This window comes from Myiozetetes cayanensis, unplaced genomic scaffold, assembly GCF_022539395.1.
Source record: "Myiozetetes cayanensis isolate MyiCay16 unplaced genomic scaffold, myiCay2020 scf4, whole genome shotgun sequence".
Lineage (NCBI taxonomy): Eukaryota > Metazoa > Chordata > Aves > Passeriformes > Tyrannidae > Myiozetetes > Myiozetetes cayanensis.
In genome coordinates this window covers 2061157-2133245 of record NW_026087631.1, presented here as the reverse complement: position 1 = coordinate 2133245, position 72089 = coordinate 2061157, and positions in this window count along the sequence as shown.

Below are 72089 nucleotides of genomic sequence, written 5' to 3'. Positions count from 1 at the left end.
GAGGTTTCTGGATACTCGTCACAGTTACAATAACTTCCCTTGAAAGGTCTGTGAAAATGCTGCAGATGGAAGAAAAATTGTGAGACACTTCTCCTGCCCAACAACTTCCTTACATGAAGTCAAGAGTTGTGCTGTGACCAGTGTGGCAGCATTTCATTGCTCTGTTGTGCTCAGCAGTAAGGGGTGTTTAAAATCCTTAAGAAACACTGAGATCCCCCCCAGTTCATATCTACAGCTGACTCTAACTTGGAACTTCTTGCTCAAGGGAAACATTGAACTCTGATCTGGGCCTGAGTGTACAAAGAGCTCTGAATTCATTTTCTGGTAGAATTGATTAGTTGAATTTTTAGCAACCTCTCACTGGGGAAATTGCACAACGGGAGAAGGTGTCTCCCTCTTTTCTCTCTGTGCTACATTCTATGCAAGAGATGAACTGGGTACTCATTAACAGAAGAGATAAAAACTCACAGAAAAAAATCATAATCCTTCATTTTTTAATAAAATACTTAAAGCTGAGGAACAGATCACTATAAATCTAGCTCGGTAAAATACTTGCTGAAATAAACTGGGCTGTGCTTTCTTAAATGTCTTAAATTTGGCTTTTGCAGTGGAGCTTGATTTTCTAGACTTCAGACATTGTAAAAAAATAATCTGAGAGTGCCAGGCTGCTATCTCTCTCTCTTTGCTCTGTGGAAAATGTAGTACTTAACAGTGATTAAGTGATCCTGTCTTTAAAATGAAGTGTGAATTTGCTGAGAGCATTTCTTTGGAATGGTAGAGCTGAGGGCAACTTAGAGGAGACTCAGAAATGAGACGGATAACAGCAGTTACTGCAACCATCCTAAAATGTGTTTCAGGGGTGAAAAAGGTAAAAGAAGATGTAATATTGACTGTTAAAGTCTTGAAATGAAAATGTCCTTTGGGAAAAGACTGAATAATGAAAGACGTTTTCTTTTTAAATGAGGAGGTGAAATTGTGGGCGGAACTGGCAGAACAATGGTGAAGTGTCATTAAGGCAGCAGGCTTTCTTCTGATTCATCCAAGCCCTCGGTAGAACAGCCTGTTTTGTGTCCCAGGTGTGTCTCATTCAGCAGTGAGGTTTTGCTGATCTATGTATAGATACACTTAAAAAAAATTAAAAGCCCATAACGATAATTATTGGTGACCCACCCTGGCATCTAATGCTGACAAACAACCTATTGGAACAAGAAACCAGGATTCCTGGGAGACAATTAAGGAATTTAAATGTTTATTTTGATTTCAGATGGTTTGTAAGAATGAACAGAGCTACAAATGCACAATAGTCTTTTTTTTTTTTGGCTGGTATAAGTCCATATGTCAAAGCCCGGGCTGCCTAAGCATGGAATCAGTCCAGTGATCACCCTTTCATTTGTGAGGGTGCAGATTCTAATCACTTGTCTTGCATCTGCAGAGTCTCTTATTAACAATACTGTGGTGATTATGTTCCATTTTCTGGTGGAGTATGGTCAAGAAAACCCACATGCATAAAAAGGGAGAGGTGACTGCAGGCTCCAAAACAGACTGCCATTTCTGCTGAGGCAACAGTTCCACACTTTCATGCCAGTGGCAGCTCACTTACACTTCACAGAGACTGTAAGTGCTCTCAGGTTCACTGTACCAGTTACAGAAATAGTTCTGAATTAACAAAGTTATTTGTGCATTGAGATGTGCAGTATTAGGCCCAACATATCGAAATAATTCCATGTTGTTTTCAGTGCTCTTCCAACAGTTAAGTAATTTTTTTAAAATGTGTAATAAATCGTAATAAATTACTGACTACATAAGCATGTGGGTGAAGAAAGCCATACATACAATGGGTATGCACAGAATACCAAAAAGGTATTGAAGTCTCAGTAGAGTATTTTAGAAGAACTTACATGAATTCATATAACACAGCACTGTAACTGCATTTGAGAGAAAATTCTATATCAAGTGAAAGGAATATTAGTTTTGTGGATTTTTGGGTTTTTTTAGTGAATTAAATATTCACTGCAGGGGGAACAGAAGAACTGACAGATTTTATACATATGCACAGTCATATGCTATAAACCTGCCTTTGTAGCTAGATCTGAATCAGAGTGAAATTAGAGAAGCTCCTTAAAGGGGAGACAGAGGAAATTTGATGAAGACAGAGGAGGAACAGTACAAGACTGATGATGGGTAGAGGAGGGGATAAAGCAGAAGAAGAGGATACCGTATTTTCTTGGTTTTGATTTTTTTCTCTTAGTGTAAAAATCTACTTTATGATAATTTAATTTTCATTCTTTGTTGACACCTCATGCCATTTTAGTGGCAGTCTTCTTTCTCAAGGAGCTCAGAGTCTGTAAAAAGGTTAGTTTCTCTGATAAGTATTTGTCTGTTGCTCTGAATCCCTGACTGTTGCAGTAATCCAGTTTAGACCTACATGCAGCGTGGTACATGGTAATTTTTGTGTGCTTAGCTACAAGCATTTTCCAATATTTTAACCATTCTTTAGCCCGAAGCCTTGATTTGTCCAACCTACTGCCTGAGTCCAGCTCTGTTTACTCTTTTGTTGCTCAGCAGCTGTAACTTTCCTACCAGACTCTCTATTCTTGTGTCAGGATTTCTTAGGAAGTAGATGATGAAAGTTCACTTTCTGTGTCCATACAGTGTGTATGTTTTCTTTCTTGGTGACATTCTCAGACAAACTGGCAAGATTGTTGCTAAGCTAGGACTTCTGTATTTATCAGAAAGCTTAGTATGACTAGTGTAAGTGATACACGTCAGCTAATGATCCATCTTACAATTACCAAAACACAGACACAAAATTACTGTTAGCTTCAGTTAAACACGCTAAAATTTTCAAGAGCATTTTCTTTTTTATGCCATAAATATAAAACATATGGCTTTTATCTTAGCCTTTTTCAACAATCTCATGAGTGAGCAAAAGGCATTTGCCTCTTCCAAGGTGCATTATGCATAAATGTAATGTTTATGGGCTTGATATGGTACCCCTGGAGAGCTGTGGCATCTCTTATTATTTCATGTACATATTGCATTAGAATTTCTCAGGCTGAGCAAAAATAATACAGATTTTTCCAAGAAGATCAAGGAGTCAAGTATTTAGAAACTACTGTAATGGCTATGCAAGAAGGAATGGAATTAGTAAACATGAACACTAAACATTTCTGTGGAGATTTCCTGACTTCTGGGTCTGTGCTCAGTGCTTTTCTGTGCTTTTGCAGCACTAAAGTGATAGCAGGAAAATAATGACAGTATTGTTGTTAATATCTGCATTATACATATTTGTAAATAGTGGTTTACTTAATGTCTTACAAGAACAATACTATTTGGCTCAGACCTTCATTCAGTGACATGTAAAACTAATAGGGGACCAATATGTTTTGGGGATTAGGAAATGTTTGATTCCTGGAGTAGCAGGATTTTTATGCCTTGTAAGAGCTGATTACCGAGTTTAACCAAGCATCTTATGAAATTTGAGTTCTGCCTTTTCCATTATTTAAATCACCTTGAGAACAATTGCAAAGAAAATGTTGACCATTTTAAAAATCTATTTGAATTCAGAAGGTAGCATATATTTCCTCCTAAATATTGAGCAGGAAGGCAAATGAGACATTTCATATCAATCAAAAGGTAATTCTTGAGCCAAAACTATTAAATTGTGGCATGAAAAGGGAAATGGATAGTGGGACAGGTATACTTGGGCAACTTTTCATCATTAGCATCCTGTGACAAACTCATTTAAATGGAGTCTTGCTTTTCTTATTTTTCGGTGAATTCCAAGTGGAGCCTGCAAAAAAGGCAGGAAGAGAACTGAAGGAACCAATTCAAAATGAAGGATGTCACAGGAAGGCCTTGATGATCTCTGTGGGATTTTTGAAAAGCAAACTGTAGAGAATCTGCATATCTATTTTTTCTTTTGCTGAGACATGTATGTACCCACTAGACTTTCACAAGGAATATGTTTACATCTAGTACCTATATTCTTTTCCTAGAATTAATAAATCAATGAAATGGATTTACTTCTCCTCATGGTCAAACTTATTGAGTTATTGATGACATATTGATTTGCTGAGCTTGTTTCCCAAATACATTTTTAATGGCTCTCTTACTTTTATGTTTTTATTGACTTGCTCTCCATTTAAGTTACGTGCCTTTTTAATTCACAAAGGAGTTTGTCTGGTGTTTATCCACGTTACGAGAACATGTTGGTGCATATTTCTTCAACTTAATTGCTATTGAAAAAACAAGCAGGCCAGTGCACACCTTCCTCACATTTCTTTGTTTGCTTGTTTATTTTACACTGTTCCTTGTCTAAAAGGTCCTGGATTGTTTGTGCAAAAAGATTCTACAGGAAATCTGAAAAAAAGTGAAGGTTGACTTTCAATGCCTTTGCTGCTAATTGCATAGCATCATAGTTGCTCAAGCCCTATCCAAACTTCACAATGGTGTGGAGGTTTAGATGCATTTACCATCAAGAATGAGTTTACTTTAGCTTTTAATGCTGCATTTATTTCCTGCAGAGTTGGTTTGGTTTGTTCTTTTTTTTTTCCTCCTCCAATTGTGAGTAGATGACATAAAATCTAAGTATTAACAGAAAAAATTATTTATTTCATTATTTGACCTTGAATTCAGTTAAAAGCAGGATAGGGAAGTAATGCTTTTGAGTGTATTGATGTGTCATTTAAATGACTACCTTTGCAGCACAGAGGCAAAGAAGGTAGCTGAGAATGGGAATGACCTTATCATGTGGTACAGGTTCACTTCACTAACAGATTCAGGTGGTGGAGAAGGTGGAAAAGCCTCTCTCTTGTCCATAATACCAGAACCTGAGCATTTGCCTGGCACTTGTACCAGCCTAAGTTATTCCTTATTCAAGTGCACCAGGGTTTGCATTTCGCTGGGCTAAACAAGGAAATAACCTACTTTTATTCCAGAACCAAAACAAGAGAAAGAAAGAATGAAATGAGGGCACATCATCACTTATACAGTGACTTATACAGAGAGAGCACCCTCTTCTTCTGGATTTGAGAATGTCCTACCTTACTTTTCAGATGTATAGATTTTCCTTATCCTGAAGAGTAACATAAAATACAAGACAGGAATTTATAGGCTAAGTTTTAATACACTGAGGAAGTCATCCCAATTATGGGCAAAATGTTGAGCCAAATCTTCATGACCTGACAGTGCAGCTGTTCTTGGCTGTGCACAGGGCACTGCTCCCAGAGAAATGCATTTAGAGATCTCAAACACATGTTGTGTCATGCATAAGAAGGCTTCTGTCAGGTGAGAAATACAAAGTGAAATGACGGTTTTCTAACAAGAATAGTCTTCAGTTCTCTGTGGAGTTAAAAATGGAGTTTATGTTGCCCTGAATGAGCTTCTCCCCTCACCCTCCAATGACACATTTAATCAGATATAACATCTTGTATGGAATTTGTGTTTACTGGCTCATGTATTATTGCTTCTACAGTATTCTAGGGTTTTCTACTTTTTTTGTAACCTACTCACATTATCTCACAAAACCTTAATTTTCTTCTACTGAAAAGCTTGGTCTCTGATGCTTTCATATTTGACCCTACTTTTGCCAATTCTCTTCTTTCATTTGCAGAGGTATTTATAATAGTTTGGGAAAAAATTTACTTCTTCAGGTATAAAAGCCGGTGCTAGCTGTGTTACCATGGTAACTGACTCCTCTTTCTTGGAAATTAATGAGATTCTTCATCATTTGGCCCTACAGGAACACTGGTTCCACTAACAAAATTTGACTTTATCTGCCTTTGGATACCAGTGGCCTGGTTCTCAACTTGATATGCAAGCCCAGTGATTTAACTTAGCTCAACTTCTTCTGACTTACCTCTGGTTTACAGTGGTGAGAGAAAAGAAAAACAATAATGTTCAACTATGCACACTTTGGTACAATTTTAGTGGTGGTTTTGATGCAGGATTTGATCATAAATTTGATCAGGGTCAAATCACACGCAGATTTGGGTCAGTAAGAGAAGAGAAGTCTCATATAGTTTAAAAGGTTTAATCTGAGAGCTAATCTCTACTCTTGAGCAGATTACTTCTCTAAAGAATTGGATTATTCTCCTCATGGCCATTTTCTTTACAGATGTTTTGCATCGTGAGTTGGAGAGGTTGAGAGCAGGAAAATAAGTAAGAAATACTTTGCTCTGACTTTTATATCAAATCTAATTAAGCATTTTCACAAGGAAGTTTGAAGCTTCCCGTGACCCTTCTGTGTAAGAAGTGTCATAGATCCCTATCATCATATAGGTTGGAAAAGACCCTTAAGATTATCAAGTCCAACCATTAGCCCAGCACTGCCAAGTTCACCCTTAACATAAGCATGACACAGACACCTTTTTTAAATACCTTCCAGGGATGGTGATTCCACCACTTCCCCAGGCAGCCTGTCCCAGTCTTTGATATCCGGTTCAATGAAGAAATTTTTGCTAAAATCCAGTCTAAACCTCCCCTGGTGCAGCCTAAGGCCATTTCCCCTTGTCTTGTCCCTTATTGCTTGGGAAAAGAGACCAGCCTCGCTGCAACTTCCTTTCAGGTTGTTGTGGAGAGGAACAAGGACCCCCCTGAGCCTTCTCCTCCTCCAGGCTAAACAACCTCAGTTTTGCAAAAAACTTACCTCGTTAGAAATCCCTGTGTGTCGAATCTCTTAACAAAGCATCTTAGAAAACTGGTGCCAAGTTACTATTAATATAGGTTTTAGACTGCAGGACACAGAAATATATTGATATTCTTTTCCTCATTCCCTGCTTTCATTGATTGACTTATTTAACAGTCAGCAGGAATCCTTTTTTAATAGCATTCCACTACACAACATTATTTTTATGCTTGCCATACTGATAAGAATACAGACTGAAAACACATCCTGAGTTTTTAGACAGCTTACAGTACTTTTATCACCTAATCTTGTCAATACTGCATTTCAAAATTGCACTGATCTTGATTAAAAGCCACTTATGTCTTGAGAGACTTTTTCCCTTCCTCACACTGACCTTAGAAATGTTGGCTAATAAATCTGTTGTGTTTCTTCTCAGAAAACTGGAGTATTGAGGAGTACTGTCTCCTTTCTGTTATTACAGAAGGGGAAGAAAAAGATAGGCATGGCCTTTTCAACAATCATACCTTCTTTTAGAAAACCCCATCGTGCTCCATGCATCACAGAAGAATTTCACATACAAAAACAGTACATTTGGCCAGGCTAAGGTTCACTGCTTTAGAAAAGGTTGTCAGTATAATACCAATATTGTTCTTAACTATAGGATGAGTTACAGAGGATTTATCAAGAAAGGATGTTTTAATTAAAATGAAAACCCTTGTCAAGAAAATAGCTAAAGAAGTCATTCATCCTTCAGCATCATTCACTCATCTGTCATAAGGTGCAAAAAAGTTCTGTGTTTTTTATGCTCTGCATTGAAATTCCTGCTGGTATCGAGGCTGCAACTAATTATCCATGATCCTGTGAGTGGCATTCACTGAGTGGTGAATATACACTTCCAGTTTGTTCACAGTGAACTCTAGAAGCTATGGTTGGTGGAGAAAATCTGTTGACACTGATCTTTAGAACCCTGCTGCCCACGCTGTGAACAAATCTTGCTATTGCAGCACATCGGGACATACTCCCCTTGTTTTATTTTTCCTCCTATTTGTGTGTGTGGGGTTTTTTTTTACAGAATTGCTTGTTCAGGTCTCTCTGCGTGGCATCCTGGTGGCATCACACCTTCAGGTGTGACAGCCACACTGCTCAGCTTGGTGTCCTCCACAAATATTCTGAGGGTGCTTCTGATGTCACTGTCTGTGTCTTCCATGAGGACATTTTTTATTGTTATACCTTGTAAAATGCAAAGTGCAGTGCAAAAAGCTGAAGCACCTTAAAGGATACCTGTCTTCAGCTCACCTGCTTGCCATACATCTGAGAGAGGGGAGACATAAAAGGAACTGACTTGGTGGGAGCTGAAGCTTCAGGTGGGAAGAAGCTGTTGCCAATACTAAAAGGTGTTTTCCTCCTTTGGCCTTTTCTGCCCCAAAGCCCTCCTTTCATATTATAAATTTTGGCATGTCCCAAGGGTGTGGAACAATCACGTGTGGGATTTGATGACTTTGGTCTTACATGCAATGCACAAAACATGCTTTGCTTCAATTGCACCCTGAGGGGTGTGTAATTAATACGTTAATGGGGCTAAATGAGGGTCTTGGTGACTTTTGGTCAGGATTTATAGTTGACAGAAGAGGTGGAATAAACACTCTTGTCCTCCTCTATGTTCTGAGGCAGAGTAAAGGCTGTCTGACCTTCATCAGAGGGTCTTTGTGAATGAGCTAGGTTTATAACAAGGGTTGTTTTTTCTTTTCCTGGTGAAGGGAGTGTGTCAACTGTCTGGTACAGGGGCTGATGTTTTTCTGTGCCTCCCTGAAACAACATCAGGCTGCGAGACCTCTGCTTCACTCCAGACATCGCATTCAGTTTTTAGGCATTGCTGCAGCCAGATGCAAGGTAAGCAAGAGGCTCAGCTCATGTTTTTCTCAACCAGCCTCATCAATTTGTCACTATCTTAAATCAACACTGTACAATTCTGACCATTTACCGCAGCATTTCCTGCTTAGCCTGAGCGATTCCATAGCTCAGTCCCATGTGAAGCAGATATAAGAGAAATAGTTTAATGATGATAAAGGCACAGAATACTTTGGCAGGCTCTGCACCATAAAGAAAAGCTCAGTATTTTCTCGTGAGAATGTGAAATAAATTCCTTTACATAGAATTCTTTCCATTCGTGTCATGGGCCTTTATCAAAATCTTAGGGGAAAAATAATATCCTTTTTGACTATGTATGTATTCATGTTACCTGCATTCCCCAAAACAGCCTGTGGTGCTGTTAAAGTACTCCATCTCTTTACAAATTGCAGCAATTTTTAAAAACATAGATAGGAATACATCTGCTTGCAGACTGGATCGGTCAGCCCATCAGTACTACCTGCCTTTCTCCTGCTGTAATTCATTCCATGTCAAGTTGGTATTCATACTACTCAAAAATCTCCCTTCTGCATTTGGGTTATAGCTGAGACCCTCTCAGTCAGTGACTGCTCTGTTCTAGTTTTAAGCAAAATCTTCCAATATGAAGTGTGTAATACTGGAATTTCGTAACCTTCAAAACTTATTTGTGGGTTTCTGGATGAAATTCAAGGTACTGGCTTGACATTTACATTGTGCATGGCACGTAGAAGGCACTTTCTTGAAACACCTGACCTGTTCCAGCATGTGAAGGTGTTTAAATTGTCCCTGTGCCCCTCAGTCTTGAGATGTTGTCTTCTCTTCTTTTTTTTTTTTTTTTTTTTAATATATAATTTGTAATTTAGAGTACTGATTTTTAATGTCCTATGTACTTTGCAAAGTAGATTTTTGTATTTTCTGTATATCTATACAAAGTTACATACTTCTGGCTGAATTTTAAATGAATGCTTCAAGAACTGAATCTCAGCTACTTCTGTGGAACAAGGGAGAATAATTACTGTTAGAAATTTGTTTACAGCGCTGAAAAGCTCCATTTCAACACTTCTTTCTTGTTCTGCTGAGTTAATTAGGTATACCATCTGCTAATGATCTACAGCTTGTATCATGGTAACACTGAATTTTGAATTTTCATGATGGCATGAAAAAACTAGCATGTGCATTCACACCCTGTCTGGTACTCCAGCAGTGCCTGCTCTGATCCCTGTTGTGTGTCACTGAAAGCTTCTTTGGAGATCTTCCCTTAATTTCCTTCTCCCTTATTCGTTACAAGCTAACAGGGAAGAAAACGCACGTTTCCTTTTTGTACAAATCCTGCCAGTAAGCAAAGAAGTGTCAGAGCACTAGCTGTTAACCCCATTAGCTGCTGTGCTGTTCTTTTCAGGCCACAGCTGTCGGGTTATTGTGGCTATACCAGCAATGATGTACGGGGACTGCACGAGAGATCCCGACGTCGAAGTTTGCTGCAGTGAATAGGACTGTGTGCGTGGGGGGATGTTTTATGACGTCTGAGAGTCCCTCCTCCAGCAAGAAACACAGCACACCCCGTTCTGAACAGCCCATGAGGCCCCAGCCACAAGCTGTAGGATGTGTGATGCAAAGGAGACTCGGTGCCTGTGACATGTTCAGTGCTCTGCACATAAAAAAATCTGGAGTGTTACTCTGGGTGTTACTTACCGAGGGGCAGAACCACAGGAAGAAGACTATATGTGTGCTTGGTTTTATGAAAAGAACAAAAAATAGTAGGAGCTGGCAAAGAAAAAAATATCTTTATCCAGAAGCTTAAGAATCCAAATGTAAAATCCAGTATATTTGGCTCGGAGATGTTGGTTTGAGGTCTTAAGACACTGAAAGGATGTTAAATAATCATCCAGTGCCCATATATAGGAAAAAAAGTAATTTTCTGTTTGTTCTTTAGCTCTTTCCTTGCTCCTAGAGCTCTTTTATAAATTAGGTTTCAGCTTATTAATAGTATAAAAGCTTATTAAATGCCCCAAACCACTGTTTTTTCTTCCTTGTTTTTTTTTTTTTTTGTTTGTTTTTTTTTTTTTTTGGTTTTTTTTTGGTTTTTGTTTGTTTGTTTGTTTGTTTTTTTTGTGTTTTTCTCTGCTGTAACATATTTTCCTTGTATGTCCTCTGTGTCTTTAGAAGAGACACAAGAGGCCTCTTGTGAGGCGGAGATATTAAAGCAGAGATCCTTATATCTGGTCAGATATTAGTTTTACTAAAATGTATTGTCTGAGGACTCAAAGGAAGTCAACAACAGGTTGGTATTGGACTTACCATGTATAATTATCAGAATCAAATTACTGTCAATACATTGCACACTTATGTTTTAAATGTAGCTCATATTTTGCTGTTCAGCTGCTTTATGCAGCTTGTTCTTCAGCTTGTTGCAGATGCTCTCCAGGAGAAAATTGCAATTCTGCTATTGTTACTGAATTCCAGTATTGTTCCTTGGCCATTGTAAAGCTAATTATAATTTTCAGCAAATAAGTCACCTGATGTCTTTTATTAGTGTCGTGGTTTTGCCCTGGGTCAATTTACTTTTATACCCCCACATACAATTACTACTAATTGAGAGAAAGTTTATGCAGACAAAAAGAGACTGAATTAAAAAAAAGGTATGAGTATTTATTATTAACAAGCTAACACTAAAGAATTATATTTACAACAATTCTACTTGAGTAAAAGGTATTATGTATTTACAAAAGATACTTCTCCCCCCCCACTTCCCTTTATATTAGTCCAAGGAGGAGAAGCAGTCCTTTTCTGTTCTCAGAATTCCAGTTCTCTCTCTCTCTCGTAACTCTGCAGCACTTTCGTCGCAGTTGGAACTTCTTTATCTCTCTCTTATTCTGTGTTGGCCTCCAGGGTTGGGCCTACCCCCCTCCTGGGTTAAAACCGAAGGCTGAGGGTTACCCAGGTCCTGAAGGGTCTCCTTCCATAGGCTTGCAAGGGGACACTTGCTTACTATGGATTTTCTTCCACAGGGTTACAGGGGATAATGGTTTAAGAGTTCACCCCTGTTTCCCTATGGAGGTCCCTCCCCATGGGAGAACAGTCCTTGATTGACTTCTCGGCATGGGTCCAGTCTGGATCCCTTACTCGGATCCCAATATCCCACCTGAGCCATTTTCTGCTCCAGCGTAGGTTCTCTCTAGCACCAGCAGCACGGATCCCACACATGGATCCCAACATCCCTACCTGAACCGTTTTGTGTTCCAGCGTAGGTTCTAATACCCGTCAGGGTCATAAATCTTCAACAGCAGCAGCATGGATCTCTCACTGAGATCCCAAGCTTATCTGAGCCGTCTCGCTCCAGCATAAGCATCGTTCCCTTCGAGAGTCACAAAGTCTTTAACAGGACTCTGCCTCATCTGAGCCGCTTTTACTCCAGCATAAGGCTTTCTCTTTCTGTTAAAGTCACAAATCTCTGGTGCATCCACAAGCTCCTCTGTGAGCCGCACGGGGGTCTCTTCACCCCAACAAATTTCTACAGGTGGCAGGGTTTTATTTTTTAGTCTTTACCCTGTTGAAGAGAGGGAGAGCGAACAGGAGAAAAAGCAGCTCTCCCCCCTTCGAACTTCTTCTCTCTCCTGTGCTGCCAGCTTCGACCTTGAAAATCCTGTTATCTCATGGCTGGAATTCTTCTACAGCGGTTTCTCGTCTAAGCAGTTTAAACTTTTTTTTTTTCTTCACTTTCTCACAAGAGAGAAGGGAGGCTTCAGTGCTGCACCTGCCCCCCTCCCCGGCCCAAGCCGGGGAGGAGGGGGCCTTGGCCCTCCTCGGGCCCGCTACCCTTCTACATGGCTGCTGTTCTTAATTTCAACTGCGCCACCAACCTTCTCTTCCGTTTTTTTAAAGATGTAATTAGCAAAGGCGTCACTGAACTTTTTGATTGGTTTTTTGTCCGGAAATCACCTGGACAAAACCATCCTCAGCCCCAGGGATGGGCTGATGGGCAAAACCACGACAATTAGGCAACCTGGAAACCACATATTCACGGGGACATCATGTCCTGATGGAAAGGCTGACAGAACAGATCACTGTAGCTTTTTGTCTTCCACTTCAATAATGAATTTGATGTCATCAATGCTCATTCTTTTTTTTAACTATCATCAGCATCTTAAAAAAAAATGCTTTCACTGGATCTCCAAACAGAATCAGCATCTGTATCATAGCTGTAATTTAAAAACAGTGAAATGTGATTGTAATGACACCTCTCAATTATATTTTTTTTGTCTAATATGCCTTATTTTTTGTTTAAACCTCTTACATAGGACACGGGGCACTGCACTGGTTTTGGCTGGGGTAGAGCTAATTTCCTTCACAGTGTCTAGCATGGGGCTGTGTTTTGGGTCTGTGCTGGACACAGGGTTGACAACACAGAGATGTTTTTGCTACTGCTGGGCAGGGATCACACAGAGCCAAAGCCTTTTCTCTTGTGCTGCCACGCTGGGGAGGAGTCTGGAGGTACGTGGGGTGTTGGGAAGAGGCACAGCCAGGACAGGTGACCCCAAGTGACCCAAGAGATATCCCAGACCGCTCGACATCCTGCTCAGTACATAAACTGGGGGGAAGAAGGAGGAAGGGAGGGACATTTGGGGTGATGCTGTTGGTTTTCAGGAGTAACCATTACAGGTGATGGGGCCCTGCTCCCCTGGGGGTGGCTGAACACCTCCCTGCCCACGGGGAGCAGATTTCCTCGTGTGTGCAGCTTTCGCTTTCCTTAATAAACTGTCTTTATTTCAAGCCATGAGTTTTCTGCCTTTTGCTCTCCTGATTCTCTCCCCAGTCCTGCTGGTGGGAGAGGGAACAAGCAGCTGCACAGGGTTTGGGCGCTGGCTGAGGTTAAACCAAAACAGTAGTTTTTTTTTTTTCAGCTACCTTGTTGATAGAAAACTAAGATGAAGAAATTATAACCTTGTCTGGACAGCAAAGCCTGTTTTGTTTTCCTTCACTTAAAGCAAGTGAGGAAAAGAAGATTGTAAAATCCATTTATGTTTTAAACAAGGAAATTTCATCAAAAATAAGATACAAGCATAAGAAAAATTAATGTATTTCTTGATGTTAAGGACTTCTTGAAGTCTTTACATTTTCAGTCAAATATAGATACTTACTTACAAAAGAGGGTGTATTCTATAGCTGGCCTATCATCCCATATTCCTGAAGTGTTAGTTTGTGACTTTCCCATTTTTCATCCTAGAATGTAAATGGGTCTAGAATGGAAGTCTGAAGAAGTGCTTCTTCTCATTCCCTCACTGTTTACTGACTTGACTGATAAGTGGGACAGTCTATACTGTTTTTGAAGTCAATTGCAAAGATAAAAGGGCTTAGCTTATGAATCTCAGAAACTCTGAAGAAGCAAAAACAATTCGTGCTGCACAGATGGATTGTGTTGTTTGACTTCATCCTCGATAAAAAAATGTGTCAGTGAGGCACTTCGTAGGAAGAGCTCACAAGAAATTTGAGTAGTGGACTCCCAAAAAGGTCTGTGCAACCCAAATAATCTAGGTTAATATTAAGTCCACTATGGAAAGGGAAAATAAGTGGGTTTTACCTATTTGTCTGGTTTAGATGATGGGTTTATTTTAATATGCTTAAAATGTTCAGCTCCAAGTTGGTTCTGTAACTGCCAAGTGATGCAAACCAATATTTTCCCTTTGTTCTCCCATATTGATATTTGCAATATATTGTAAAAGTTATCATTACTCTGTCAAGACAAATTCACCAAACATGGATGGTCCATCATAAGGACAAGGCCAAGAGAAAATATATACCTTTAGAAGCAGGCTACAAAATGCTATTCTGGAATTTTAACAATTTATTTGGTTTTGCAGTTTTTAACAATAAAACTGGTATTACAGCGCATGTGTTCTACTGTGTGCAAGATGGAAATCAGTCTGGAATGCAAAGAAAATTAATTTATCACAACAATTTTTCTTCATTGGATGAAATAGATTTTTCTTTCCACACAGCTTCTGCAAGTCAACAGAATTGATTTTCCCTGCATATAAAAGCATAAAAATATTACTGTAGATGGGTATAACAACTCTGTTCTTTTAAGTATAGGAGTGAATAGGCAGATGACAAATGATTGACAGTGCTTCCAAAAGTACAGCTTGAGAAAGGTAATGAGAACAGGTCTAACTGAATGTGAACTAAGTGCCAGCAGCCCTCTTTTGAATCATAGTCTCTGAACTACTTTTTCACAGACTCAGCTGCCAGATGAAACTGGCTGCCCAGATCACTAGTTAAGGCAGCAAACTGCTCCTTTTTTAGGGTAATTTGGGCTCCTGGAAACAGTCATAAGGAAGTGGATGCAATTATACGGAATCCTTACATTAAACATTTTTTTGCAGAAGTTTGCAGGGGTATCGATTTGTTTGCCTCTGCACAAACTGAGTTGGCAAATCCCACTGCAGAGGTAGTAATGTCTTTATTTATAAGAAAACCAGTGTTGAGCAAGGCTGTTCATTAGGGATAAAAAAAAAAAAAAAAAAAAGGAGTCTTTTCCTTGTTTGTATAACTGTTAAAATACTTCCTTCAAATCTAGAGTGCATCACCACATGGCGTTTCTGAGCATTGCTACATACCTGGCTCTACTTTTGCATTGATGGTGTTGGGTGTAAGGACAAATCCTGAACGTCTGCATGGACATACTGTGTTTGCAGTATGCTGAAAAAGGGCTCTGGAACCGTTCTGGGTTTTGCCTTTTTCCTTCATCTCTACCTGATACATTGGAAAGGCTGTGAAAGATCTAAAAAAAGGGATAATTTTCTAACCCATGAGCATATCTAAGTATGCTACCCTCAGTCTGTCCAGCTTTTTGTAGTGAGCAGGTTGACTCAGAATGAAATTCTGCAGCGTGGGCATATTTTTTGACCATGGAACTCCAGAGGTGTCATAATGTTAGGATCACTAGGAAAATAATGAGCCAGTGCTACAGACTTGCAGACATATCCTGAAACAAACGGCAGCACCTGCCGAGATGGGAGAATCACATGGAAAACACTGTTACAAAATTTTCTATGCTATTAGGAAATGAAAGGTTTCTTCCTCAGTACATCACGGAAAAACAGACCTTCAGCGAACCAAATTCTATTTCAGTGCCTTCATGTGAGAGAGGAAATCAGAAGAAACACTGTTTATTTCTTGTAGTTGCAAGAAATTTATTACATACACTGTTTAGTCCCGATGGATTTCTGTGTCTTCAAAGAAAACATAATATGAAGGAACAGAACTATTGAGAAATCTAGTGGAATGTACAGAAAAACATTTTCTTGTTCGTGGGCTTGATTGAGACATTTAGGCACATCCCAGGACAAAAAACATAATGACAGCAAGAAGTCTAAAGAGCACTCTGACATGGCAATTCTTTCAGGGATGTGGATGGAGCTGGTTGACACCAGTGTTGTGTTGTGCAATGGAGGAAAGGAAACAGTGACCCCACCTCCTGTCAAGACTGTTTGACATCTGATGCATCACTACAAAAACTCCCGAGCAGTTTTTTTATTCCTGGATTTCTTTGGGAAAGCAAAGGTCCCAACAACGTCCTTTTCCCAGCTGACAAGCCTGGCTGGGTGTTACAAGAGGGGGAGACAGAGATTCTCTCACTATCAGCAGCCAGCAGCAACAGTTTGATATGTCCCACGTATTTCTCGTTATGCAGATCTCCAAGTTTGATGTCATCTCTGTGGGAATGACTAGCAGGTCACAGATAAAGATATGGAAGTAAAAAACAGCTCAGGAGAGAAGGAAATAGCTAGCAGTATATAAATGCTTAAGACTAGACTGTCAATGGCAAAAATTAAAGACTGATATCTTAGTTTTGCTGTACTATAGCACAAATTAGTGTTTTTTTGACAGCCTGAAAAATGCAGATGCTGGTTACATAGAATGTTTTACAACTATATATGAGATTCATAAGACAGTCTCATCTGAATGCTTACCCTTTCCCCAAATTCTAACCTGTTAGTAAATTTTATTTAGAAAATTTCCAGCTTAAAATTTTGCACTTTTATTAGTAAAAATACCTTAACATTGAGAAATTTACCTCATTTTTATTTTAAAGTAATAAATGCCCTTTTAGCCACTTAGATGAAATGAAACATTTTGATTTGACTGGGACATGCTTCTTTCAGTTTTAAGACAATAATTTCATTTACCATCAAGGCATACATATTTTTTCAATTTCATATCAACATATATTTTATTTAAAAAAAAGGGGATTTTTAAATGCATTTATTTTAAGACAGTAGGTAATCTCACACTTTGCCTGGAATAAACCCACTGTGTTCCTTTCAACTGAAATAAATACCAAGCACACTTGTACTGAAGAAACACAAAAGGAGCAGCTTAGTTGGTCAAATCTGGAATTCACTGGGTGTGTTGGTTAACTAACATGTGCTCATATGTTATCACTTTGGAAGCAGAAACCTATAAGTATGTGGTACTTGAACTGAGATTTCTGATATGGTTTACTAAGCACACAGGTAAATAAAGATAATCCAACACTTAGGATTTTAGAGACTGATTTTTTTTAATGTCTCTTGAGATGATATTTTTGTTCCCAGGAGTACTGATCCTCTCCCAGATGACTGCTTTAAACAAGGCCTTTCCCTCAAGAGTGCCTCATTTCAGAATGGTGCTGTTGTACTTTCAAAATGACACAATGCTCACATTTCATGGGGCTTGCCTTTGCAAGCAGAAACATAAGAATTAAGGAACGACTTTAGATTTCTTGTTTGAAGATTTTGCAATTGAAATTCTCACTGTTTGGAAATAGTATGTTGAATACCATATGATTAATATATTTTTACTTTTTATAGATTTAATGTGTTTATATAGAATTGTATTGCAAAATCTATTTAACTACATTAATTTCCCTGTATATAGTTTATGAAGACTTTTTGTTTTACATATTCCATCTTACACTTCTCTGTGTTAAATGCATCACATGTAAACAAACTTTTTTATGTGACTGTGAAACTAACTCTTTCCAGTCCCTTTAGCAGAATAAATCCAGTGAACTGAAGACCCTTGGGTGCTGTATAGAAGTCTGAATTGCAAAAGACAGCAAGGGCTTTTACTTATTTGGAAATTTTATGCAGCTTTTGAAAATGCAGTTTGGAGCTGCTGTGAAGGTCTTAAACCATTTGTTCTAGAACCTGGGCATTTGTCACTGTCCTAAGATACCTAAAGCAGTCTTGCAAAGGCTTATCAATCAGAATTTCTCTATAACCCAGTGCGGAATGCTGACCCTGAGTTGTCAGAAGGAGTTAGGATATACTATGGTATGAGATGTCCTTCTCTTAAAGCCACTTATTCTTGTTTCTGCCTGGATAAAGGCACATTAAAATGGGATAAAATATGGACTCTGTGACATAAATTCTGCAAAAGAATTAGATGATGATATATATTTGCGTATTTTAAAAAGACAGAGGGTTTTTACTTGATTATGGTGGAAGAAAAGACTCTGAGAACTGGGCCCCACAAATACTACATAGCCCCCAGGTGTGTGCAAACAGCTAGAGAGTGACACAGTATTTAGTATCCAAAGCAGGGTACTGCTCTGAGTAGGAAGAAGCTGTTGATTTTTTCTCCTGCCAGCTTAAAATACACTGCTGTGGTTTAATCACAGCCAGTAACTAAGAACCACACAGATGCTCACTCACTGCCCCCAACCCCAGCAGTGCCATCAGGAGGAGAAACAAACAAACAAACAAAACCAAAAGTCACGGGCTGAGATAAGATAAAATTAAATAAAAGAAAATTTTAATAGTAACAGTGACAACAAAAATGATATGGTGATGAAAAGAGAGTCAGCAGAAAGACAGAGAGAAATAAAACCCAAGAAAGGCAAGTGATGCACACACAACGCAACTGCTCACCAGCTACTCACCAGTGCCCAGCCTGCCCTCCAGCAGAAACAAGCATCTCTCAGCCAGCTCCCCCGTTTTATATATGCTGAGTATGGTGTTCCATGGGATGAAATACCCCCCTGGTCAGTTTGGGTCAGCAGTTGTGGCCGTGCTCCCTCCCAGCTTCTTGTGCACCTACCTGCGAAGTGCTTGGCTTCGGGTGAGCTCTGCTGCCAAAACATCAGCGTGTGGTCAGCACTGTTCTCATACTGGACCCACAGAACAGCACTGTACCAGCTACTGGAAAGAAAATTCACTCTGTCCCAGCTGCAACCAGGGCAGGCACCTTCGAGTCATGCCAGTTACGCGAGTGATAGAGCTGCTTTATATGCAATAGGTTTTGCAGTTACGCAGAGGATGTCTGTAAAAGTTTAAACTCTTGCACTATGTTCACAGTGTTTTTTGAAAGAATTAACATAAATACTAATGAACAGACTGAGGTGATGTATGCTGTAGTCTTGCACCTGTTTCAGATATAATTATATTTACATTACACAGAATATGTTTAAAAAAGACAACATTATGTTTATAAGATAGCATTTTATCCAGTCTCTTTTAGTTGTTGATGTTGTCAGTCTAAAAACAATTAATCTCAGCCTAAGAAAGAGCAAGGTGGTTTGTGGTTTTTTTTTTTTTTTTTTTATTTAGCATTTTAGAAAATGCTGATTATAATTTCACATCTGTCATAGCAAGATGTTTTTCCTGTTGTTTAGCTTTTCAGATTAATCTTTCAGGTTTAGTAAATAGAGATAATTGTGCTCTTTTGGGGAGTTTTTCTCCTGCCAGTTTCCTGTGCATGAATACTGCAATTTCATCTCTGCTGTAACATTTAAACATTCAAATTGTGTGCACTCATTCTAGGAAGTATTGTCTCCTTGTCTGGGTCAGCCCTGTCTTGCAGAGAGATCAAAATCAATAATCCTTTTTCTTTAGAATACTGACACTACACACAAAAATATACAGTAATTTATTACTTTTTTAACAAAGACTTTGGCCATAAAGGCTTATAGTTCAGGGTAGAAGCAAACAGAGCAAAGAGTAGTGTAATAGATTCATGAAGTCAAAGAGAAAATAATTTGGGAAGGAGTGGCTTTGAAGTAGATGGAGAACAAAAATGATTCATACAATGATGCAGGGCACACTAAGGAGACAGTTTGTGATCATGACAAATCTGATTGAACAGCAGAATGTGACAATCATTAAGAAATATTGAAAAATGGAGATTTTAAGAGGCATTTATTATTGTAGGTACATTATTTATGGATACTGATCAGAGCTGAGCAAGAAAAAATATATAGGAGGATAAAGGCAGAATTTTCCACTTTGTATATGCTTTCACAAAACAAATAATAACTTACCCTCAAACTAGCCTAGATCTAATTTTTTCTCTCTTAAAGTTATGACAGGCTACCTAACCTAAAACTATATGGTTATTATCTACTGAATATATACCATTGCCAAAATAATGTATTTTTCATTTTTAAATCATCTTTGTTGAAGCCTTCCTTCAAAAAACCATAGCTTCAGATGCTTAAATTAAAAGCAGTGAGGAACAAACTCAGTTTACAACTCCCTGTACCATCCTGGGCAAACCTTGATTCTAGACAGAGAGCAGGAGGAGATCTGGAAACCAGGATTTTCATCTGTATAAATGAAGATATTTAGTAATCTAGAGTGGACTATGCAAGAGAAACAGAGAGAGAGAGCTATTGGAGAGAGAACTTTCTGAACAGCCTGAAAACTACCTCAACTTAATAAAGGAGGGAATGGAAGCTGAATGCAATATTTGTAGAAGTCAGTGGAACAGGGGCAGTTTTGGGCCTTCTGAGCAAAGAACACAAGAGGAAAGGAAGCAAATAAAAAGACAAACACAAACACTGTCTTCTAGGACTAAGACTGATAGTTCTTCCTGATTTGTGCTCAGAGGTTCCTTGTGAAGTGCTCAGATTCATAGTGAATCACACCTTGGTTTTGGTCTCAGTTTGAGTGTAAATTCTATTTGCAACTTTGAATAGAAAGTATTCATCACTTTGTTTTTACATCACTTTTAGAATTCCATATATAGTCCAAATACTTTTTGTTACTTCTGAAATTTCAGCAGAGGCTGAGCTTGTTGAATCCCTCCTTCAAGTGGTGTGAAGGCTTCGAGGTTGTGACCTCCAATTTGTTCATGTGCATGGGGAGGGTTTGCCTTGTACGTGTTTTCATCTCCTCTTTGTGGTGTGGAATTCTGCGAGACTCCATGAGCAGTGCATTTGCATTAATAATGCAAGGCATACAGCTAAATGAAAAGTGATCAGGGCTTTTACGTTTTGGTGAGCCTGTCACGAACTGTAAGAAGTTTAAGAGGCAACAATGCCTGGTGTGACATTCCTAGTGGAGATATGCTTGATAATGCCTAGAGGTGTTGTCTCTGCCCACTGACTTCATCCAGATGGGTGAATTTTGGTTCAAGAACTTTACCCCACCTATTTCAGAAACAGTATGTGGCATTATTTAACTTAGATTTGCTTACTAATTAGCATCATTTTGCTTTGAGTGCCTTACAATAAAGAATTGCAAGTCGTGTGTCATTATAAATGTCTTCCAAGTCAGAGAAAGAGTGTGTTAAGTCACTTGAATTCCTCATCTGACCTTAAATGTTATATTAAAGACTTTCCTTGACCAGTAAACAAGCCTTTGCTTACGCAGGAGTCACAGTGTTGCTGTGACTTCTCTTCTAGTAACAACACTAAATCATGACAGTAAAAATATTTTTTTGTTGTTGTTGTACTTAGCAGTAAATACCATAAACACATTGAACAGGCAAAAGCAGACATTTGTTTCCTTGGCAAATTCACACCACGTCGTGCCATAGCTACATATTCTTCACCAGTATGTTGCCCAAATCTTTTAACTGCTATGTCATTGAAATCCAAGAGTATCTTGAGCAACATATGTCCATGTCATGGTAAGTATAAAGTGTCTTAAGAGAGAAGAAAATTGTTTTCCTGTAAAATTCTTGCACTTCTAATTTAAAACTAGTTAATATGAAACAGGGCAAGGAGAATCTGATAAGCCAGTGGAAGAAAGCTTGGGAATGTAAAATATCTGAGAGGTAGGAAAGGGATGTGTTTACACGTAGAAGGTACTTAGTGGTGGATTTATTTTAAGTCAAACTGCAATTTTAGGTTGTGGGTTAGATGCATTGCCAGAATCCTAAATAACTGCTTACTTCACAGTTGTCTGTGTGATTTTAAGCTGCAGGCCCGGGTTCTGCTAGGATATACATACATATTTTTAAATCAAATGATAAAATAAGACATTTACTAAAAAGATAACTTTTAAAAGTTTTTTTTTTTCAATGCCATTGGCAATTGCATAATTAGAAAGTAATCTAATTCCTCACAAGGAATGAGGTCCTTTGGTTTTCAATCATGAGCAACCTGAGCAGCCTCATTGTAAAATACAAGACATTTAAATTTTCAAGTATGGATTTGTCCACAAAGGCACTGTATGTAAGAAAAGTATGTTATTTTCAGCCTCAAAACATCACTAGGATAACTCACCCCCAACTTTCCTTAACGATTACCTTGAATGTAACTATCATGGTGCTTCATTTCAAGGGAAGCAGCATAATTTTTGTACCTGTGAGCTTTTCTGTGCAGGGCAGTTTTGGATCTTTTACTCTGGTTGCAGGCTTTGAAAACTGTTGATGGAGGATATATTGAAGGTTGTAGGAGACAGTAAAATGATATTTTTATGTTCACAGAACAATAATTCATTCTAAAAGGCATGTTTCAACTCAGGGCTAATCATTACATATAGTGACATAAACCTGCAGCTCTTTAACTTTCTCACAATGAGAAGGAATTTCCAAAATGTCTTCTCTCTGTTCTGTTGCTGTCAGTAGTGGTTCATACCATTATTTTCCTTCTACATTTAACCACATTCTAAGACAAGGTAGGTTTAAAAGTTATTGCATTGGGAGAGAATGCAGAGTTTATAATCACTGTACATTTAAGGAAAAGAGTGTATCTTCCATAGTTTACCAAAAATGTTTCTAGCATGGCTTAACAGAGTCATAAATATGCATTAAACACCGAATTAAGCTGGATATAAATTATGCCTGTTCAACAGAAAATTAGGAGTTAACCAATTTGTCCCCTGTACAGCTTCACTAACAAGGTGATTCTGGTCTTCCCTGTGCTGGTTTCCAATTAAAATGTTTTTATGTCAAAAGGGCGCTATTAAAAGACAGCTATAGTCTTGTTAATTATGGATGCTGTGTTAGGACTCACGTTATGCATCTGTTAAAGCTTAAAGAAAATTGCAGCACAAACAGTTCCATTTGTTTGGCTTGATTCTTGTACAAATAAGAGAATTTGCTTCCCAGACTCCTGCTTTACTGCGTGCAGTGTTGCCACACTCATTTAGAGACCCTCAGGATAAATGAGGGAAGAGGTTAAAGACAGTGGACTTTAAAATTCAGACCATCTGTTGTCTGTGAGCATTGGAGAACCACACAGACTAGTTCAATAGAGATGAGAAGGCCAGTTCTAAGATACCCTTGCATTGAGTATTTTTTTTTTGGTTTTGTTTTGGTTTGGTTTTTTGTTTTTGTTTTTGTTTTGTTCTTTGGTGTGTTTTGTGTTGGTTTTTTTTTTTTTTTGGGTGTTTTTTTTTTTTTTTTAATGTCTTATGGAAAAAATGTTCTGGAGACACCGGCCTTGCTGTGATGTGCTGTTGGCACCTGTGTGAATGTGTGGAATGTACATCTCTGCTTTTGATTTCCCAGCAGGAAGTTGCATTCTCCCACAGAAACGTCACCAGATGTAAAAGACCTGGGAGCTAGCTTTGGTAGTAGGGTTTTTTTGCCTTTTTTTTTTTTTTTTTCTTTAAATGTATTACAGTCCTAGAGGAATCACTATGGTGACAGTTGGTGCAAGTTACATTAGAGAAGCAAACCTTCAGCTGGAAACACATTCAGAGATGTTTTTTAACTATTGAGTTGAAGAGGGATGAACAAAGGAAATTTTCTGAAAGGTGAGGTTATGTTACAAAATAAAAATAGATGGAAAGTGCTGTTTGGATGAAAGAGGGGTAATTTCAAAGGGATTTTTTTGCACCTTTGAACATCAGCCCCCAAAAGTCTGTCTTTGTAACTTACACTCTGACTTACAATGAGGGCAATGCAAGGCCTCACTTTGTCAGAGAAAGATGATCGCTCCTCAGACCTCATTATGCCTGTGGGAGAATCGCAGCAATGTTTAGCATTTACAAGTATGTTCAAAGTGCAGGCTAGCTTTGCAACACCCCCAGGACATACTATTTCTCTATCAGTACAGTTGGCCTATTTGTTAATCACGAATCTCGGGCACATTTTATGTTGCAGTGACTGCAGGTGTCCCCCAAGAGAACTCTGAACTAGTGTGGTTACTGCTAAATGCAGTGTTTCCCTGAGGCTCTGGCCAGCCTCATAGCCAGGATTTTTACCCATGTTTTTGGGTAGATTTTCTGTGCTGAGCAGTGTGCACCTCAGCTAGGGGAGGTATATTGGCATGAACTGAAGGCACTGCACTGGAGACATGCTCTGAAACATGATGCAGAGGGATTTGGCCAAGTGAGACCTCATGCTGCAAGCTGCGTCAGATCTTGGATACAGAATATATACAGAATATATCATCTTCTGGGTCCAGAAAGTAATTGATAAGCAAACACCAGTATCCACTCTTTGAACTGAGATAAACTGTCCTCATACGAGAATCTATCCCTTTCTAGTTCAGGATAATTTTATCCTAGAAGCAGCAATCAGTTCACCTGGTCTTGAGTTCCCAGTGCAGTGCTTGTTTCCTCAGTATCAGTGCCCTCCAGGGTAGCCTTCTTTATCTTCTGTTTCTAGTAATTTGTCTTAGTCAGAGAAGAAACTGCTAGAGTTAGTATGGAAACTGGAGGCCTGTAGTCCTGCCCTCCTCTTATCTGCTGTTCAACTTCTTCACCTCTCAGAAGTGTGAACTTTTTCTGTGGTCCTTTGGTGAGAGGTTGATAGGGTGTATTTCTGTTCAGCAAGAGATATTCTCTGAGGAGGCACTTTGTGCCTTCCTTTTCCTCAGTTTTACTGTTTATGCATTTTCAGGCTGCCAGCATAATCCAATCAAAAATAGCTTGAGCTCTCTTCTTGGCTCTGCCTATCAGTACAGTCCCAGAGAACTTAAATACAGAAATAAACTGACTTGCTGTTTTCATTTCTCCATTAGGAACTTGGTAGCTCATTTGCTCCCATGTGCATATCCCTTCCCAGTTTTGGAAGGTTTATTTTTTTTGTTTTGTTGTTTGTTTGTGGTTTTGTTTTGTGGTTTTTGTTTGTTTATTTTTGTTTGTTTTTGTTTTTGTTTTTGTTTTTAAAGCCATTATAACTGATTTTCCACCGAGAACAAGTCACAAACATAATTACATTGAAACCTTCTTCATTGTTCAGGCAGTTTCTGGAAAGAGCTAAAAAGTTTACATTCTCAAAGAACACAGGGAATAAAGGGAAACAGTACACAACCACAGTGCTGAAAACGTTTTTTTTTAAATGATACTTGGGCAAGCATACTACATAGAATATGTTGCCAGACTGTTGCTGAAATTTTTACGATGTCTAAGTACTAGAAATTGTTTAACTCATTACAAAACTGGATGGTTTGGGTTGTGCTGTGGAGCACTTGATGCAATTACTTCCACAACACGCTCGGACTCAGTATTTCATTTTTGATTGCACACTCCATCTTATCCTTGGCTTGATGAAGGATGGTATGAGACATCTCAAGTAGTGAAGATTATCTGCTGTAACAGACTGTCATTTTAGCTCTACAACTTTTCAGTTAAATTCTCAATGTGTTATCCAAGGTGGTGGCAACTGTGCTTCTGTTCCAAATGGCAGACGTGCAAAACTTTTATTCCCTGGAAATGTAAAGGTGACTTAAAGTTTGAGGCAGCTTTAATTCTCTGCATATTTACATGTTCTTCAGTTTGTGTGAGCATGCTGTGAGCATGTGATGTGCAAGGACAGTGCAGTAGCAAATGTGGTAGGATGGAAAGGAAGGGAAGAAAATTTAGGACTAGGGTGGTGAAAGCAAGAGAATTAGATAGCATAAGGCAGATAAGAAGAATTTACTGTATTAGGATATAAATAATTCAGTGTGTTGATAACTAGCTATGAAATCAAGTAACTCCAACATGCCTGTACTATGTTCTCGGAGCTGGTCTAAAGCTGGCATGTGCTGATATAAAATTATATGTTCACAAATGTATTTTTACTTCAACATACAGATGCTGACAAATAACACTATCATAGGAAAGCGTGACATGCAGAACAAGCCAAAGATATTTCCCTAGATATTGCATGCATATGTTACAAAAGAACATGAATATATTGCACAATATTTTTCAACGTAAACATTATCTTAGTGCTTGGCATTCATAAAATCTAATTTTAACTTAAGTAGTTTCACACTTATGTAGTTAATTTAGTTTTCACTGAATATTTCCAAGCTCAGTGTGGATAATAACTGACTTATTAACCTGTACGCAGACCATTCTGTTCCTGATATACAAGGGTTATTGTTGGGTAAGGAGCAGACCAGCAAGCATTTGGATATTAACAGGAGGATATAAAGGTTCTGTGCTTGTTCATTTTTCCACCTAGATGATTAGGATATGTCTGTAAAGTTAGCTAACCCTTACCTAGGAATAATTTTCCCACAAAAACAACACATCAGCTTTTTGTCATAGCTGAGTTTTCCTGCCGTTAGACAACCCCCCCATAACCACCTTCTATCTGGGCTTAATTCCCAGATCAGAACTGGGATATGGCACATTTCCTCTATTCTTTTTCTGACAGCAAGTCGACATTAAATGCAAAAGGAGATATTTATTTCAAATATCAGTTATAAATCTCTGAGAAAATGAAGTCTAAAAGCATACGGTTTCCCGCTTACAAATAGGAAACACTATTGCCAAAAGAAATGCAAAGGAATTAAAGCTGCAAATATGTAGGTAAAATCAAAAAGAGATTTGAGCTAAAATTGTGTGATATTTTAACTTTCTCCATGAATTTTGTAGAAGTATAATTTATGAGGGAAAAAAAATAAATGCAGAGTATTTAGAGGGAAAGCTTAACAATGAAGAAAAAAAAAATCACTATTTTTGCTTCTGGTAGTTGGAAATTTTAGCTCTTTATATTGAGGGGGAAAAAAAATCAACATTTATTGTTTTGAAAGGCGTCCTTAATTTTCATTTCTTAAATATCTGAAATTACATTAGGTTTGATAAGATCTTAAGGAGTGCTGGAGGGTGGAAAAAAACCCCCAGTTACTGAAAAATAACCCTTACAATTTATACAGCAACTGCCACTTCACATGGTACACAGGCCTGCTTTCACAGCATAATGACCTGCAAAAATAACCCTGTAAACTAGTAAATCTTACAAGCATTTTGACATAAACTTTACAGACTGCAGTTTACTGAAGATGAAGTTCCACTTGACCTTTCAAGGATTTGTACAATACAACACTTGAGTCTTTCCAGGGACTACAGTCTTTTATTATAGGATATGGTTTAGCAAACATGAAAGGAAAAAAACTTAAGCATATGTTAAGATAAACAGAGCTTATTAAAATATGTATCTTAAGCTTTACTTTTTTATCACTTTTGATTAAAAGCTGAGAAAGCAGCAGATTGAAAACTATTGTGCTGCTAAATTAATTAGCCATAGAGAGGCATGAACAAGACTAATTGCTAACAACAGAAAGGGAGAGAATATTAAAAAGCTTTTAATTTTTAATAAAGTAATTAAAGGAACCTCTAATCCTCATATACATATTTGTAGTGATCAGTACATTACTCCTAATGAAAAGGCTGCATGTTACTGAGGTGGAACATGGAGAGAGTTTGCAATAAAAATAAAGGAAAATGATGGCATACTTCCATCATGAAAGATATTTAACATTTGGACATGTACTAGGATAGACATGCATGATTCTTCATTACTTAATTACTTATGAGAGCTACAAATTCTATACCTATAAATGGTATCATGATACAGCCCTTTTATGTCAATAATTGATAAAAAATATGTCAGGCTCCCATCCAGGAAAACAGATTGTGTTCTTTCAGTACTCCATGGGGAATGATGGTTGATTTCCTCACCAAGGAAACAAACAAATAAAAATCATATGTGAAAGAGACACAGAGCTCTTCCACTGCGGTTAATCTTCATCACAGGGGTGATAAAATGCTTTGCAAGATATAAATGCATCACAGGTAAAGAAAGGAATAGAGCTTTTTAAAATAAGCATAGTAGAGACCATAAGAAAGCCCACAGAGTGGTAACTCGTACAGACTCTGATGGTGGAATGCAACCAAAAACCAGTGGGTGGAATTGCTAGTTTAAAAAAAACAAAACAAAAAACCCCCCCCCCCAAAAAAAAAAAACCACCAAAAAAAACCCCAACGCAACCAACCAAACAAAACCAACCAACCAAACAAAAAAACCCCTGAACATAAATGACTTTTTGGGAAAATTAGCTCAAAGTTAAGAGGACTAAGAGAGAATTTATGGGAGGTGAGAAAAGAGAGAAACTGCAAAAAAAATCCTGTCAAAATAAAACAAGATACCTTTCTACTTACCAGGCTTCTGTTTCTCTGTCACCTTTAACTTTAATCTTTTTATCATATCTTTTCTCTCCTTCATCAGCTTGAACAAGTGACTCTACCAAGTTTCCACCCCTCCATCAATGTTTCAAACCACTGGCTTTTAGGTTTTGTTCAAATATAAACGAGAACAGAATCCTTCCACCTCTCCTGAAGGAAAGCTGAAGAAAGCAAAAAGGCCCTGATTAGTCCTCCAGCAACATAAGGCTGATCTTATGGAAACACAGAATGGTTTGGGTTGAAAGTGACCTTTAAAGGCCTTCTAGACAAATCCTCCCACAATGATTAGGGATGAATTCAACTGGATCAGGTTGCTCAGGGGCCCATCCAATCTGACCTTGAATGTTTCCAGGCATCCATCACCTCTCTGGGTTAACGTGTTCCAATGTCTTACCACCTTGTCTTTCATTGTTAAAATGTCTTCAGGCTTGTACCTTGCAGGACAAATGTGCAGGAGTCACTGTTAAAATTAGTTCCAAAAAGAAATGCAAGCAGCAGCGCTCGTAAATCGGTGTTTAAGTTATATCTTAAGCCCAAAACAAAGAACTTCAAAATCTTTATCCAGCTGCTGAATTCCAAAGTCATTAAACCCATACTTAACCTTAACCAAAGGCATCCACATCCCTGCTTCCTGACATGCCTGGAATAGCTGTACATGGACCCATCCTGGTCCTGGAGCTCTGGTTGTTTGGCCCCTGACAGCACCCACGTACCCACCCAGCCACTTCCTCACCCCCTTTTCCCAGAGAATGGAGAGAAATACAGAACCAAGGTGAAAAGCCTCACAGAACAATAGAATGGAAGTTTAACAAGAAAAGTAAATGCTGCAATCAAAGCAAAATGAGAAATTCGTCCACCACTTCCCAGAGGCCAGATGTCCAGCTGCGTGTTGGAAAGCAGGGCCTCAACACACGCAAATATTGCTTGGGTAGAGAGATGCTGTAAGTCTGAACGTTGTCCCTTTTTCCTCCTTTCCCTCAGATTTCACAGGTGAGCACAGTATCAGGTGGTGTGGAGCACACCTGGAGTCACTTGAGATCGGCTGTGCTCCCTCACAGCCTGCAGTCCACGCCCTGGCCATTGGCTTTTGGGGGAAATTGAAGAGAAAGATTTGATAATTTGGTCGCCCTTTTCAGGGACAGGCAAAACACTACTGTGTTATCAACGCTGTTTAAGCCACAAATACAAACCACAACATTGTGTGGACAGCTCTGAGTGAAGGTAATTTTGTAACCTCATTCCAGCCAGAGAGGTTCCAGTGCAGAGATTTAATCTATATTTTCATTCTTTCGATCATCCTCAACTGAAAAAAACCCAACAGCCCCCCCCATTTCATTTGTGTGATTAAAGATTTAAAATCAGTATCCTTTAAATGCTTTCTATTCAGGTGTTTTGGATATTTTCTAAGCCAAATTGACTGCTTCATTCGGGTTTGAAAAAAAAAAAAATTATGAGAATGAGCTGCTTTAAAATGCTACATGAAAGTGGGAGGGAAAGTTCTCTGTAGCTGGTGGTCTACCCTTCTTAGCATCTGTACAATCCTAACCTAGTCATTAAATATGTTTGATTAGAAACTGGATACATTCTATTTATATTGAAACAAATAAAGATTTTGGTAGAGGAGTGAAATATAAAAGATGGAAAGTGGAAACTAAATGTAAACACTTCTAATGGTGCAGTTGAATTTATTTCGTAAATATAGAAATTAAAATTATAGAATTTTTTTAAATTCATTATTAAGACAAAAAAATTCTCAAAAGAAATAATGGACAAAATGTGCTTTTAAATTGTTTTTCATCTTGAAATTTGAAAGCTTATACTAACATGTATATAAACCTAACTATTGGCAAAATATTTTGATTCCAATAAAGCAGTATTTTTCCTGCATAACATCTGTGTGTTTCAAAATCTGTAAGAATTATCATGGACTATGCAAATTATTTCCTGACTTAATAAGTTTGGAATTCATAACTCACTTTCCAGGAAAATAAACCTTTGAATTGTATATGCAGAAAACTGAATACATTGAATAGGCAACCTGTTTTGAACAGATAGGGTGTTTTCATCCCAACAGATGAGAGTACCAAAACAGCATCTTGATCGGGGGAAAAAAATAAAGAAGCCAATTTATTATTTACCTCATGCTTTACTTCTTGCAACAATAGGGATTGTTACAAAAATATTTATTTAATTGTGACACTCTGCCTTGTAAGTGTGTAGTTGTAATACACACATCCATAAGTGTTATACTCAGTCTTCCACATGTGTATAGTTATACTCAAATTTTGTATGCTCATTCACTACACTTGCACACGGTGCCATGAATTCTTTGCATGCAAATTAGACATGCAGTTGTGTATTTACCACTCTGAAAATCTATTCTTAGCTGCCATTCTATAAAATTAGAGTGTTAAGATGCAAAAATGCCAGTAGATGTACAATCTGCAACGCCAAAATCAGATACATATCCGGTTGTGGCAGCTGCTAGACACTATATTTAAACACTGAGGTTAATTCCTTTTTTCCTTTAGGCAGCATACATTGTATGCTACTTGAGGAAAGACTTCAATATCATCTTCATTTGCTGTTTGGCAACGCAGCAACGTTTAGGGTATGCATTCTTTTAAATGTGCATTTCAGTAGCTTTGAAGTAAGTAAATATGGCTATCCCTTGATGAAGTTTGATGGTGCTGAAAGCAAGCAGCTCTCTGTCCTCTGACACCCCTTTTGGTAAATTATATCACTGGCCACTTGTGATGGAGTTGGTTGTGCCTGCAAGGCTGAAGATGACTTTAGGGGGAACCACAGGACACTGTGGTCTGAGCCACTGCTTTGTTAAAATGTTGTTGTGGCCTCTTGCTCAGGGAGAAGTGCCACCTCTCATTCAGCACCCCTGGCTTGATTGCACAGCTGGCCAGGGTGCAGGACAGCCACCATTCCCAGCCTTCTGGAGCATTCATGTCAGGAATACCCCTGAGTCCTTCAGCCTTCCTCCTCAGGCCACTCTCAACCCTCAGTAAATTCTGTGTTTACTAGATCAGTTTATATACTTGTTCCTTACTGCTACTTTAATTTCTGTGGGTCAAGAGCTTTAGTTCAGGCACAGACTTCAGGCAGGAGCAAATCTTGTCACTGGTGTTTCATCAGGGGAGGATGGGAATAAAAACTGCTTTTATCTTAGCTGTATTTCAGGTGAAATTGGGTCTGGATAAAATCAAACCTTCTGCCTTCTGCAAAGGAGATATTTTGGTGTATGAATGCATGAAATGGACAGAAGCTTAAGGGAAAAAGTAAAACCACTGTAATTTTGTTTGGAATTCCATTTGTGGTAACTTTTTAAAATATTCTGATTAGAATAATGACATGGCTAAATGTAGTGGCATAATATCAAGGGCTATCACCATCCATCTTAACAACTGGAAGAGATTGCAGCAGTGTCTCATGTGAAAAAAGCACTGAAGTGTATAGTGAGTAGCTAATCCTGGCTCAGCCTGACAAACTCAGAGTTTAATGATAGGAAATAGGGAGGAGATGCCCAGTGGTCACCAGAGTGAGATTTTTCTTCTATATCTAATATTTAATAAGAATGGGGGGAAAAAAAGAAAAGAGTGGCAGGAAGAGCAAAGTAAATTAGGAAATAGTAGTTGGTATTGGTTCTACAACACTTGGGATCTGAAACAATACAAATGGTTTTGTATGAGAAGCTAAAGGGTTCGCTTTAAGAAATATCTGTGTGATGCAACTCTTTTTCTATCCTTACACACAATTTCACTTTGTTTTCTCTCATTTGCATTTGTCACTTTGTGCCATAAGCAAGGCAGAAAACATAAAGGGATGCATAAGCTTACCATTTTCATGTTAAACATCTGAATGTATCTAACTTTGGAACATGCTGCCCAGGAAACTGTGTCAGTCACTGTTCCTGGATGTATTTAAGCAATGTGTAGATGTGGCATCCAGGGACATGGTTCAGTGGTGGACTTGGCAGTGCTTGGTTAACAATCAGACTTGATGAGCTTAAAGGTCTTTTTCAACCTAAACGAGTCCATGATTTTGATTCTGATTATTCCAGCTCATTCTCTGAAGTCTGTGTTACCTTTTCTTTTAAGAAATATATATTTTTTTTTTTTCAGATGCTTGATTTTGGATAGTTTTGTTCTTTGGTTCAGTCATAACATCACCTTTGGGTCTGGAAATGTGACCCGGTGCTTTTTCAGTTTCATTCTTTGCAGGGAACCAAGCAATTACACCAATATCTGTATTTACATGTGAGAAGGATGGTAACTTGCCCTTCATTTCTTCTGTATACTTCTGTATCTGTTTGACTTAATAAAATTACAGTACTGTAAGTGACCAGAATGGCAATAGAAAAGAAGACTCTGCACAGCCCCAAAATGGCATTCCCTCCCTATTTAGACACGGGGAACCACCCAATCAAAAGTGCTGTCCCTCCACATCTTTTTGGGAGGTAACTTGAGAGTTATCTATTTTGCTCAAGATATCTCTAGGCCTTTACAGCAGGATACTGAATTGCCCTACAAGGGAAAAGTAGTCCTCTTGCATCATCTTATAGGATTCCACAGTTTGGCTTGTAGGCAAAACTGTGCAAACATTTCAAATAAAATCTACTAATTGTTAGCAAATGTTACTTTATCCTGGAGCAAGTTCTAATATTTGCTGATCTTTGTTTTCAAGTGAATCTCTCATCTCATTATAACCTCAGGGATTGGAAACAGTCATGTTTCACAAAGCTTTAGATTTCTGTGCTTGAACTATTTTGATTTTTAGATAATAAAGAATAATGCATCAATAATAGAAAGTCTCTGAAAGGGAAAAAAAAGAGAGGGGGCAGCTAGATGACACAAATATTAACAGTAGAACTGCTTTGGTCAGCTTTTGCTAAACAAAATGTTTTGCAGAAATCCTCTTTTTTTTTTTTTTTTTTTTTTAAGTAGACATCTGTCCTTATTTCTAGGATTCTTGTCCTTCATTTTGTGCATAAGTGTGATTATAAATCCCAGTAGGTATCTTTAGTACACAGATTTATTAAGAAGAGTGCAGTGTGCAAGTTGCTTATGACATAAAGAATCTTTGTCCCCTTTTCAGCATTCTGCAGATATACTTCCTTTGAGTTGCTCTTGTTGGTCTTTGTCTGGCATTATGTTCCCCATACAGATTTTGACAGGTTGAAGAGTTTGTTTATAAATGGTGTTGATGTTCTTCTCAGGTTAAAAAGTTCTCCATTTCAGTTCAAATAATTCCTAGACTATTAACATCTTTGAAGAGATAAAAGGGGTGGGCTTATTTAGTCATCAGTACTGAGGGAAACCACATGAACATTCCTGTGCTGCCGGTGGGATTTGTTTTGAATTCAGCAAGAATCCCATCTCTGAATTTTCTGGAACTGACACATAGCAAACCTGGGAAAAAAAGCAAATGCGTAAGTTTAAGTTCTAATGAGGAATAACTAAGAATCTTGATGCAAAAAAAAAAAAAAAAGTTTGTACTTATATTTTCTTTTAATGGTCACCATGTAGTCATAGCAAATGGTATTTTTAGACTTGTTTTAGAATGGTAATGTATAACTTGTGTAATAAAATTTCATTTGGAGTTAGACACATGAAACCACTACTTCCTTAAAATAAAGGTGAACTGTGGGAAACTCAAGGAACACAGGTCATCAAAAAGAAACACTACTGTGTTCCTTTTGTTTTGAAGAATTTGTCTTTAAAATAAACCACCTGTCCTTGGTCCCTTCACAAATTACCCTTCAGAGCAGCCTCTCACAGCATCTCATCTACCTGAGCAAGTCGCTCTTCAAAAATCCAAGGTCATAATTTTTCTGTGCGTCGTCCTCGTACCTTTCGGTCAGTGCAGCCGAGGCTACAGTCAGCATTCGTGATCCCCAGCTGGTTCTACCTTGTTTTTGAATCCAGGTCCAGGATTGTTAAAATTCGCTCATAAGAATTAGGACCCACAGACAAAAAGCTGTCTCAGGACACTTGTAAAGGTTTTGTTCAATTCCTCTTATTACGGTAAAAGAATAAAATAAAAAAAAAAAAAAAGCAAAGAAATTATAAATCTGACTTTGTATCATTCAGTGATGAAGTATCAGTAAGGAAATAATTGTCATCAGTAAGAATATAGCCTGAAACCAGTATTTTGTGGAAGGACTGACTCATATTCACCGGTGATATGAACAATGCTGATTGACTTAATGACTTCTATGGAACTGCAAATTGCTTCTGAAAGTAACCCCCAGGATATTAAAGGGATGCCTGTATCAAGCAACTCCCAATTCCAAGATGTCAGAAGCAGAGAAAAACATCCCTAACCTGAAGCTACTACGCTACAAATCAGAACCTTTTCCTGTATTCATTTCAGGTATTTTCCACTGCTGCATCTTTGCATGTGAAGTGACCTCTAGGAAAGATTTTACAAAAAAAAAGTATCAAAAATCCACACACATGAGGGATAAGTGCTTTCCTGAGTAAAAGAATGAAACATCACTCCTGTAGACCCTTTTCCAGCAGAGAAACTCATTGCTGTACACATTCTTGGTCTGGCAGTGCTAGTGAACTATTACCAGTACCTGCAGAGAATATTTTCGGAGAGCTTGTAAAACCTGGAAAGCAGGGACATTGATGGATGAAGGCCTTTTGGAGTCTTGACATTCAGTTTGGGTGAAGCAGCGGAAAATGCAAGCAGACTTCTGCACACGGGAAGAACTTTCTCGTCAAAGAGTTATTTAAGAGCCAGAAAGTTCATTCTGGAGTCCTAATCATGGGTGAGGGCACAAAATCATCGAAATGAGACTTTTTTGATTTTACCTGATACATCCTTCTGTGTGAAAGTAATTTTTATAACTTAGTTTCTTCTCCATTCTCTATTGTTATACGGATGTGCAGTTTCAGAGCCAAATGGTGGTCATTAGAAGTTCGAGTTAGAATTACACAATTGCTTTCATTCTAATGCTCTGCTTTTTTCAGACAACTATGGCCTGGTTAAACTTTCATCTTTTGGAGGCAAAACGTTTCCAGGAAGATTAAGGGAAATGATTTTTGCTATAACTCTTACTTGAAGAGTTTAATAGAGTAAAAGTGAAATTTGTAGGGGGAATGTCTGCCGAGAACTTGCTTGGTCTTGTGGCAAAAGAATGTTGTTGTGTTATGTCAGCTAATGTAATGTGTACCATACCCTTTATGTGTAGGAATTAACCAGTTTCAGTGAGATGGTGTGATCTGAGGAAGGCTTGCATGAGTTCTGCCCAAAGTGAATGCTTAAATATGTTTTTGAATAGAAAGTGTCGGCTGTTGGTCACCTCTGGGTGCGAAGGAAGAGCATGAGAATAGAGTTAATATCAGAAACTGAATTTTTCAGGCACTGTCATATGAGGATTGAATGTCAGAATCATAGAATGCTTTCTTTTCCAACCCAATCTATTCTATGATTCTATGATTCTATGACTTTTAAGGTAATCTAATCCAACCTCCCCTGCAAGGAGCAGGGAAGTTTTCCATCAGATCCAATTGCTTAGAGCCCCATCCAATTTGACCTCGAATGTTTCCAAGGAAGGGAATCTACCACCTCTCTCCACAGCCTGTTCCAGTATTTTACCACACACATAATGAAAAATATCTTCCCCATGTTTAGGCTGAATCCATTAATCTTTTACTTTAAACCCACACTACCCTTTGTAGTATCGCTACAGACTCTTTCTTACAGGCCCCTTTTAGGTACTGGAAGGATGCTGTAAGATCTCCTCAAGGACTTCCCTTCTGAGGGGAACAACCCTAGGTCTCAGCCCATTTTCATGGGAGAGGTGCTCCAGCCCTTGCCTCTTCATGGCCTCTGCTGGACTCACTCCAAGAGGTTCATGTCCTTCTTTCATTGCCCACCCACCTCATTTCATTTACTGAAATGTAGAGGCCAGAAATGAGGTCTTTCTGCAATCCAGATTAAACATAAACTCTGTGAGAAAGGAAGAGTGCTAAACTCCCCTTAACTCAGAGTTTTCTGCTGAAATATGTTATTAAGTGTCTCAGCTAGCAAAAATCCTTTCAACTTCACTGCCATCTGCAGCCACAAGAAAGTCTGTGGGGCTAAATGTATCAATCAGTTGTTGGATGTCATTTGCCCCATTTCTGTATTTTCCTACTCAAATACTGTAAGTCAACACAAGAGAATGAGTTTGGATTTGGCTTAGTGGGAACAAAAAAAAGAAAAAAAAAAGAAAGGATTGTTTACATAGTGCTCTCAAAGGCAGGCTGCAGGGAATAAAATATCAGGAGCTAATAAGAAGGGTGGTTGCCTTGTAGAAAAGGACAATATAAAGCTCATTTTGATCTTGGCAGAAGCATAATTCTTAACGGATATAACCAATCCCACATGACTTGCTGCTGACATGCTAAGTTATTCCATTTCAGATCGGAGACTGAAAAAACTCTCTTTCTTTTTTTTAACTTTGACATGTTAAGCAGCTTCAGAATTTTTGATCACTTGTTTACAAGACATAAGCTGAAAATAATGTCTTTTTTTAAATGTCTTCTTTAAAAGCCACGTTCAGTAATTGTAAAGAGCATAGTAAATAGGACATAATTGCTATTCTTTGGAGAATGAGGCTCCTAAATAATGAGATAGGGTGTTTGTAACCACCTTGACAAGTCATCCTTAGCCATGCTAGTTAATAGGGGGAATGCTGTGCCCATACCCATGAGAGAGTCTGCAATCCTAGTGCTAGGAAGCTTAAGAAATGAACTTTCTCACTTTATACATACCTATGGAGTTCTAAGTCATCTAAGAGCAAGATCCTGAAAGTTATGAATCTTTGACCCAGATAGAATCATAACACAAAAGTATGAATTTAAAACCGGATTTGACCAAAGAACACATATCAACACAGAATAATGAAAAAATTTAAATACCTTTTCTTAAAAAACCTGCTTCTTAAAAGCATTTTTCTTTCTTTTCCCTGAAAGCTAGAGATTACCATTTTCTGTCTACTTTCTTCCTCTGTAAATTTCAAACAGCAGCGAAGAAAAGATGATCTTTTGCTTTGGCCAGTTATCTAGGGAAGAGTACTGCAGCACAGAGAAATGTATTTAAGATTGTTTTCATCTTAAATAATGTTCTCTATAGTAGGCTGAGCTTCTTTGGATGTCTTTTCAAAGAACAATCTTCCAGACATCCTATCTGCAGGATGGGACTTCAAGAGTGACCAAGGAACCTTTGAAGTTTGGGCTGTCACAGCTTTGTGTGAACCAACAAGGTAACTTGGTGAAATTTGAGGATTAGAGGTAATGATGAGAACTAGTGAGAGAGATTTACAGTATGGCAGGGAGAAAAATGGATCAAGTATTCAACACAAGTCAGATCTCTGAAGGCTGGTGGTGTGCTCTGGAGGAACAGTCAGATAAAGACCCGTTTGCAGCCCATCATTTGTTTAACAACCTGGGGCCTCAAACATGGGCCTGTCACAAATGTGTGAGTGCCCCTGTGCACATCACACATGTTCAGTGACCCTGTCACTGTATGTTGGTATTTATGCACAATCTGGAAAGAGACACATATGTGATGTGTGTTTAGCACTTGTTTTAAAGGAAAAACAGCACTCAGTTTAACGAGCCTGAGTGCAAATCTTTAAATATCAGTTGCGAAGTTCAGACCCAAATTTAAGGCGAAGTGGGCTGTAAAATCAATTTTAATTTTTTTGGTAGCTTTTCACAGATGAAGTGAAGTCCCATTAGAGAAAAGACACCATCTTCTTGCTGTTAAGTAGCTGTGGATCCAAACATTGTAAAATTCCTGGTGTGTTGAGAATTGGGATCTTGTTTTGTATCCTCAGAGTAACGGTAAATCTCCAACTGCTTTCGTGTTGCCATCTCAGCAAGCTTGCTCTCCGTTTCTGTGTGACTTCTGCGGTGAACTGCAGCAGTAGAATCCTTTACAAACACTTGAGCAACGCCTGCCTCAGAAAATAGAGCGATGATGTATTTAATTTAATGCCATGGCAAGAGGAAGAGGTGGTTTCCATTCTTCTTGCCAGAAAAGGGCAGTGTTGAAGTATGGAGCTTCGAAGCACACTGGTGAGTCTGTGTGGGTGTTGTGCTGACCTGTGAGTCAAAAGATTTGTGGTAGGACTTAGGCCAGGTACACTTTTCCTCAGGTGGCACTCCTGTTTCCCGGGAAACTTGATGGCAGTCCTTTCACTCACTGATAAGGTCTGCAGTTCTGGAGAGCAAGGGGCCTCCCTGCAGCCTCCCAGGCTTGGAGGGGAAGATCTCTCTTTGAGTACTGCCTGCTTCCTTGAAAAACTGCACTTTATCCTTGTAGAAAACTGATGGACCCTTCTGACTTGATGGAATGTTTGGCTCTGCCACTTGGCTGTGCAGAGGAGGGAGCACTGACCTGTGCTTCAACCAGTTTGTTGTATGGAGCTGCAGCCGCAGGGTGTGCTCTTCCAGCTTGTCTGACAGTAAATGCCGGGCCATTGAAAAGACTTTTGTCCTCCTGAACCTCCTCTCCGACTCTCATTTTTAACTGTTGAGTTCTGCATCTGTCAAAACAAGCAGTGAAGTGAGCTTGAGGGTGAGGATGAAGGATTTAGTGCAGTGCTTGTGCCTATCTGAGGGGTTTTTTTGGCAAATTAAAGAAGTCCTCTGGGTTGCATGAAGGAATTGTGGGTTGACTGTATCCATGGAACAAACCTATACTCGGAGATTGACAGATGACTCCTTGGTATGACAGAACTGACTTTCCAGACTGCTGATTGTGCAGTCCACTGATAGATCATGGTGTGGGAAGTGTAGTTCTAGCTCACCAGTCAGTAGGCTTTATTGTAATTCCCCCTTTTTTCCCTCATGCCTGTGCAATTCCAGCTGGCATTTGGGAGCTCTACATACTAGCTCCTGGTCCCTAGTATTAATCTATGGAATTAGAGATATTTTTATTTACTTTTCATTAAAAAGAATGATTGCAGTGCTTTAAGGCTTTTCTTCTGTATGTTGTTATTTTTAAGTATATGAATGGTAGCTACATGAAACCTGTGCTCCAAGCAAAACCTGACAGATGTAGGCAGCAATTCTTTGCATTTTTCAGTCTGTATCTTTACATGGGGAGAATTGGCTTATGCTTAAAACACTGCACTGAGAATCAGAATTTAGGTATCAAATTCAGCCTCGTATTTTCCATGTAATCTTGGGCAAGTTGCACAGTAAGTTGCAGAAACAGCAAATGTAGAAGTCCTGAACTTTGGGGTATCCTGTTACCATCGTGAAGGTCTGGAATGAAGAGCTGAATCTCTCTGTAGAGTAATACCAAGTACATTAGGCACCCTCTAGCAGGTTTTAAAAAAACATGCTAAGCAAATCTAGAGATATTGGCACATATCTGCCTGGAGACAACCAACAGGAAAATAAGCAGCAAGGACCTATGGACCTTTGTCTGCTCCACATCAAGAGCCTGAAATCCTATCCATGTGCAAACTTTCTTTCAAAAACCCACAGCCTGAATACAGTGGACATGTTTTTTTCTGTTATATGATGTTCTTGTATTATAGAGCTCAGGAAATAAGTTGTTTTCCAGATAAGGGATTTAAAGCCTCTCTAGAGAGAATGCCATAGCCCTGGACGCTGCCCACATCATTGGCTGAAGATATGAAACCTTGTTCAAGGCACAAAAGGGGGACTTTTTGTGTAAAGGGGATGCTGGCTTTCAGCAAGTGATGAAATTTATGTGTTTGTAACCTGTGACTGTTTTGCAATCAATTTTATATTGCCTTTAAATGTTGTGCTCCTAGCTATTAGAAGCTGAGCAGCATCAATATTTCCCATTGCTACTGACCTGTTTCTAAAGGAAGATAGCTGCCTGGTGAGGGGTTTGTCCCTGGCATGCCAAGGGTCCAGCAAATACAGATTTGAGCAGCAGTTATGAATAAGGACCATTCTTCAGTGTGAAATAAATTCAGAACTGTCCACACCTGTGAGATGTGCTTCTAGGCAGACTTATGGATTGGTTACATACACTGTGGGGATTTTGAAGTTGAAAAGTAAGACAGTGTTTGACTTATGTCAGAAAAGTATGCAGCTCAGCAAAACTTGTATGATTATCTTGCTTCCAGGTGTTTAATTGCTGCTAAAATTGTTCTTTAAATTCTCAGCTACCTGGTGGATATTGTCCCTTAGATAATGAATGACAAAAAAACCCACAGAACATGACTATGTATACATGAAAAAATATTCTTTTAAAACTTGCTGTTGACATGAATATGCGCTTATCAAGACGTTAGAATTGGCAGATAAATTTGTGTTCAAGATTAGGTTTTACCTTTGGACAATGATTTATTTATTTTAGTGACAGTAACAATAACACATCCCCACAGGATAAAGAGGTCATCATGTTAATGTCATCATCATCATCATCATCATCATCATCATCATCGTCATCAATAATAACAATAAGGTGTTACTGCATTAGCTGAAGTATGCTTTACTTGCATTAAAATAGCTAATAAAATTCAAGATCCCAGATTTTATTGTAGTCTGCCTTGCTAATGCTTTGACACTGTGTATATATAGTAGGTATTGTACTATTTATTACTTATTAGATCCTATGAGGAATTTGCATTTTTCAAGAGAAAACCACGAAGCACTGTCTGATAATTAGCTCACTGTAATTGATTCTGAAATATATTGAAAACATAATCCCTTCACCTTGTGTTCAGCTGATAGTCTTGCCCTCAGTGATGCTTGCTGGTATTGGCTGCTACCCAAGTACATTTGCATTTACTGTGGCATCAGTAGTGTGGTCTCCCTTATAATATTAATTTCTTTTGCACTATATGCAACAATAAAAAAATGGAATCACAAGAGGAACAGACTCAGAATGTTGTTATCCTGAGCAACAGGATAACAAAATTTGGGTGTTTTATTTGCTCAGTTTGAATAGTGTTCAGAGGGATACAAGTGCCCCCTCTCTCAGTTCGCAGCTGACATCATGTTGGGCAGGAGTTTTGGTCTGCTGGAAGGCAGGAGAGTTCTTCTCCCAGGCAACCAGCACTAGGACAAGATAACATAATCTCATGCTACACCAGGGCAGGTTTAGATTGGACATCAGGAATAATTTCTTTACAGAAAGGGTGGATAACATTGGAAGGGGCTGGCCAAGGAGGTGGTGGAATCACTGTCCCTGGAGGTAATATAAGACTACATGTGTCACTTAGTACCATGGTCTAATTGCCATGGAGGTGTTTGGTCAAAGGGTGGACTTGATGATTTCAGAGGTTTTTTGCAACCTAATTGCTTCTGTAATTCAGGGATCTTTGACAATGGGCTCAGCTGAGGCAAACTTCAAATTAAATTCCTTTCGGGCAATTAAGACTTTCTATGTTATTTCCTCGTGTTCTTTTGCTTAAGTCCTAGGTGTAGCTGAAAGCATACAGGAGGAACTTTGAAGCAGTACAGTCATGGCTTTCTGTGCCACTCATTTTATTTCTGTGATGGCAATGAAAATGTGAGTAAGCAAACATCTTACCAGAAGGTGTTGCTTTCCGGCAACTTCAGTTTCATTCAAAGATCATTAAGTTGTTGACTTCAACAGCAATTGCTCTCTCCTAAAAAAGGAAATTTTTAGGTTTTCTTCTTTATTTTTTCTGCTTTTAATATACGCTTATGTTGCAATGTATTATTTATAACAAGGCATTAGGGCATCTCAAAATACCACCAGAAATCAAACACATTCTAAGTAATAAAACCAAAACACCATTTTTTCTCAGGCACACTTGGTTTAGACTAAATGAGGTGAAGTTAACAACATTTTGATGAAAAAGAATCAAGACAAAGAAAGCACACTAATACATGAAACCATGAAATCATACACCCTCAAGGAGTTTGTGTTTCCTCTTTTTTTTCAATGTTTCATTTGTTAGTTATAGTGTATGGACTACCATACTTGCAAAACAAGCATAACAACATATTTTACTCATGTCCCAAAGCAGTACAAAATTGGTCAGAACCTACCTTGCCAACAACCACAGGTGGAAGTTTAGGATGTTCTTGAATTGTTAAGAATTAATGGTCTGATGCATTGTAAAAGATGTTCTCATTTCTGACAAATACTGTTCTCCCTATGCTGCCTCTTTTCATATTGTGAAGTAATTTTTTTAAACTAATGTCTTCTTTCTTTTTTCTTTTTTTTTAATTTTATTTTAATTTTTCCCCAAAGAGAAGACACATATGGAATGTCAAAGGGAAGTGGGAAATGCATGAAAACAAGCTGTAGGAAAAAAGAAACTAAGCTTTTAATATAATAATTTTTTTTTCTTCAATTGTGTGAAGAAATCCAAATGCTTGTTCAAAGACCTTTAATTCTGACAAAGTAAAATAGTCATGAACTGATGTACAGGGAATGCTTTCTCCCTCAGATTGCAACACTATCTTCTAAAACAAGTGTCTCCTACTTCCCACGTAATGACTCATCTTTTTAAGACCCATAGGCTTCATTCATGGATCAGAAGTACCTTGGAAGTGAACAGCTGATATTTAATGAATGTCTTGGTTATTGTTGGAGAGGAGCTGTCTAGTGGTCTCTTAGAATTGGTTTGGAGTGCAAGTGAGTATTTCGACTATGACGACTTTATTATACTGTAATCTTTTTTTTTTTTTCCCAATAAACTGTGTCTTAAAAACCCCAGATTAATGAGTGACAGTCTCTTAATGAGTGACAGTCCCTCAAGGGCAGCAGAACTAGCACTGTTCTGTTTTAAGCAGTATTATAAAATTTATGGTCTTCATAGAAAACGGCATTTCTGAGGTGCCTAAGAGAGGAAACCCAGGTGTTCAATCACGTCTCCTGAACACTATTAGGAGTTCAGCTGGATCTAGGTTTGACTCAAGTAGTATCTTCATACTGGGTCTGTAAATTCTGTAATTGCATCCTTTTAGTTCTCAGTAGGGTTCCAACTGGGTCACTTTTTTTTCCTCATACTGAGATGCCTGTTACAGGTGAAGGACCTAAGGTGCTCGTTGTTCCAAAGGTCAAGTCAGTCCACATGTAATGCTTAGGTCTCTGAAAAACTTGGATTTGCAGAAGTAAGTAACAAAAAATCATGGGCTTGTCTTTGTAATGTTAAAAAAAGTCAGTGCTGCTTGCCTCCATTGTCTTGAATAGTCCACATATTAGTTTATTAATTTACAAGAGTCTGTAGGCCATTATTAGGCAAGTGGCAGAATTACTACCCCAGATAAAACATGTTTGAGCAAATGACTTCCTTCTTCCTAGATCCCATCATATTGGTCTTTATTTTGGGTTAGGCTGTTCCAGAATTCAATTAGAATATTTATGGAGCTCCAGGGTTAGTGACTCAATTCCTTTTCATTTCAAAAAGGTCTTGCAAAAAATACTTTGGCTGATTAAAAGGGAAATGTTGAAACATTGTAGGAAAGACTGGCTCTGAAGTTTTATTCCAAACACATTGAAAATGTCAGGCATACGATTTACACACAGATGGTGGGACTTTTGGGGGGTTATTAGTCTGCTTGTTTATTTATTTATTCCTCAGTTTATTTTCCCTGATTTTGAAATTCAGTAGTTGTTTGCATGACACTCATTTAGCCTCCTTAGTGTCTGCAAGACACTGGATGTCCATGGTGTATGTAAATTACTTATCACTCCTGAAAGTCAGCCTCTCTGACAAACAGCTTTGCTGTCTAGAACAAGAGATAGACCTTAGTTTTATACACTAAGAATTACCTCTTTACCTGAGCATGATCTAATGGGGTAGGTTTGTGCTACTCTAGTTATTTAAAAGTTCAGATGGCACAATTCTCTTTAACTATCTCAGCTTTTTTTTTTTTTAAATGTAGAGACATGACATTTCTGAGAACGGGATTTCAACAAAAAGAAGGATCTGATATATGTGCCTTTTCTTATCTTTTGGACAAGCTGACAAAATATGTGAACAGGTTTTCAAAATACAGAAACAAATTCTTCAGTGTGTGATATCACAGGACTTAAAAAAGCTTCTGTCTGTTCGCACGAACAAAAATAGTTGCACATCTGTTTCTGTGCCATCAGAAGTTGAATTCTGACCTTTTGGAAGACAGGAAAACCAACCATGTCTTTAGTCAAAGAGAGCTTTCTCCAGGGCATGGGAGTGGGTAGGGAGAATTATAGAACCATAGAAAGACTTGAGTTGGAAGGGACCTTAAAGATCAGCTGGTTCCAACCCTCCTGACACGGGCAGGGACACCTTGCACTAGATGAAGTTGCACAGAACCCCCAAGCCTGACCTTGGACACTTCCAGGGATGGGGCAGTTCAAATAGGAGAGGTGCTCCATCCCTCTAGTCATCTGGGTGGCCCTCCTCTGGACTCACTCCTGTGTCAGTGCCCCTCCTGGGCTGTGGAACCCAGAACTGGATGCTCCAGGTGGGGCAGAATCATCTTTGTCATGCTGGCCACGCTGCTTTTGGTGCAGCACAGGTGAGTAATATATGTGGTATTAAACATGTTTAGGTAGAGAAAAATTGCTTAGTCTAAAATAATTTCTCTAAGGGAAGATTTTCAGCCTGAGTGATTGCAAATATCAGTGTACAGTTTACATTAAAAATTATATTTTATAATAGAGAGATTATAATTACATGGAATAACTGACTGATTAGCTGGAAACTTCAGACTTTTGGTGGTTTGCTGGCCATGAGGCTGCTATGACAGAACATGTGCAATGAAGCAATGAAGCAAAAGATCACAAAAAGGTGATTGTGAAAATGTAATTCAATGCTCGTGCAATTACACTGGAAGCATTTTGACTTGTTTATCCACTTTACTATCAACTGTGATGTACAGTAGGATAGTACAGCCCTTGTATTGAAACCTGACCTCTAACAAAGTATTAGAAACCAGACTTTGGTACAAATAGCAAAAAAATATTAATAAATAAATAAAGAAATATATGTATTTTTGTGCCCATTACTCTCAATACTGCAGGAATGTAATTATAGTCACACTGTAATGTGAGATAAGTAGAATTCCTGCATAATGATGAAAAAAGATGTCTTGCAGGAAAAATTGCAGACTACTTGAAACATAAAAAAAAAAAAAGGGGAGAAAAAATAAAGAAAAAAAGGTGTACCAGGTCATTATTGTAGGTTTGCTGAACTGACAGATACTTAACAGACACTTTCAGGAATGTATTGGGAGTATAAATCTTTTAGCTTCTTGTGTACAATCCTTTAGTATTTAACTGTCTAGAAATGCACATGGCTGTACAGTTGACATCCTCAGAATTCATAAATTCCCCAACCTTACTGAGGTATTAAACAAAATATTGTGTACTTCTGAAAGTGTCCTTTAACTTTGCTCATTTCTTAGGGGAATTTAAATGATTAAGTGCTCACTTGGGTTTTCAGAGACTCAGAAACAGCAAACAGGTAAGGGACACATTCTCCAACTTGTTTCACTGGTTGATTACTGTGGAGATGGGTCTCTTTCTGGAGACAGCATTAGAAAAAAAGGCTTATTGGAAAGTGTAAGAATGGTGCTCAAAATTGATTAGCTCGAAATTCTACGTTTTAAGGAGTGTCTATAATATGTGTATATTGACTAACTGTCTAACAGTTCTGCATCTTAAAAAGAAGATAACTTTGGTTCTGACAGGAGCATAATGTCAAAAATTATTTTTGTTATAGTATAGTGAATAGCACTGTGCTTGTTCTTACTTTCTTCTATGTGGCCCTCCTTTACAAACAGCAGGGCTTCTTTGCCTTCTTTCTTCCTTGCACTTAAATCATATGGATAAAAATAAGAAAGAGGAATTTGGGTATGCATTCAATTTTGAAAAAGATTAATAAGTAAAGAAAAAGACCCCAAAACTGAGGCGAAGAAAGGAGGCTAAACTCTGATGATTAATCAAGATTGGCTAAGAAGCATATTTGCAAGTCTTTTGAAGGATTCTAATTACAAAAAATAATCTTGGAAACATTTTCCAGGATACTCCTATGACTCTAGGTATTGTTCTTTTCATAATGTTGAGTGTACAAATCATGATGTTGTAAGTGCCATTTGCAAAGTGAAAGCAAAGTCAAGTTCAACTGAACTAGCTGTGTCTAATATAATAGCAGTGTTTAAAATAAATTATGATCATTATTTATGTTAAGTCTAAAAAAATCTCTCAAAGTATAAAATCTCTCAAAGTGTTTTATCAAACCCAGTAATTCTGCTGCTTTGTAAATGGATTATTTTGGGTTTTCTGAATAGCAAAAAATGTTTACCTGGAATAAAGCTTTTTGAAATGCCAGAAGCCCTCACCAGGTTTCTGAAATGAGTCCCAGCTCTTCAGTGGTGTTTGATTTGTTCTGGTTCTGAAAGTACATATTCTCATAGTCTGGGGAGCACAGAGATTTATCATTTCCATGAAAACATCTCAGAACAAACTCTCAGAACGCGCTCTGTGACAGGGGTCACTTATTTACACTTCAGTATTTTAATGGTACCCACAAATAAGAAATATCCAACTTCAACAGAAAGAGTGCAGGTTAACCAGGTTCTGCACAGTTTGAGGTGGATGGGGCATGTGAAATAGCATCTCTGATACCAATGATACAACAGGGAAGAAAGTAAAAAATAGTGTAATTTTTGATGTATAACAGCACTGTAGTCTTTATTTAGCCAGGATTTTTCTGTTTTTTCAGCCCTTGAAATACTATCAGACCAGGACCTCATCTTCTAAAATCACAATATGATGTAGCAGTAGTGAAGAGAATATTTTATAGCATAATTACATGAAAATGCACTAAAACAAGATTGAATTTAAGATTTTATCTCTGTAAGAATTTAAGGATGTGTAGATAACTTGATAAAAGTCTTATTCTTTTTATCACTTTTTTTTTTTTCAGCTGATGATTCTTTGCTTCCCCTATAATTTCTTCTTTCAGACTCAACAGAAGTGGTGCATTGGCATGGAGCTAAAGTGGGATGCTTGGGCAAATTCAGCTTGTCAGGGTCAATTGCCATATTCCCATTTCTGGGGGAAATGGGAACACCACAACTTAACAGAATATTTCAGATTCCCCATACTTAGTATCAATATAAGATTTCTAAGGAAACTCTGGTTATTAAATTTTATATCTGATTTTCCAGGCAGAGCTGTACATTGAAATTCTGGCTCTGTTGAGAGTCATTGGTGTAGGTTATTGATGCTCTATGTATTCAGTACCTCTGACTTTAGTTTAGGCGCAGGGAAACTTGTACTCTCCTTATTCCATTAATTCCACAGCACTAGTGTAGAATGGGATGCTTCTTGAATTACTGAAGAACCTCTCTATTTGATTACAATTTACTGCAGGTGAACTTTGCATTAAACTTAAATCCAAGACTTAAGGATTTCTTGTACTATGCTTCATCAGATGACTAAGAAACCATGCTTTCTTTTTTTTTTCTTTTAAATCTAAAAAGCATACAAATATATAAAAAAAAAAGCCCTCACCAAAACACAAACCAACCCAGCACAATGGTGTATCGGTCTCTAACTTTTAAATTTATTTATTTGTTCATTTAGTTATTTTAAATCAGGTGGCAAATCTACACGTGCGTGGAGAGGCGTTTGTTGAATCTGACACACCAAGAGATCATACCACATATTGGTATCATCTGAGCACGAAGAATGATCTAACAGCTGGCTTTTGTGTGGAAAACATGCGGCTTCTTTAGAGGAGTTGGTGTGTTATTTATCTGGTAAAACAGCCATGGGGCTTTCAGTGCTGGGTGTCACACTGCTGGTGTTTCCCTTTACCTGAGTGACCCAACAAGAAAAGCAAACACGCGAAGAAAACTTTCAGTCCTGTTTTCATGAGGCACTTAATGACTGCAGCCCCTCAGATTTACATGGCCAGGGTCAAGACTGTCCCCAAGGAATCTTTCAGCCTCACTGGTTCCGGCCAGTTACTTTTTCCAAACTGCTTTCAGTCACCTTCCATGATGTCTGCATTTTCTGTGCTTCAGGAACCATCCAGACTCACCATACATAGAATATCAACTGCATTCCTTCACAAACAAAAACCTATAGGACTGAAAGCCAGTCATTTGTAAGGCGGATTTTTTTAAATGGTCTTAAATATTTGGAACAGGACCCACTTCATTTCCCGGAAAAATTATTTTGTAATAGACCCTTAGGCTCAAATCCAAGCATGATTCCAATGTTTTAATATAGCAAGGATTAAAAGATTCTTATGCAGCAGAACAGAGCCACCTGGGGATGTCTCCTAAATGAGATTTCATTATACAGTTTGTTATGTGACAAGTGAGGCAGTAATTTTGTTATAGAAATCTTGAGAATATGTCAGGTTTAATTCATAAACTTTTGTACCTTCATTAAAATATTTTTTCAGTTGCATTTTTTAACTAAATCCCTCCCTCTAGATGTATATGCATGTGGGGCTTTTTATGACTACTTTTTATTAAGGCCTTGTATTAGCGTTGCTTTAACAGTATAAAATAAACATGTCTAAAGAACATATTTATCTGTGTGCAGTTTCTAAAATATGTCTCTAAAATTAGCTGGCTTTCCCACCTGCTGTTCAAGTGACTGCAAAAGATCAAGAGCTATATAATCTGAGGAGTTCACGGAAACGAAGGAAAAAAATTTCTGAAAAGGGCAAACACAATCTGCTTAATAGTGTGCTTCACTTTCTGTTTCTAAAATTAGATGGACACAGTAAAAGATGAAAGGGAAAGAAACTGGCAAAAGAGCTGGCCAAAAGTAAATAAAGAAAACCAGCATGCGAAACCTCTGTAGTGTCATACCTGTTGCTTTAACTCTCATTCTTTCATTATAGAGTTAAGATGAGTCCTTTACAAAATATTGAAAGTAACATTTATTACAGGTTTAAAAGCCACAGGCATATGGCACCAATTTCTTAGTTGTAGTGATATAAATGGAGCATAACTTGGTTGGCTGCAAATAATTTTTCTTCTGGAATAAATATCTACAACACATCTAAAAGTGCAATATGTTATAAAACATCAGGGAATCCATTTCTTGTTATAATGATGAGGAGTCACGTGCTTTCACAGGGGAAAGATTGTAATTTCATGTTGTTGAACTAAATTGTGATCAAAGTGGTTTATTGATTTATTAATGACATGTAATTAAGTGGCAATCGGTGAGCTACACAGAGATCATTGTCAGTGATGCAAACTCATGAATCACACATCAGGAACCATTTAGACAGTGCTGAGAAGCACCCCAAACCTCTGAGCACCCCTCTGTAAGTAATCCCAAGAAGTTCAGTCCCCTACAACCCTCTGCAGAGAAGGTGGTGGGGGCTCACCCCAGCCGGGTCCTCGGTGCTGCCCCAGCACCCAGAGCAGGGGGGCACTGGGAGAGGCTCCTCCAGCACCCCTGGAAGAGCGTCCTGCCCAGGCAGGCAGAGCCCAGGAGACCCCTGGGTGGCCTGTGTGGCATCCAGGTGAGCTTTCATGGCATCTGCTCCTGCAGCAACAAGGTCCTTTCCACCACTGCAGCCTCTCATGCTACTCCTGGACTCATTTTGGGCTTGACTTTTTTCTGCAAAATTCTCTTTATGATTTTCTCCACGACAGTTTAATGCGGTTGTTGTCTCTTGCTACTTCGATTGACAAGTTTTGGGCAAATGGTCCTTTCAAATGGTTTTGGGTGTGCCATTAACATTCACTGGCACCATATGTTCCTATTTGACCTCATGTTGGTATGCATTCTAGTTTGCCAGCGGCTGGGAAGCACCCTTGGAGCAGCTGGTTCTGTCTAAGGAAAGTGAGAGAGAGAAAAGTTTATGTAATGGTTAATTTCCTACACCTCAGATTTGGAACTGGTGAAGAATGATTGCCATGGTAAAGCATAAAAACTTCAAAAAATGAATAACAAATAAAAAGGAGGAAATCAACGTGACTATTCTATGCTATCTTTCAACTGCTCATATTGTTTCCTAAGGTAGATTGACACCTACGCTTTAGCATGAATTAACTGCATTCTGACACCATTCTGTGAGACAGGGCACACAGGGAAGAGTTTTTCTCCTAAAGGTATTGTGTGTGAACTTATTTAGCTTCATACAGAAATAAAGAGATTTTTTCAGTCAGCCATGTTATGAACTTTTATTATTTTGGTTCCTCTTGAAATATAAGGATCTTCACCACGACTCATTTCAAATCATGCAAATCCTTTGAGGGACTTTGTTACTCAGCAATCTCCTCCTAAACTTTCAGTCAAGGAAAAAAAGTTTGTGTTCTGTTTCTTTATTTTTAAAACACTTTTTTTTATTATTATTATTATTCTTTTTAATTGGAACATATAAAGGAGGGTTTTTTTTCCTGCTTTTTAAGGTGTGAGTAATTTGTTCAGTCACATCTCCCTTTGCTTTAGTGTGCAGAAGGGAGCAAGGCAATTAACCTCTTTTATTACATTATCAGTGTATTTGCATTATCCTTCTTGTGGAACAGTCTGTATAAATAAATACTGATATTTATTTTTTCTAATTCAAGTGTTGTGGAGCTCTTCTTAAGAAATGATAGTGTTAAATTCTTTCTTACACTGCTTTACTGGCATAAGGATATATCAGTGATCAAAGTGACCTTGGTTAAAAAAGTTAATCTGAGTTTTTAAAACTAATTAAAATTCCTGTGTATTTTATTATGAGAGGTTTGCACAGAAAATATAGCTAAAGAATCACTGATAGTGTGAGAAAATTAAATCCTCTAGGTAACAAATGTTTCTACATGGCTTATTTTGTAAGATTTGTCTGCCTGTATTCCAACAAGATACCATCAAGGTGGAAATGAAAACCCCTGAACACTGAGTCACTGAATTTCCCTCAATGTGTCACAATTACAAAACCAGCTTCTGCTATATGAGTCTGATCTACTGTGAAAATGTACAAATTATTCAGTCGCTCCAGAAATGCCTCATTTGTTACCCATTTTGAGAAATTCTAATGTATGAATCATGAGTTTGACTTCACCACTTTCCCCCGAATCTGATTACAAAGTCTCTTTGTGTCATATTTTCATGTAGTTTTAAAAAGGTATAAGATAACATTTTGAAGTAATTCCGACTCTGCCTGGGTTCCCTTGGTTATGCTAGAAAGGAATTCAGGAGGCTCAAAGAATTTTTGTCATATGCAGGAGGAAATCAGATCAGCCGAGAGGGAGTCTGCTCTGGTCAGTGCCTCACCACTCTTAGGGGTGCAGACTGATCTGTGACACATCCCCAGATAGCTGTGCTGAGCAACATAGAATGAAAGAGCAAACTTACCATTATCGACTCCTTTTAAAATGGAAAGGTCCTCGTTTGGGACAAGGAACGATGCTGTTGGGGGGTATTTCTCTTCCCCTTAGCTCTACATGTAGCAACCAGTCACAATACTCACTGTGATTGGCCACTATTCATTTGTGTCATTATTGGTAATTTAAAAAAGGAAAACACAGCAAGGTCAGGGGTGAGATCTTGCTTAGTATGATGCAACACTAAAAAGATCAGTGCATGTATCCAAAAAAAAATTACTGAAAATTTTCATTTTTTTTAGAGGCTCGTTGATGTCTGGTTTTGAACATTTTAATCTCTGTATTCCAGTTGACAATGAAAGTTAAAAGTCTCTTTGGAAGTGGAAATGCAAACCTTGCACCAGCTCTCAGTAAGAGTTAGTCTTTGAGGACAAACATGTATGGTGTAATTACAGTGAAGCACAAACTCAGAAGCAAAGCTTTCTTGCTGCTGCCATGGTGTATTTGAATGGCTATTACCTAAAGACTGTCTGTGGTTATGAAAAAGGTTGTTCTGAAGCGTGGAAAACACGTAAAGTTAAACTGTAAAGATAAAACCCTCTTTGGCTCAGATCTAAAGGCATTTGCAAAAGTGACTCCCCTGCACTTGTCAGCCTACCTAGGATTTTAGGTCTCTGCTGGAGAAGTCAAAAGTAGGGGAAAACTGATGGGAAAGTCACTGCACTTTTGTTAAGGAAAAAAATAATTCTGGAGTAAGCTTTTTTTTTTTTTTTTTTTTTTTAGGACAGAAGAAGAGGAACAAGCTGGTTAGATCTAGAGCTGATCGACTGAACAGCTGAGAAAAAGGTAATTTTTTTTTTTTTCTCTACAGATTAGAGCACAAGTTAAATTATTAAACACTTCTGTAGCGTATGAGATCTGGAAAAAATATTTATTTTCTTCAGTTGAAAATTGATCTGTGACTGTCTGAGGCTGCTTAACTACTCCAGGAGGATTTTATGATGTAAACTTTGGCAAAAGAAAGACGAGCTGAGGCTGAAAACTTTTTTATTTTTCTGTTACACCCACAGAGTGAATCCTGTGCAGGAGTATAAGGACAGAAGGAAATTAAAGTGAAGATTATGGGAAGAATTAGGCAGAATTGGATAAAAACAGGGCTGTAAGAAAACATCTAGTGTGTGTATATATATATATGTGTGTGTGTTTGTCTGTCTGTATACCTTAAAATAGGGGCAGTGTTCCATGTTTTGGGTTTTTGATATTTTATGGAAGAGGGGGACAAATTTAAATAAAGTGAAAAATAATCCCAGAGCTGCTTGGATATATGTCAATCATAATTTCATTGAATTTGTGCTCCCTTCCCTGGTTTTCCTCTCTTGGAAAAGCCTGATGAGCCACAACAGAAGTAAGGATTGTAGGAGGATGAGGATAATGTACTGGAAACCCTTATTTACTAAGGGAGAATTTGATTATTATGTTTTATTCTCTCAGGCTTTTTGGTTAAGCGTGACATGAGAAGATCAAATTCCTTCTGTATCAGATCACCGCTGTGCCGTGTCTTTGGGAAATGGTTTGGACTGGGGGTGCTACAGCAACCTCGTCAGAGAGATATTTAGATTTCTCCTGCTCTGATATCTCCCATGTGCCCACACTACTGACTAAAATCTGCCTCCTGTCATGCGCTACTCGTGCTTGGCCAGACAGGAGGCTCTTGTAAAGGACGATTGGTGCCATTTAGAGGAAGGAGCTTTTCATAACTGAGGGTGGAGGCACACTGTGCATCCTTTTAGTAACTCCCATGAGACACTGAGGCACTCCAGGAGAAGGCACACAAGCACAGAAGCATACAAACACAGAGCTGGCCGGGGGCAAGGAGGCTCGTGCTGCAACCCACACTATCTCAAAGCTGCCAGACACCGTTAGTGGGTCAGCTTTCCCCTGGAAGGAAGGAAAACCTTAGTCTACAGACTTGTACGACACAAAATTAACTTTTATGGGGCCCATCCAAAGTCCTTTAAAGCTGCAGAGGATTTTTTTCCTCTGCAGACTTCAGTGAGATGTAGATTGGGCTCTATAAATAAGTGTTTAAGCAGTGCTTAAACTCATAAAAGTTAAATGCCTAATTAAGCCACACCTTTTTTATCCAAGTTATTTTATTTGCCTCTCATGTTCTTGTCCTTTCTTTTCTCTCTTCCATCTTTTTATTTGGGTAATTAAAGCTCAACTTTGGCATTAAAAAGAAATTGAGAATGATAAAATTCAGTTTGATCAACTCACAGGTTGACAGGAAGGCCAAGGCCCTTTCTTCTTTTGTAACACTTGAATTTTTTTTTTTTTTTTTTCATGATGGTATATGAAAGGCTGTATTCTAATTTGCACTGAGATTTGCTGATAAATTTAAAAAATATCTAAAAATGTCCAAAAGCTAAACTTCATACCAGTTTCTGTCAGTGTCATGATCCTGCTGACTGGTATGTCACTGTATAAAAATGGTGTGTCACTGTATAAAGCATACTTCAACTATTGCATTTTCATGTAGCTGTTTCTGAAACTGTTTGTAACTGCTTTTGTAGAGCAAGGCTGTTTGCTGGGTTAGCAGCTCAAGAGCTTTAGGCAGAAAAGCTGTCTGGGTGAGTGAAAACTTAACATCATGTGGTTTATGAATAGGTCACAGCAAATAGGAATATGGGACATTTTGCTGCTGTGTTACAATTGCTCTGATGGAGAGAATAACACTGAAAATTAATAGAATGAGAGAAACACTGGGTATAGGGCAGCTGGATGATATATCTCAAATGTAATTTTTTTTGTAAAATATAATGAGTGTCATCTGAAAACAAAATTTTCCAGTCCTTTTCTCAGTCCTTTACTGAGAGTTGTAGATACATTGGAATTTAACCTCAACAAACAGAATCTATCTTACTAACCTCTCCCAGGAGTTTTGTCTCAACTCTAGGACGTGGTGTGTTAGCACACAGGAGTTTTCTGCTTAGAAAAATAACCATGAATAATCAGACAGCCTGTTTGGAGTGATACAGGAAAGTTTTGTCTGCTAACAGCTGGGAAAAGAAATGCTACCAAATGACATATATGGGGGGCAAAGACAAAGCATTTAGCAATTCAGGGTGAGAGGCACCTAATAATAAAGGTAATAGAGTCAAGCTGTTTCATCACCCCTTTCTTTGTAACTTTTCCTTTGCCAGTCATTCACCTGAGAACCCAAATATACAGTCATTTTTCTCTCCTCTTCTAAAGAAAATAAAAACCCAACAATATATGAGTTTCTTCTATCTTTATTGTTTTCTTTGCAGCCAGCTGATAGTTGTGAGAAAAACCAGTGAGTTTCCTCTTTCCAATATAACAGCAATATATCTGTCCCAATGTAATTTGATATTTGCTCTTTAAAAGTTGTCCTTCGCCCTCATAATTTCTGGATTATGTTTTGCTGTACTATCCTGAAGACAATAAATTCTTGAGCAATACATGCACAAGCAGAACTGACACAGCTTTACTAGCAGGATTCAGCAACCTGTCTAGTGCTACCTGTACTGATGTTGCCAGTAGCACTGAAAGGAGGTTGTAGTTTGTGCTTACACTAGAACAGAAACTTACTGACCAGGCTATGTGTTTTCCCCTCTTTGTTTCTCTTGGGCTTGACTTACACTGTTTAAAATGTGTTTCTTGGACTGAATTCATTAGGGTGCTTTCTCTTATAGGAAGATGATATTTTCTGCCAGGAGCTACGCCAACAGAAAAAAAGTGTTTGTGAAATGTCATTTAAGCAGGGGCTGTGGTATGAGTTTCCCCTTCCCCTGAAGGAAAAGTAGTACATCACTGTATTGCCTCAGGAGCAACCTGGAGAATTACTAAATCACGAAGGAGATGCATCAGACTTGTTGGTTTCCCATTTTTTTCTGGCGTGTGAGAGAGGGAGAAAGAGAAAATGCATGTGCCTGCCTTTCACTAGCTGAAAAATAGTCCCCTGGTTCTTCTGCCTTAGTACCTCTGTCTAACAAGCTGAAGATTGGGTCAAGGTTTGCTGGTACTTGCTTCAACATGCCTGTTCCCTGCTTAGAAATCGGGAGGGGAAGGAGCAGCTGCACAAGCGAAAGATGGGGAGGATTTTTCCTGGTAGTAGAAAACATTGATTTTATGGCTCACTGCCCTCACAGCAACAGCGCTTAATGCTATTGTGATAGCTTTCTGGAGTGGATTGAGGGCCTGAGTACTGTCTCGTGGGACTTGGAAATAGTCTGCAGCTATTGATATTTCCTCGAGCCTAAACACACGGTTATCACTCTGTAGATGGCCCTTGAACCTTATTTATAGCTCCTCGGAATTGCTGGGAGCGTTTTGACGTCAGGTACAAGTGTCTTTCACAGCTGTAAATTACTGTCCTGGAGATTGAACCCCTGCTCTGGCACAAGAAGTACTGACACAGGAAGGAGCAGGGACAGGGCTCTCACTCGTGCAGTCCAGATTCTCCATTCCATGTTTTAATGGTTAGTCATATCAAACAGTGAAAAAATCAAGGGATTTTTTTTATTTGACTTTTAATTTCTCTTGTTACCAGCGTGCACCCCGCATCTAAGCTCCATAACCAGGCAAAAGTGTGTCTCTACTGGTGGGACTTCAAGAAGGTTTCAGGAGTGGCTGAAGTGGCTGAAGAGGTTCCATAGAGCTCTCAGCAAAGTCAAGGAGGGAAAGTTTTATATTGCCTCGCATCTCTTGTATTCTGAAGTAGGCAAGGACTCTATACGTGTCTTTGCCCAATTTAAAGTGTCTTCCAACAGGTTTAGGTAAAATGCTACCTGCAGACTTACTATTTCCCAAGCCAGAAATGAAAGGTCAGACAAGAAGCAGATACTTTCTGAATATTAATTTGAGTATTAGCTGTTACTGGTACAAGATCATGAGGCTAGTAAGCCACTAGGGCACAGCTGTTTTGACTTTCAAGCAGTAGTGACAGAACGGGTTTTCTACTTTTGCCACTGGACACTTTATCACTCTCATCTCCCTCATGGCCAAACTCTTTTCACTGAAGTCCTTCATCCTTTGGCAGAAACTTCTCCACAGGGTGATGCTAGAAGGAAAGGTAAATTTGTCTGCTCCTCGTGGATGTTAGCCCAACAGCACCCTGAAATTCCTACTGCCTTGCTGTCTATAGTTCTTAACTGAGGGAGAAAGAAAGTGCTGTGCTGTATAAACCTGGCTGCATTGTGCATTAAGATTAAGGAAAAGCCTCCCATGACATGTGTGCTAAATAATACCAGTATCAGTTAAACACCACAGAGAGCAGTGCTAGCAGAACACAGTGCCTATCACTGTAATTCACAAGGCATGGTAAAATAGAATTACTAATGCAGCTAACAGTCTTTATGAGTCCTTTCCAGAGGTGACAGTTTTTTTGTAATGCTTTCTGCTCCCTTGGCAGTCTTGGGATAGAGTTTAAAGTCTTACTAAGTGGATAAAATAAAGGATGACATTAATTTAAAAAGAAACCCCCAAAACCTAAAGAACTAGTAAATGCATCAGTAATGGAATTTCTGTCCCCTGTTAAGAACAGAGAGATGCTTGCCTACTTATCATTTTACTTTAACATTTCAGTTTGTATGAGAATTCTTTGGCACATATTCCTGTCCATATGTGCACTTGTTTACTATACCACACACAAAGTCCTTAGCATACAGATGGTACAAAATAAAGTGAATAAAAATTAACAGATTCCTATTAGTTTATTTTCTTTAATTCTACTTTTATTACAAAATCAATTTTGTTTCTGTCTAGAAATAGTTTAGGCATCAGAAGAATGCTTAAAAACTATTAAATGTAGATTGCAGCCTGAGTGCTAAAGCAAAGTAAGTCTATATAATTTAATAGCTTTTCAATTTAATGAAAATTGGCTGCCAGATTGTTTAATCAAGAATTTGTCATTGTTTGTGCAAATCATTTCATACGAAACTATCAAGAGTTTCTCCCCACTTTTGTTAGTAAAAATCCTGAAGAAAAGCTTCAGTAAACACAGCCTCTTCAAAATCAGGAGTTCATTGCAGAAAAGTGTCAGCCCATTCAGTGTAATTTTACAAGGGATCGATCAGCACATTTCAGGTGAAGGTAATGGCACATATGGCACGAGCATTCTGCAGGTATCAAGTATATCTGACAGAAAATACAAGTCTAGTTTCAGAAAATACAACCGCAATTTGAAGCTCTTTGTGAAAGTATTTGCAGCTGTGAGCTCTTTATAAAGGGTGATCTTTATGTTCCTCAATAATCTTAGTCATACCATTAAGATGTCCATCAAACTTTTGAAGCAGAAAGCCAGCAAATGTTTAAATTATAGGCCTTTGGTAATTTACATTGACCTCTTGTGCATCAGGTGAATTATTAAGTGGAAAACACAAATTGCTGCACCCTTAAAACCTTTGATGACCAGGGTGGATAATGATGAGTTCACAGAGAGTCACTCAGTTGCATACAAAATATGATACACAGGGCAGCTGAAAGTATACACTGTTAAAAAAAATCAACACACATTAAAAAAAACAATGCAGTGCTTTGAGCTGGACAGTTCACCTTGACAACTCACTTTCAGTACAGTGGAAAGCAGATGCAAACACAAGAATGCAGAATATCTATGAAGACTAGGAAGCATCAAGTCGAAAGAAATACCATGTACGAAGTTGGCATGTGATGAACAGAAGAGGAGATGTCAAAGCCATTATAATCCCAACCTCCAAATGTGACCTAAGCGTTTGAAACGTTTTCTTATGCTTCACTTAGAGACTTTAGGAGTTCTCACTGCTGCACAAGTAGTTCAGGTTGCTATATTGTATTGGCAATAGAAGGGTTGCTATGTTGTATTAGCAACCATAAAAGTACTACCAGTGTGGTCCAAAGGGAATAAATAATACACCATTTCTTTAACAGCTCTTAAACCTGATATTGATCTCAAAATCCCAAACCTAGAGTTAGACAGCAGTTTACTTCCTAGTAAAGGAAGCTGTTGTTTCTATTCTAATCTGTGAGACAGCAGTCACCTCTTCTTTAATTGGACTGGGAAATTACAAGTACTGGAAAAAAAGTTCTCGAAGGGGTAATGGATACCCTTATTTCTTAGTTTATTGACTAAAAGGCCTTTTCTTGATCCCTGCAGAAATGGCTGTCAATAAAAGAATGTGTCCTTTTTTCTAAATCTGCCTGAGGAGCATGAATAATACATGCTTTTTTTTTTTTTTTTTTTTTTTTTTAAAAGAAACCTGAAGGATATTGTCATTGCAAACATTTATAAAAACACTGTTTCTGAACCTGAAGTTTAGATTTAAGTTCAATGTTGACTGAGTTTTTGACGGTGTGTGAATTCTGAGCTGTGAACCAATCCAGTAAGTATACCACAAACTGTACCTGCAGGAGATTCCCAGGTTCTTCTCTGTATTACATATATTTGTGACTGACACCGTCACTGGATTTTTACATTGATACTTTGGAACAAGGATCAACACAAAAATTCAAGGTACTAGCTGAAACTGAAGTCCCTGTTGCTCACAACTTAATAAGAGGCGATCATTTATTTAAATGCAAAGATTAAGAGTTGCTAGTTCCTGCTGTGGGTTCATCAAATTTGCAAAACTTCGTGCAGTGCAAAGTCGTCATTTGTTAGTTCTAATTTCACTGACAGTATGAGTGTGCACGCACACGTGCTCATACACATATCTGCCCACAGTGATTGGAAAAGGGTATTCTACCTCACTGCTTCACATGAGCTATGTGACACTCTTTCTTGTGTCCATTTATGGGCTGAAATGTTCGTATGCTTCCCCCCCCGCATTCAAACTCCTTAAGCGCATCAAACCAGAACGACACGCAGAAAGTGCTGAAGGCTTGTGCTTTATGCATTCTTTCCTGCACATCATGTTTTCCTGCAGGTCTTACAATTATAGCTGCAGTATTTTTCTTTTCTGCTTTCAACACATACTGAATGATAGCTTTGAGATGAAGTTTGAAAAACTGAAATGAACAGAGCTGTCATCCATTTCTGTATGTGCTGGTATTTAGCCTCAGGCTGTATCACATTCATTGTGGACTTTTAAAAGGAGGTTTTCAGGGGGAGGGAGAAGACTTTTCTACCTGCATTTACTGCTGTCAGGTTCAGTGCAATTCAAATACTGTTCAGCCAACTGAACTTGCACCAGGTACATTGTTTGTTGTTTTTCTTTCTCTTGGGATGTGCTACTAAGGTCCAGCACTTGTGGGATTATTTTATATGTCTACCTTTGTAACTGATTTTGGTTTGAATTAACCTTCTCATGGCAAACAAACCACAGTATTGTATACACACTGTTGGGAAATGGAAATGGTTATTAATAACCTGTGCTCCAGACAATCAATCACCCTTTTCAAATGAATCTTTCAGACACAGCTTGTATTTTGTCTTTTCTTTTTACTGAGGTTCTCTTGTCCCTGCCAAAGCTGTGGGATGGACAGGAAATGCTGTGCTGTATAGGAGGTCTGTGTTGTGTTTTTATGACATGAATAAAGGAAAAGCCTTGGCCTGCCAAAGACGGTAGCAAAAAAACCCAAAAACCTGCTTCCTCAACACTTGTCTTGCCTGATTTCACAGTTTATGTTTCTAAGATTCTAGAACTCCCTCAAACTGCAAGAATGTGGTGACTATGCCTTTTTAAAGTGAGGTAATGCAGAGAGCCCACAAAACTCATCATATTAATATGAAATGATGTTAAAAGGTGTACAGTTCCTCCCCATTTTTTTTTTCCCAAGGTGTTCACAAGGCAACTGTATTTGTGAGAACTCCATGTAAGAACTGGAACATTTGGAAAAGATATTAAATGATAAAAGCTATTGTGGGTTAGAAAGTCCAAAGATGCCTTATAAAAACTTTTTCCAAATAATTTTCCATTTTTCAAGGGATAAAGATGAAAGACTTATTTTCAAAACCTTTGTATAGAGGTTGTATAGAACTTGGATAATATGGGGCACAAAGATGTAGATGAAAAACACTAAGGTCAAAAGCCACTTAACAGAATATCATACATTTGCTCTTAAAATGTACTTCACAGGTTGTGAAATAACATTAAAATAGATGCACAGAGCAATAAAGTTCCTGTGGTTATGGCAGCCTTTTAAGGGGCAGGTTTTAGTCAGCTGAGCGACATTTTTCAAGGAGATACTTCAGCTCTTGGGTGTCTCTTAGATATTTTTTGTGTGTATGTGGCTCCTCTGCATATATGTGGGACTGGGTCTTGTTTACCCCTCTATATACTCCTCAGTTTTCACACTGCAGTTACTCAGTATGCCTCTTTCTCTGTATGATATTTTCCTCTGCATGGAGAAATAAATGACAGATCATTGTGTTTGTGTGCAGGAAAACCTCGAACTCAAGGAAATAACATGTATAAGACAGAATGGCAAACACGTTACTGGATTACAGTATGCATGACAAAACACTTTCAGTAGTAACATTTATTCCTTTCTGCCCTTTACAAAACACTTTGTAACATAAAATATGTATTTTGTTTTCCAAAGCAACTCTCCAGGGGCCATGAAGTTATAACTAGTAATGTTATTACTCCTGAAGATTTTCAGGCATCTGTTTGATCTGAAATAAATTCAAAATTTATGTTTCTTAAGGAAATGAAAATACTTTCACATTGTACACTTATCTTAGTTAATATAAAAGTATGAAATTGTTTTTCTGAGGGCAAAACTTGCAGCAATATTTTCATTCAGACCTTTCTTTCTAATCTAAAATTTAGTTTAAATTGACTAACATAATTGATTTCAATTTGATGGTATATGAATTGCATTTTTTGCAGGATGTTGATTTGCTTGACTTAATTATAGAGGATCTGAAACAGGTTTTGACTCCTGTGTGCCATACTTGGTGGAGGAAATAAAAATCCTGTGATGTATGAGCTGTAAGGTAACTCCTTTGACATCACACAAGTTCTCTGCTATTGAGAAGAGGGCAGATTTCATGGAAAATGTGAATCCATATATATTGAACTGATTTGTAATATGTGGACTGAGGAAAATATTACAGGTTGGACTAACTTAAATGGCTTTTTTGTCTTTGAAAGTGTCCCCATTTAAATGAGACACAGATGTTTTGCTGAGGATGAGTTATGAAAAAAGACCCAAACTCCTCCCTCTAAGCAATCCTAAATCCAAAATTAAGAGGCTTCAAATGAAGGAAAAAAAATATGGAAAAAGGAAAACTAACAGCCCTTTATTAAAAGGTATGTGTGTATTGGTAGAAACAATGAAAGAAAACAAGTAAAACAACCAAAAAATACTCCTATACCCACAAATAATCCCCTTCAAAACAAACCAATAAACAAGCAAAGAAAAGAAAAAAAAAAGGAAAGAGTTCGGTTGGCGCCCTTTGGTACAATTTTAACCACAGTCTACAGGGGGCACCGTTGGGTCATTGGAGATGCAGGGCTTGTTGTGTCCTGTGCCAGCCACCAGGTGGTGCTGTTGGATCACTGGAGATGCAGAGCCTGCAGTTCTTTATGATGGCCAGCAGGGGGCCCTGTGGAATCACTGGTCATTGCCACGTGGGGGTAACACCCTCCGGGCTATGCTGGAGAAACAAAAAAAAAAAAAAAAGGGGTTCCCTCCCTTTCTCCACATCCTGGGAAAGGGGAGAGAGAGGGGGAAGAGAGAAACAACAACAAAAAAGTACTCCCCAATGGAAAAAAACCCACAACTCACTCTGTTCACCTGCTCAAATTGTGCAGCACAGTCCTCTCTCTCCCCTTGGTGTGCACAAAGACCACTGCCAGGAAAGAAACAGATGGGAACGGGGAAGGGGAAAACAAACCTCCAGAAAACAGCTCCTCTCTGATGAAAAATCCAAGCAGGATCTGCAGCTGGCAAGCAGGTTGAGAACAAAAGAACCACCAAGCTTCCACTCTGACCTTGCTCCAGACTCAGCAGCCAGCCCAAAGTCCTCCCCCCATTTCCCAGGAGACAAGAGGAAAAAAGTAAAGAGGAGCTCCTCACTCCCTGTTTCCCAGGAGACAAGATTCTGAGCAATTAACCAGAAAGCCACTTCTTTTGTGTCCCTTAAGTGCCCACTTAAGAGTCCTGCACACAATGGGCAGGGGGAAGGGAAAAATTCCTGTCTAGTTTCCAAGAACCAGCAAAACTATGACAGAACGGAATTATATCTTTTGCCAAGACTAAATGGACTTTGCTGCTGACCATTCTAACTTTGCAAAACTGCCATTGTCCAGGAAAAGGTTACTTTGCAGTAACTTATTTCCTAGTATTGGTCAATAATGTAACAGTAGGGAAATGTGTTGTTAAAGTTTTTGAAAGCAAAGTTTCTGAACTATGTTTCCCAAGAAACTACCTTCAAACTGACAGTCAATAAACCTTCATAAAGATTTTGTACTTTAGTAGATATTTATCTCAAAGGAATTATACAGACATTCATAAGAATTACACATATATTATTAATATAAATCATTATACAGTCTCTAAAATATAATGTAATATACAGGGGGGAAAAAGGTAAAGAAATTAAATCCTATATTCAGATCTTCAATACAGTATGAAGTATGAATTGACCTTGAGAATAAAATAATCTGTTCTATGTTTCAATGGCTCATTTAATCACTTGTATAATGATTACACTCATCAAGAATTGGTGGATAAGTAGAGGCAAAAGCATGTTAATTGGCTGGTTTGTGCCTTCCGTGAAGTATGCAGAAATGAACTCTTATTTAAAGAAGATATTTGTATTTGTAGAAAAAACATATTTTTTTCCTAGTTATTTAAAATGTACACTAGAATAATTGTGTCAGCTTTACTCTCTCTAGCTTTAAATGCCAATATAGAGGCTAGCAGTTTTGAAAAATGGATTATACTAAGCAACACTAAAGCTTTCTTTACAACCAGATGGTCACATATTGAAGAGTCCTAGAGTACTCCCAAAATGTTTACTTTATAAGCAGAGCTGAAAATGTTATATTTCTGGCAAGCCTAAAAAGTGCTTTGTTACCAGAAGGAAGCTACACAACAAGGATAAATCACTGTAATGATATAGATGTAACCTATGCTTCTTGACACTAACAGGTTGGGAACTTCAGGGCAACTTTAAGTAGATTGAAGGCAACACATTTCACATGAAAGGGAGAAGGAAAATTATTGCTCTCCAAGAAGACTAAACCAAGCCTCAGTTAAACTGAGTAGAAAAATTTCATTACGTATATGGAAATTAGACCAAATAACTGGATCTGTACTCATAACCTGCACGTATAACTTTTAGCATATGAATAATCTGGCTGCATCTAGCTCTGGGGTTCCCAGAAAGGACATCAATCTGTTGGAGAGAGTCCAGAGGAGGGCCAGCAGGATGATTAGAGGGGTAGAGGAAAGGCTGAGAGAACTGGGATTGTTCAGCCTGGAAAAGAGCTTCACCCTGGTTTCAGGGTGAGCTAGTTATGGCCTTCCAGTATGTGAAGGGAGCCCACAAGAAAAACAGAGAGAGGCCATTTATAAGAGCTTTGTAGTGGTGGGACAACAGGGAATGGTTTCAGACTGAAGGAGAGTAGGTTTAAATTAGATATTAGGAAGAAATTCATTACTGTGAGGGTGGTGAGGGATTAGAACAGGTGGCACAGAGAATTTGTGGAAGTCCTATCCCTGGAAGTGTTCAGGGATGGGTTGGATGGAGCTCTGAGTCTAGTGGAAGATGTCCCTGTCCACTTCAGTGGGGTTGGAACTACAAGATCTTTAAGGTCCTTTTAAACACAAGCCATTTTATAATTTGATCAATCCCACAAAAGTAATAAAATGGATAATAATTTGGAGAAAGCACTGAAATTGGAGAAATTCTTAAGAATTAATAGGTTGCTGTCTTGGATTACCTTGTAAGGTGCATCCCAGTGTGTTTAAAGGAACCATGACCAAGTAGTAGAATAGGTGTCTGTCTAACTATTGGAAACTCTTGGTGCAAACTCTTGTTGGAAACAGTGGAATAAATACACATAGAGAAATAAAGTCAACTGTGATGATGATGAAAACACTTTTGAGGTTTGAAATACTTTTTTTTTTTCAAAACTTAAACTTTTCCAAACCCCACAAAATTTCACTGTGAATGTACAGTTAAAAAGGAAAAAAAAATATTTCTGGTACTGGTATAATTTTATGTGTCAGAATTTTTTTTTTAAAATTCCATTCATCTGGTATCATAAACTTCTGTTGCTACTTTGGTCACAAGAGACATTGTATGTTACCATAGCACTAAAACAAAAAAAAAACAAAACAAAACAAAACAAAAAAAACCTTAAAAAAAATAAAATTAAGAGGAGGAAATTAAATGGATTTTGCTCCCATTCAAAAAGAATAAGTTGCTACAAGAAAACTGAGGAAGTGTGTGTGCTGACAGTCAAAAAAATGTGTCTGGTACATAACCTGCAGCGCAGAAATGCCCGAATAATTTATTAGTGGACTTGGTTATTTATTTGAACCTAAGCAGGCTATTATACATTTACTGCAAGGCAGATTAACACTGTTAAGAACAGTCTTGTTATTTTTTATCCAGTAGGGGTGCTTGGCTTGGTGTCTCATTTTCATGTGCCGTGGGTGACTTGCCCCTACCAGGCCCCTGTTTGTGACTCAGGTGCTGCTGTGGCTCTTCCCATTCACTTTGACGAGTGCTGGACTGAGCAGCTAAACTACAAAATTTTCCTGCTTGGATATCAATGGAAGTGGCATGGAAGTGCCAGGTATGAGATACCAAACCTGTCAGATAGGCATCAGATGCAATTATAGTGCATTTGGGGTACTGTGCTGTGGGAAAATAGTTTCAGAATAACTGGTAATTTATTCTATGCAAATCGTTTCAACTACACTGTGCAGAATATGTAATTGACAGCAATTGATATCAAAACAATGTTAGTCATATTGCATTAACTCCAAGTTAACTCTACGTCTGTTTTATTTTGCTGGAGTAAAACGTGACTTTTTTATTTTTAATGAAAATAGAGCCCCTTGCACATAAGTTAGGAGTTATTCGGTACAAAGGGGTAAGTACAGTTTGTAGTTAAGTTTCTTAAATTGTGGATATTTTTTATCTTTGTGAATTTTTCTGAGCAAGAATTTGCCATTTTTTTCCTTAAGGTATGGTTTTATTAATGAGAATCTGTCAAAGAAAACTGGTTACAGTCCATCTTGGGCTGTACTTCCCTACATTAAAATATTAGAAACAAAGCATTCTGTGAAATTTAGCATATGTAAGTTCAAGAGTTGGTGCAGTAAAGAAATAATACATGTTAAGCAGTTTCAAGAGATCCTTGGAGTTGCATAACTGATTCTAAATCTCTCTTTGATGCAGATTTGTGACCTTATCATCTGCTTGTGTAGAAGAAGAGTAAGTTAAAAAAAGAGAAGTGACCTTTTCTGATGCATAAAAACCAGGCATTATCAACATCATAATACTATGTACAGATCATATGCTCACATTTTAAAATTCAACACATGGAATTGGGCAAAGTACAGAAAAAACCAGAGAATGATCCAAGAGGCAGAAGTAGTGTTTATCATGGAGATACATAAAGAGTTCACACTTTTTGAGAGAAAAACCTTGGAAGTGTCTTGACTGCATTTTGCAAGTACTTTCACAAGGAGAAAAAAGCCAGTTGCTTAAGTACTTTGCAATTTTCCAGGCAAAGAAAGGCGTAACAGAACCCAGAGGCAGACACTGCAATCAAACCAATGAGTACATTTTGAACTGTGAAAGAGATTAAACTCTGAAATAAGCAGTGGTGGATCCTTCATCTCTCTAAAACAACATCGTCTACAGTCTGGAAGGCATTACCTCGAAATAAGCTACCAGACTTCATACAGCTGTGTTTGGGTGATGCAAAACAAGCTAATCAAGGGTATGTGTGACTAGATGGTCTTATGACCACAGCACCCATTAGAAATGGGGAGAAAAAAAAGAAGAGTTTTATGTTAGTGCCCTACCATCCAATAGGCAATTAATTTAGTCAGCATAGACAGAATTTTTACCCCTTCCCCTCCAACTGCCTTTACAGGTAACAGAAATTACCCCAAGGGGTAATTTAGACAAAGAGTCAGTGATATGGTAATGCTATGAATTACCCTTTTCTAATTGACTGTCTTTCTATCAATCAGAGAAGAAGTATAGATGAATTGATTGATACTTCTCCAAACGTTTCCCTGGTAAATTAAATTTGGGTACAGAAAGCTCTATTTCCTAGGAGAAAACAACTCATCTGCTTCTATGGCAATATTTTTTATCTATTTAAAAGGAGCCATCTCTGAATTCACACAGGTAAAGAGGGCTCTTAGATTTTCAGACACACTGTATCAAATGATTCATTTTAAGAACTACTCTGTAGAGATTTGATATAAAACAGGACCACATATAGATTAAATAGTTTCTGGGATTTGCAGCAGCAATTGTTAGAAAATAATTTTGTAGCATCTGTCCTCTAAAACTGTGCCTGAAAAGATAGTCTGATTACTTATCTTTTTGCCCTTCAGATCCACAACGATACATTATTGTCAGTGTGGGCAAAGAAAAGATTTTAAAGGAAAACAAGTCATCTTGACAGTAATGAGCTGTTAAAAAAAGATCCTGAATGAGAAGAGTATGAAAATCTTCAGTGGCTGATCACTGGAGCACCTTTCTAGGTACAAGCTTCAGTGCTGAGTTGAGATACATCACCCAAAGAGGCTGAGTATCCCCACCTGTAGATAAGTAAAGTCAAGACAATGATTATTGAGCATTTAGCCCAAAACAACTTATGTTTCAACATAAATCTGGCTTTAAAAATAAGAATTTGGGACCCGTACATCTGAATTTGTAATGAAATAAAGCTCCTGTGGAAATAAATGAGCATTTAAAATTAGTTCTCTAAAACTTAAGGGCTTTCAGCAGCATCATGGTACTAAACATGACACCAGTGGGTGCAGGCAGACTAAACATCCTCTTACTGGCTGGCTTTAGTCTACAGAACCTCTTATTATTCCTGTGACTTTAGGAGTACTTTGAACCTCAGACCATCTTGAAAAACCCAAAAAGTTCTACAGATTAACTTAAAGATTGAATTTAAATAGATTAGTGAAATGATATTAAATACTAGTAAAGACACTATTTTCTTATGCAGGAGGGGATACTTTTAATTTTATGTGCAGTTGTCTCAAAAATAATTATAATTTTGGTCAATATCTACAAAAGCAGATAAACCTGACTGTTAGTCTGGTTAACTTGTGTAAAAAAACTCATCCTAGTATATGAAGCCACCTCAGTCCACTAAAGTTTTTTTTGTGGACAAATAAGTTCATAATTCTAATCTGTTTCTACTGAATGTACAAATTTCTAGTTCTTAAAAATTCTAGTTTTGTTTTTTCTTTTAAAAGCAATTTCAACTCTGGGTAAAGAAACAACTTTTCAGCCTTTCAGGAACATGCAGTGATCTACAAATCCAAGGATGAGATATTTCTACAGGTAGCTTAAAAATACTGTTTGGAGCAATGCTGTAAACATGCATGCTTGTTAACTGTGTTTCCAATCATAAGGAAATGCAATATTAAAATTTAGGAGTATCTCACAGTCATTTTTTCATATATATTCTTTCTGCTTTTATTAAGAATATATGTTGTGATACAAGTAACCAAAGCATTGGAGACCAGAAAACAAGACTGAACAAAAAATAGCTTGCATTATATACAGTATATATATATATACAGTACTCATGAACCATGAAAATTTCTACTTTGCTAATTGGAGAACAAACAATCCTGTTTTTCTTCAGGCATAATTCCATCATTTTTTTTAATTCTCAATATATTTAATAAGAAATAAGACAAAAGTGATGAGATATTCTAATCCTTCCTGATATGAAAAAAACAATTGAAATAAAGCCAATTATTAGATATGAAAGTTAACCCAACAGGCTTCTATCAGACCAAAAAATAGAGTAGGAGACCAGTTCTCGTGATTGTGTTTTCTTGTAGGGCTTTGAAACTGTTTGAACAACTATAAACATGTGCCCAAGATTTAATAGTTGATATTAAACAACATATTGAATGGTTGAATATAGGACAGAACTAGAACTTTTTGCTGACATAACAATTCATCCCTTCTGTTGACTGTCAAGGCAAGATATACTATATGCAAACACCAACAGAAAACAAAAGGCCATTTAGAAACAGAATTAGTTTGCTATTCAGAATTCTGTGGCAGATTTTAGTTATTTGCCTTATCTTGTCTTTACCACAGAAGTATGTCTCTAGTGGAAAACTGGCAAAATAATGACAAAACACTCAGGGTAGTTATTGACTTCTGATGCTGAAATTTACTTCAGGATAATCTCCACACTAATGAAATCCTCTCAGTGTAATTATTCCTCTTGAGAAATTTTTTTAAGCATTTCTACTTTTATTGACTTGTTCAAATGGGCAACTATTTTGTCTTTCTCTCTTCTCCAATAACAATATTGATTTTTTTTAAAAAATAAAACAGTCAATCAGTGTTCACTGAATTTGTAAGTGAAAAAAGTTGCCTCCTTAGAGCAACTTTGGTTTTACTTCCAGTGATGCTGTTTTCACATGGAATTGATGTTAGTATCCTTCTAACATTTGCTCGTTGCAGACTGTCCTGTACTTGGAAGTTCATATACCAGACACTTCAGCTTTCCTGCTTCTGCTTCCCTTGCTCCAAATGTTATGTAGGAATTTAGTGGCCAGTTTAGCAAAAGGTAAATGGCATTGGTTTGGGCAAGTCAAAATGGAAGCAGATGATTTATACACAACTCCTGCACAGCTCTGCCAATGCTCTTCAGTCCTGTTCTGTAATATCAACTGTCTAGTTTATTTCTAAGCTACTTCTGAGCCAAAATGCTTGCTAGACATGCTAAATTGTACAATATTGAGGGTTTTTTGCTGCAGTCAAATGGAAGTTCTACTGGGATTGCCAAACACATTTTCAATTTTCTTAATTTAGTCTACTTTGCACAGATAGAGTATTGAAAGCTGGCTACTACACATTTAATGTAAGAAACTGTTTTACCTTTGCAATAGTTTTATTATTTTAATTTAATTTTGCTGTTTCTCCTGACCTTGGGTGCAACTGTCTATCTTTCTTTTTTTTCTCTTTTTCTTTCTATTTTGTTGTTCAGTGTTTCACGGCAGCAGGAACTGTCAGTGCTGGGTGGCATGCCTGCTAACTATTTAAGCTGATTCTAAACTTTGTGAGAAAATTCCTAAAGAGAAATCTGTGCCAGCAGCTTTAACCAGCTTTAAATATTTCCTGTTCTGTTACAGTGCTCTTTCTAGAATAGCACCCATGTAATGTTTTAGTGACTTCCTGTGGCAGCCCTCAAGCAGACATTTTATTTAACGAAGGTATTTCTTATGAGAATAGTATTGAACTAATGATGATCAGAAATATCAGCCCTCTGAGAAATAGGTTAGTGTGGTGGAAAAGCTATTTCTATCTCCTGAAATGTGTGTGGGGATTGTGTTCCATTTTGACCGTTAAGGATGGTCAATAAATGGAAGAACTTGATGATTTTCTAATAATATCTTTGAGCAGTGTCTTGCAAGTGACAGTCTCACATATTTCTCAGTAACCAGAAAAACAAAGCATAACAGGATACCTGCAGTGGGTGTGAGGTCCCACCTCACAAAGTATTATTAGTAAATAACACACTTGGCGTGGAAATTGGTATGTTAGTCCATGACCCTCTGTATAAGCACATAACAGAGAGTTTTGGATGAAGGGATAAGATGAAATCCTTGTAGAGGAGGGAATAACTATTCCAGAGAACAACATTTAAAGTTAATGCAGGAAACAAGGTCCCAGCTAGTCTCACAAGCTTCATCAAGTCAGTGTTCAATTACAGTATATTGAAATAGATAAAGATAATTGCAATTTCCTTCTTAAAAGACAGCATAATAGTGACAACCCTTCATTCTTCAGAATCCTTCATTCTTTAAATAATGTTGCCTTTTTTTTTTTTTTTTTGGAAAGGATCTATAGAATGTAACCAAGCAAAAGAATTTAAATAATACATATCCTCAGTATAAGTCTAGTGGAATTAATTTGAAAAATTAAGGGACTGAAAAGCTCTCTGTTCCTGTACTCTAGCAATTTCTAAAATCTCAGCCTACTGACCTCTTCCATCTCTCGTTTTGCAAGATGAAATTTCCATGTTTCGTAAAACTTACTTTCTTTATTTCATGGAGCATCAAGTCTGCAGAGAAATAAATAGAGTTGCCTGTTGGGTCTGCCAGACTCTTTTGGTTAAATAAGTGAATTGTAGTGTTCAGAACCAGCCTACAACACTGTGCTGCATGGTTGCAGCCACAGAGTCCAGGAACCACAGCTACAAACAGGAGCAAGGTAACAGCTAAGCCAGGATAATGGCACAGCTTTCTTATGACCTTGGCAAACAGCACGGTGCAGGATGAAGCTCTGGTGCACTTTGAAAGCTGTTTTTCCAACAGGCTAAATAACACACTAAAAAAATCAGAATGGTAAGTTATAACTAAATCTGTCTTCTTCTGCTGTCTCCCAGACAATGAAAGAAACCTGTGTTTCCCTTAGAAACAGGCAACACTTATTTTGAAATTGGTAGTTCGGATCCTGGAAATTGGAATTGCAGTGAAGTGCTTTATTTGAACTGGAAAGGTAGCTGACAGTGGGGGAGGAAACTGTGAACGTGACATAATAACTCCAGCAAAAATATTGCCACACTTGTAATAATGCAGCTCTCATTAAATATCGATTTCACATTATAAACCAATTTGTATCATGCTGCCTCATGGTAATACAAAAATGGACGTTATTAATTTCATTTGCAATTAAAATAATTGTTGACAGAAATAAGATGACATTTATGAGTTGAATAGAGGAAACGTTTCTCATTAATGCCCCCTTACCAGAGCCTGTATATGTGAGACAGCAAAATAGTTCCTTAAATAATGTTGAGACCAAAACCCTGCTTTTTATAAAACCTGCATATCCTTTGAGTTTTTCAGGGTTTTCTACATAACCTCATACCAGCTGTCAGAGCTAAGCAGAATGTAGTTACCAAGAAGTGCATGATACCAACGACTTTTAGAAACAACCAGCGAAAATCAAAGGATAGAAAGAGGGAAACACTGGTAGGTGCAGCACCACAGCCTGTAATTTCTAACATTCTTTAGATGCAATTTATGCCAGATTCTTCATTTTGACAATCAAAAACTGAATTCGAGCATTCTTCATTATTTTTTTTTTGTCCCCTTCATAGTTTCAGAGCTCTCAGAGCTTATACAGAAAGATCTCTAAGAAATGTGGATAAAAAGTTCCTAGTGGTTACATTTTTTACAGATTTTATTGTTTATTTAGCAGAACTCTCTTAAGACTCCTTCAAATCTCATCTGTCTCTGTATCTACTGGATGCAAGTTTTGTAAGAAAAGCTGGTATTACTGGCTATGTGCCTTTTATCCTTTTGTTGGTATTCATATTTATGACTTTAAGTAATATTTAACATCTTGTTATTCTATCCCACTGGGCAAGAAGAAAGTAAAGATAAAATAACTCAGGCTTGTTAAAAATGTATTGTCAGTGCATAAATTTTGGGATTTTTAATGGAATCACTGAAAAATGAGGGTTCTTTTTTTTTTTTTCTTTGTGGTGAGAAGTTGCAAAATAACGTGAA